The sequence below is a fragment of the Manis javanica genome, chromosome 6, assembly GCF_040802235.1.
Source record: "Manis javanica isolate MJ-LG chromosome 6, MJ_LKY, whole genome shotgun sequence".
NCBI classification, from domain to species: domain Eukaryota; kingdom Metazoa; phylum Chordata; class Mammalia; order Pholidota; family Manidae; genus Manis; species Manis javanica.
In genome coordinates this window covers 98,946,026-99,016,329 of record NC_133161.1, presented here as the reverse complement: position 1 = coordinate 99,016,329, position 70,304 = coordinate 98,946,026, and the positions used below count along the sequence as shown (strand labels likewise).

Here is a 70,304-nt window from a genome sequence, read left to right as displayed (position 1 = left end):
CATGTAGAGTAAAAACTGCCACTTTGTAAAACATGTGGGTAAAGACCCGGAGGTAACAGCCAAGAGATGAAAGGACTTTAGGTCCAGCATTGATGGCATTTGGAGTCCCCCCATCCCAAGAATTCTTTTAGTTGTTAGAGAACAAATGAGTCAAGATTGTCTTTCAGGGGTTAAGTTAAAGAAAAGAATCCATTTAAAGGAAGCAGAAAGGGTTTGTAGTCTCTTGACAGTGGAGCTAAGCAGTTTAGGATTCTTGACTAACATATCTGGTTCCAAGTTTTCTGGCACTTAAAGCCAAAGGAGACCCCAGGTTACGCAGATTTAAATTTTGACAACAGAAAACAGATGCCTCCAATTGCAGAGACTAAATATTTCCTGGAATGTAACTCATGCAGGGATTTATTGCTCCTTGTAGTAGGCAGTACATTCCACGAAGGTTTTACAAGAAATGTTATTGAACTTCTTTGTGCAAAACTCCATATGGACAGAAGACATGCCTGTGAACTCAGCTAACAGTTGTCATTCATGAGAGACTCAGCTCTGTGAATTCTGACACATGGGGATAAATCTCAGGGCCCAGAGGTGACACACCCATTCACCGAGTCCCCCAAATTCAGCATCAGAGGCCAGGAAAAGCCAAAGTCCACCCAGGGCACTCTGTTTGATCATAATGTCAAGAAGGTTGGACTTTTCTTAAATGAGATAGCGTGCCATCGAACCACATTAACTAGAGAAAAGATAGGATCAGATTTATATTTTAGGAGGACCTCTGATGGGGCTGTCAACCATTAATTAGGATAGGAGGGAGAGAAACCAACTCAGCAGCTTGTTCTAAGATGAGGCAAGAGACACAGAATGGTCCGGAAGGCACAGGGCTGGGATAGAAAAGATAGGATGATTTTGAGGGGAATCTAGGAAATAAAATTAACAGAACAAACTAGTGACTAATTGGGTGAGTTGGTGATAGAGTTCAAGCAGACAGAAGAGACTGACTACTCCAGTCTGGCCACTGGGTGAACAGTGTTGCCTAAAATTAATTCACAATGTATGAGGCATGTGTGCTCACTCAGTGAGGGTGTAGTCGATCCACGGAGGTGATGCGAAATGTCTAGATACCTCCAGACAGAGGTGGAGGGAGGAGACTGGCTGGGAGGGGGCTCTGAGGTGCACGGGATTATGGGTCAGAGTGGTTGCAACCTTGGGAGTCAGTGAGATCATCCTGGGTTAGCAGCGTGAAGAGTGAGGACCGCAGGAGAGGAGAGCAGCCTGGGCGGAGCCAGAGGAGGGAGCAGGAAAGCAGGCGAGGACCAGGTGGGGCTAGTGCCCCAGCCATCACACAGATTGGAGCATCCGGAGGGAGTGGCTGCCTTCTAGATGGTTCAGAGAACTGAGCGTGGGGGAGTGTCCCCAGCAACTACGGGTGCCCAGGGATTTTCCAGTCTACACTGTGAGACAGATTGGGTCCCTCACCTGCAGTTAATCAGGTCTTTGGACCTTCCACCAGGGCTGCCTCTTTCCCAGCCACATCTTCCAGAACTTTATGGCCAAACATTACTTCTCTCAACCTGCAAAGACTTCACCTTTCCTTCTTCCAAATACTAATTCTGCTGTATGTGAAAGAACAAAGAAACAAAGAAGCAGAAATTATATTAATTCATCAGGTCTTTGAAAGGGTTAAGTAAAAATATTGATGAGTTTATTTTTAAATGTGTTACTTAATAAATAAATCTTTGCAATGTTAAATCTTCAAAATTTGAAATGAGAGAGAAAATAATATTCTAAGACTCAAGGACCAAGTATTGTTTTTCTAGCTATAAGCTTTCCGTAATGAAACACCCTAAAAGTAGCTGAAGAAAAACAACTATGAAAGGCCATTCCATCCACCCACCCTCACCCTGTTTTTCTTAAAAATAAGGGCCAGCATTGTGGATTTTCTAAAAGTCATAAATTATTTTGATACTTTTTTAGTAATGCAATAACCACATGTTTAATATGAGTAAAATATGACTAAAAATTTATGTGTTGTTCTTGGAAAAAGCTGAATTTCCTACTTGTATCTAATACAAACCAATCCATTTTTTAAAATAAGAATCCAGAAAGGTCATATTTAACTGTTCAACATTATATATCAGATGGAAGTAAATAGTCATATCATTTGTCTTAAAAATGTTTCATGTTATAATAGCTCTGTATTAAACAGGATTAGATGCAAGCAAAGCCAGCTAATCTTCAAACATTTTAACAGAGTGCATGAAAAGCAAAATCCAGCTATTCCCATCTGGCCTGCAGGCCTGTGTTACAGCTCCGGAAATCCACACACTGGGGGGCTGCAGTCCTGGCTGTTAAGAATTCTTGAGTGTCATGATCCTGGAATGTTCACACATTTTAAAAAGCAACCCCTCCAAATGTTCAATGTAAAAAAAGCCTGATGACTTATGGGTTATGTGGTAACCCATAAAAAGAAAAATGGTTTTGAAGATAGAGTAACAGAGACGTTAATACAGCTTTCTTAAATAAAAATAAAAGTTTAGTTAGATTATACAATCCCCTAGGTTGTGGTAGCTGGGAGCCGATGAATGATAAGAGGAACACTCTTCTTTAAAAGTTAAATCATCGGAAAACTCAGACGAGCAAACATTTCAGCCGTGGGCTACAATTACAACTGAAGGGACTGGAAGGAGGAAGGAAATGAGCAATTGTTAAGGTTTTACTTAACCAGAAACCTGTCTGGCGTATCACTAATTCTTACAACAATTCATTACTGCAGCTCATTTTACAAACGAAAAGCAGTGCATAGAGTTTTAAAATAAACCGTCCATAAATGCTTTAGTTCTCTAAAATAACAAACTATGTAGCCGATATGCATAATCAGCAAATAACGATTATATAGCTAATTAAGAAATAGAATGCTATGCACTTACACAAAGTGCATATAGTTGTTAAGTTATTACTGTATAGCTATCCCATAATTATATAACACAGAAAATATAAGTAAGTACATAACTAATTACATTCACAATAAATAGAGCTGAGAAGACAGTCAAGAGAATCTGGCCCATCTTTTTTCACATGTTCACACTACAAACATTACAGTATGTCTATCACGTATCAGATGTTTCTGCTCACACCATAACAAGACACTCTGAGCACCTACTGGATGTCTAACACCACCACGTGCCTGGGAGGGTGTGGAACATGCAGAAGATAAATTGGTGCAGCTGTTTGAAAAGCAGTTTGCCATCATCTCCTTTGGACACCTTAGGACTCAGCACATCCCATTGGAGGCCCGCATGGCCAAGACTGAGAATCCAGACACGTGTGCCCCTGGGAACCGATGCTCAGTGTTTCTAAAAGCCCAGATGGAAAGAACCCAAACGTCCATCAGCAGTAAAATGGACAAATAAAAAGTGGCGTATTTGTGCATAGGTGTGCACTGCAGCTGTGAGAGAGAGTGAACCACATTCAACCACATGGGTGATTTCATCTTCCAAACAAAACTAAAACAAACGCCCTCAGAAACAGAGGCATGTAAATGGGAAAGCTTATTCATGAATGGTTCAAAAATAAGCTAATCAGAATTGCATAAGGATACTTATTTAGACAGTAAGCTGCAAAGAAAAACAAGAGGGTGGTGTCCCCAAAATCAGAATGGTGGACACCGCCAGGCCCAGGGGTGGGACAACCCAAAAGGAGCCATCTGTGGAGTCTTCTGGGGCGTGGCAGTCATATGACAATATTGGTTCAACTGCACAGCTTATGCTTCCTGAGCGAGAGTGTGTTGTATTTCACAATAAAGGGTTGACAAAATGTTGACCCCACCCACTTGAATATATACACATAAGTACAAATTTGTGTGTTTACACGTATACCATACACACGTATTCACTTCTTACAGGTAATACAGATGTTATATGTGATTTTTTTACCTTCTGTTACTTGATGTCAGTACTTTTCAAATTATTCACAATGAAAAATTAATATTACAGTGAACTAAAAAATCATCTCTAGAATGAAGAAAAAGTCCATCTTGGACTTGCTGGTTGGTGGTGGCTCAGGACAGCCAGCAGAGGGGGTGGAGGACTGGGCCAGGCCAGCATTCCAGGGGTTTGTGAGTCTGCCCGGACTAAGAAAGCCTGCCAGGGTGCCTTCATGTGCCGGGGCAGCTGAGGAATGCGCTGTGTTTTGACAACCAGGAGAGCCGAGGGCGGAGGGGCTGCGGGACAGAGCCACTCTGTGTTCCTGCCTGGCGCCAGGAGGCCCTTCCCTGACTCTGGCAGTCCTTCAGGACCCAGACACCCCTGCCTCTCAGCTCAAGCCCTGTCACTCCTCTGCTCCAGGAAAGCACACGAACTGTGTGCCCAAGAGCAGTCTGTACCCTTCAGCCCCGAGCTGCAGCGGTGGTGACGGTGACGGCTCCCTCCCTGCCCCATTCCCTCTCTCTCCCTCTTCCTCCCTTTCCCTCTGCCTAGCTCCTCTCCTGGTCCCATTTCCCCCCCTCTTTCCCTCTTTCTCCTTCTTTCACTCTCCCTTCTCCTCTCACTGTCCCTCTCCCTCTCTCGCAGGGCCACATCAGCCTGTCCCTGGCACCAAGGGCACAGGCAGGGTCTCCAAACCCCCTGTGGCTCACCTGCCCTTTGAACTCCCCAATCCAGAGCAACAGCTCCTGGCAATAACCTGGCTCCTTGGAAGATCTGCAGGGTGGCAGGGTGTCCAGCCCAACAAGGGGTCTCACCCCCTGAAGCCCTGGTGCCTTCCAAGACAGCCTGCAATACTGGGGTGAGGGCCCCTAATGGTGAGGTTAGAACAGAGGGTGCCCAGACTCCAAGTGTCCTCCACAGCAGGAGCAGGACCAGAAAGCAAGCTGCTGCCACCAGCAGGGTTTCAGTTTGGTTTGAATTTTGAAGCATGAGAGCTTTTCAGTAATCATCCTCCAAATCATCCTAATAATGAGCTTCATAAAATTGTCAGTAGTTAGCAACAGATTTTTATAGTGGAAGCCACTGTTCAAATGTGCTGAACAATGGTCTCCTGGTTGTACATCCTTGTAGACAACTGCCAACAAGAAATAACTCAATATATCTTTTCAAGGCCCTCCTTTATTTCTATAAATCAAATACAAAATGCTGAGATCATTGCATTCTTCTGCCAGTTTGTTGACTTGTATGGTGCTTAGAATACTTTTGGAAATTAAATCTTCAATCACTGTAGTTTTTTCTCTCTGAAAATAGTAAAGGAATAGGGAGATGGAGCTCTGATACGTGACCAACAGCCAGTCCTTTTCCCAGAAGCCTCTGGCAGGCCAGGCTGCAGCAGGGTAGAGGGAAAAGCAGAGCTGAGCAGGGAACAACAAGGGAGTCAAGTCAAGGACGGAGCTGAACCCGGCAGGGCCGGGAGGACAGAGGCCTGGGCAAACATCAATGAGTCATCGTTTCCAAGGTATGGCTTAAAAGGTGGAAAAGGAATGTTTATAATTCTCTCTTAAAATAACAAGCCAACAAAATTTGGCTCAAGTTAAGCAAACTTGGTTTTCAAGGGCATATTTCTCCCACACCATTTAACCTGATCGTGCAGATGGGTGGTCTCTGATGCGGGCTTGAGTCACATCTTTAAACTATCAAAATATTTTAACTGAAGCTTTTAAACATCAGCCTCGTGTTAGAAGATGTCTACATTTGGATGTGGTCCCAATCTCCCCTTTCCCAAATGCAGAGTTTGGGTCAGATGAGAAGGACACCTTCCCACCTCCTTCCCTGGGATCTGGCTCCATCTCAGTCAGCTCAAGTCACCACGAGAAGCCACCCAGCCTGCAGACACAGACACCCACAGCTCCAGAAGCTGAGCATGCAAGAGCCAGGCACCTGCAGTGGTTCCTGGTGAGGACCCACTTCCTGGCTTCCAGCCACTCTCTACCTTGCATGGAGGAAAGAATGCACTATCATTTCATTCTCTTCTATAAGGACACTGGTCCCATTGTGGCGGCCCTACCTCATGACCTCATCTGACTGTAATCACCTCCCAGAGGCCCACCTCCTAACACCATCACCCTGGGAATTACATCTTCCACACAGGAACTTGCAGGGGTGGGACTATCACTCAGCCCATCACAGACCTAAGCACCTCCACCAGGCATCTCACCACTAGGGCTCCACCAACCTGTGTCCCTGAGCATTTTCCTGGCTCAGTGGCTTCTTCAAGAGACAGAATCCTTACCTGACAGCAGGTGTTTGCTCCAGCCAGAACTGGGTATTTTTTTTCATGGTTGACAGAAGCCCTGGTGCCACTAGATCTCCCAGGACCCTCAGAGGGTGAGCTCCACAAGCCAAACCCAACTCCACAGCTCAGGGAAGCCATGGCTTCTTCCCTCTTTCTGTGAGCTCCCAGATGCTATTTCTCACAGCTCTGCCCCTGCCCTGTCCCACACGCACCCTCTCATCTGGCCTCTTAGTCCCCAGAAGCAAAGCGGGGCTCCCTCACTGCTCCCCCTGCAGTGTGTCCTACATGTTTGCACACCACACTGCCATTTATCCCAGGGCCTTCTGCCTCCTGATCAACTCCACTCCAAAGCCCCTTCTGCCTCTCTAATATCTCCTCTACCTGGAAAAAAATCTCTCTTGCTGTTTAGTGTGGACCAATTCTGCCTATAGTCCAGCTTCTGGGTGTCTCAAACATGACCCCAAAAAAGTTCACCCAGGACTTTTCTCCCAAACACTGAGAATCTCCCTCTGGAGGACCCTCAAATCAGTTGCTAAGAGAATAAAAGCTGTTTTCATCTTATGTATACATTTTAGACTTACTCCATCTGACCTATTCTATCCCTTTTCTGTTTTTATCACTTTAAACGAAGAATCATAAATATGATAGTTGAGTGTCATGCAGAAAAGTGGTATGGCCTGAGCCGCAGAGAGCTAAACCAAAGACCAACTGGCCATCTACAGTCAGCCCACAGGACCCAGGAACATCCAGACACAGAAATGACCAGTTCATTCCCCTCCAGTCCACACGGGAGCCAAGCAGGCCCCTGCTGCTTGGGTAAGTCCCGGATTAGAAGCAGATGGGAGACATTAGCCCCTTGGCCCCTTTGCCCTAGGCCATCCTACTGCTTTGTGCCTCTCTAGGATGGTTGCAAATGGACAAGGACACGGAGAAGAGTCAGAGCCCATCCCTTAAGGCCTAACAAAGCCTCTGTCATTGCCCAGCCCATGCCCAAGACCCACAAGGAATGCCAAGGGTAGGAAATCCATCAGTGTATCAGTGCACAAGCCACATGGGTGGGAAGAGCACAGCCCAGTGAGAATAAAGCATGGCGAGCAGAAAGGGAGCCAGCAGGGCCCAGGCCCCCCTCCAGTTCTATATATGATCCTTTTTGCCCCCACTGTGAGCTCTGATTTTGTTATCTCAGAGTACACTTGTTCCTGAGCTCAAGCTCTGGAAACAGAATTGTGGCAAATTCTGAAAGCATACACTGCCTCTCCCAGCATCTCATGAGAGAGAGCGGGTACCTCTGAATGCTAACTGTTCTAAATGGTCTCCAGAATCCCACCCACGACTGCCCACTCATCCTTAGTGACATCACTGACTGTAGACTCAGTCGACTCAGAGAGCCTCACAGCCTCATGTGACAAAGCTCCCTAGAGATCAGTGAAGCTTGCCCCAAAGCAGACCATACAGGTGTCCCATCTCCACAAAGAGATCTGTAAATAAATCCATGGGCATTCCTCAGAGGAGAAAAGGCCAAGGGCCAGAAATGACAGCATTTGCCAGAGGCTGAGCATCTAAAAAAAGGCAGAGCCAGAAGATAACCTTGGAGATTGAGAGACTGATTCCATGATTAATACTAAAAAATATATTATTAGCCACAAAAAAATGAAGTACTTAGGTATAAATCTAAAAAATATATACAAAGTCTACATGAGGAAAATTCTGATGAAAGAATTCCAAGAAGATCTGCATAGATAGGAAGGTACCCATGTTCATGGATAGCAAGACTAGATATTGTCAAGATGTCAATCCTTCCCAATTTAATCTACAGGTTCAGTGAAGCTTCTGATTAAAGTCTCAGCAATTATTTTGTTGACATTGACAAACTAATTCTAAACATTATATGGATCATGAAACCATAAAACTCATAGACGAAAACATAGGCAAAAATCTCTTGAATATAAACATGAACAACTTTTTCCTGAACACATCTCGTTGGGCAGGGAAACAAAAGCAAAAATGAACACATGGGACTACATCAGACTAAAAAGCTTCTGGACAGCAAAGGACACCATCAGCAGAACAAAAAGGCATCCTACAGTATGGGAGAATATATTTGTAAATGACATATCTGACAAGGGGTTAACATCCAAAATATATAAAGAACTCACATGCCTCAACACCCAAAAAGCAAATAACCCTATTAAAAAATGGACAGAGGATATGACCAGACAATTCTCCAAAGAAGAAATTCAGATGGCAACAGGCACATGAAAAGATGCTCCATATCACTAATTATCAGGGAAATGCAAGTTAAAATCACAATGAGATATCACCTCACACCAGTAAGGATGGCCAACATAGAAAAGACTAGGAACAACAAATGCTGGCAAGGATGTGGAGAAAGAGGAACCCTCCTACACTGCTGGTGGGAATGTAAACTAGTTCAACCATTGTGGAAAGCAATATGAAGGTTCCTCAAAAAACTGAAAATAGAAATACCATTTGACCCAGGAATTCCACTCCTAGGAATTTATCCTAAAAATACAGGATTGCAGATTCAAAAAGACATATGCACCCTTATGTTTATTGCAGCACTATTTATGATAGCCAGGATATAGAAGCAACCTAAGTGTCCATCAGTAAATGAGTGGCTAAAGAAGAAGTGGTATATATACACAATGGAATATTATTCAACCATAATTATTCAACCAAATCCTACCATTTGCAACAACATGGATGGAGCTAGAGGGTATTATGCTTAGTGAAATAAGCCAGGTGGAGAAAGACAAGTACCAAATGATTTCACTCAGTATAACAACAAAGCAAAACTGAAGGAACAAAACAGCAGCAGACTCACAGAACCCAAGAAGGGACTAGCGGTTACCAAGGCGGAGGGGTTGAGGATGGTGGGAGGGGAAAGAGGAAGAAGGGGATTGAAGGGCAGTATGATTGGCAATCGCCATATAGGTAGGTCATGGTGAAAGCAGTACAATCTGGAGAAGACAAGTTATGACTCTATAGCATCTTACTACGCTGATGGACAGTGATTGCAATGGAGTGAAGGGGAATTTGATAATATGGATGAATGTTGAAAACACAATGCTGCTCATGTGAAACCTTCATAAGATTGTGTATCAATGAAACCTTAATTTAAAAAAAAGATTATATGGAAAGGCAAAACACCCAGAATAGTCAACACAGTATTGCAGGAGAAAAACAAAATCTGAGGACTGACATTGCTCAACCTCAAGACTTACTCCAAATCTACAGGAATCAAGTCAGTGTGGTGTTGGTGTGGTGTTGGCCAATTAGATCAATGCAAGAGGAGAGAAAGTCCAAAAATAGACCCATGTAAATGTAGTCAATTGATCTTTGGCAAAGGATCAAAGGCAATTCAGTGGAGTAAAGAAAGTCTTTTCAACAAAGGAATAACTGGACATCCATATGCAAAAAAAAAAAAAGGGAAGTTGGGCAGATTTTACACCCTTTACAGAAATTAACTCCAAATGAATCAAACCCCAAATGTAAAACAGAAATCTAAGATAAGATTGGAGAAAACCTCAATGACCTTGGATTTGATGCTGACTTTTGAGATAGGACACTAAGCATAGGACACCATGAAAGAAAAGGCTGATGAGCTGGACTTCATTAAAATTTTAAACTTTTCTCTGTGGAAGACATTGTTAAAAGAATGAAGAGACAAGCCACAGACTGAGAGATAATATATTTGCAAAGTACACATCTGATAGAGGACTCATATCCAAAGAATACAATGAGCTCCTACAGTTCAACAATAAGAAAACAGCCTAATTTAAAATGTTAGGGCAAAAGACTTCAATAGAAACCTCACCAAAGAATTTACAGAGATGGCAAATAAGCAAGTGAAAAGATATTTCACATCATATGTCATCAAGGAAATGCAAATTAAAACAAGGAGATACCACTACACACCTATAAGAATAGCCAAAATCTAAAACACTAATCATGCCAAATGCAAAGAATGTGGAGGAACAGAGACTCATTCATTGCTGGTTGGGGTGCAAAAGGGTGCAGCCACTTTGGAAGACAGTTTGGCTATTTCTTAAAAAACTGAACATATTTATACTGTGTGATCCAGCAATCACGCTCTTAGGTATTTACCCAAATGAGTTGAATGTTTGCACAAAAACCTACCCATTGGATATTTATAACAGCTTTATTCATAATCGCCAAAATTTGGGAGCAAGCACAATGTCCTTCAGTAGGTGAATAGATAAACTGTGGTCCATCCAGACAATGGAGTATTATTCAGGACTAGAAAGAAATAAGCTCTCAAGCCATGAAAAGGCACAGAGGAACCTTAAATGCACATCACTAAGTGAACAAAGCCAATGTGAAAAGGCTACACACTGGATGATTCCAACTCTATGACACTCTGGAAAAGGCGACACTGTGGAGACAGTAAAAAGATCAGTGATCACCAAGAATTAGGGGAAGAAGGGATGACTAGGCAGAGCACAGCATTTTTAGGGCAGTGAAAATACCATTCGTCACTGCAATGGTGCACACGCCATTATGCATTTGTCCAAACCTATAGAATGTACCACATATAGTGTGGACTCCAATATAACCTATGGACATAGTTAAAAATAATATATCAGTCCTGGTCCCTCAACTGTAACACACGTCCTACAGTAATACAAGATGTTGATTACGGGGACACAGTGGCAGGGGGAGTGTATGAGAACTTTACTTTTCTGCTCAATTTTTCTATAAACCGGAAACTGCTCTAAAAGTAAAGTACATTCATTCTTATTGTATATGATATATTACGTAATGCTTATTATAATTATTAAATATAATAAATAAAACTCATGAAACTCCCATAGTCACAGTGGTTTCACTACCATGGATCCGTCTTGTGAGAAGGGGGCTGGGCTGGACTGGCAGCTGTGCTGGCCCGGGATGGGAGTGCCCGGCCAGTATGGGGGCTGCTCACAGCAACTGCAGGCAGTGCCATCCCCCCTGGCCTGGGAGGCAGTCACTGCTGGTGGGGATGCACCTACAGTGAGGGACCTGCATGAACGTCCCTGACCTCGGCCAGAAGGTCCTCCCCACCCGCCCTTCCATGCTGTGCTCCGGGAGCTCCCACGGAGCCAGTGGCACTCAGACAGCAATATTTGGCCCTGTCACTGGTGAGTGCAGAGAGACAAACTGATGAGGGCCACAAACCTCAGGACACCCAGAGTCAACAGGCCCCATTGTCCCCGGGGCTGGGAGGGGCTAGGCCTCCTGACATAATGACCCTTTTGCCTCATGGGCCTGAGGACTGCCAGCACCTTAGGGAAGAGGGGACCGGAATTTTTGCAACACTCTATAAGTCCTTGCTCCAGGACTCAGTTTCCTCATCTGTAAACTGTGGTAACAATTCCTCCCTGCAAGGTGCTGTGGAACTGTTGGTCCACATGTTGTGGAGGCCCTAAGAAGGTTCCTAGAGCAACAGTGTGAATACTGGCATGCAACCTTTCACCAAAAATCACCTGGCCCCCACCTAGCAGTTTTCTTTTATTGGCTAGTTAGGAATTTTTCAGCTGGACAAGTGCTACCTCTGGGGCATCTCTGACTAATCCTCACAAGGTGGCCTCAGTAATTTGTGTAACAGCTCCTCACGATCTGAAGCACTGCAGAGAGAGCAGAGGTGGGAAGACAGGCCTGGGTGTGAATCTGGATTCTGCCCCCGTGTGACGTGACACAGTGAGTCACACCTCCTGCCAGGGCTTCAGTTTCCTCCTCTGTGACTCTGTGATGATGGAGTTGCCTTGAGGGTTGTGGGAACCAGCTGTGGCTCACATGGGGGTGAAGTTGGAACCTGAGTCGTGCTGATATCCATCTGTCAACTTGCTATTCCTGAAAATAAAAATGACTGATGAAGGGGGGGTGACTTTGCAGTGGAAGTGCTGCAGAAATATTTGAAACACAAGTCTCTCGGTGTGTAAAAAGCTACACCCTGCAGGTTTGGGGACATCATCACATCTTGGGTGGCTCTGAGGCTTTACAGACTGAAGAAGTTCCCTGGGGTTATAAAATCCCCATGAGGAATTCCCTGAATCTCTGAGCAGGAAAGACAGCCGCTCTCAGCACGCGTCTTGGGCCTTAAGAAATCCTTCCCAAGGACTGAAACAAATCCTTACTTGCCACAGATGGATCAATCAAGGCCCATGGTTGCAAGCAAAACAAAGAAGTGTAATAAACTAAGGGAAAGGACATTTAGAGGAACGCTGTCAGGTTGCTCACAGATCCTAAGGGAAGGCTGGAGACCCCAGTGCACAGGGTCCAGGGGAAGCGAGAAACAGGCAGAACTGTCCTGCCCCTCACCTGCCTGTGCCAGAGAAGGGCCACCAGGCTTCTGCCCCGTGTGCCCTCCCTTGCACAGCCCTTGGGCGGCTGTACTTCCTCCCTGGAGTAGCTGGTCTGTTAACTTTATTTAGACAATCCAATCCCATCCAAGACTTTTACTTTTCAAATGTTTGTTTCTGACAATGATGTTTTTACATTTTCTGGGTTTCTTCTCACACTTAATAAGCTGTGTCATGTTTTTAATCCTCTAAGGTCTTACATGTTTTCAGTATTTGATTTTGTCCTCCGGCATTTCCTTTTGAGTGAAGTATGGGCTGGAGGTGGACTTGCATCCATCTTTTTGGATAAATCTATTATGCGGAATTCCCCAAAGCCCTGTGGGCTGGAGGCCTGTGGCCTTGCAGACTGACTGTGCTAAGGGTAGCACTCGAACACAGGACCTCAGCAGATGGTGGAGGGACTGAAGTACAGCACATCGCATCAGCAGCACTTTGAGTGAAATTGAATATTGGAGAGTATGCGCATAGCACAACAGGACAGGACCCTGCCACGTTTCCAGGGCTTCCCCTCCAGGCAGAGGCTCTCAGCTCAGGCCCCAGATGAGCAACAGAGTGTTTACTCCCAAAAGAGAGATCCTGCAGTGTGAGAAGGAGCTATGAGCCATCACAGCAGAGTTGCAGGTAGACTAGGACCGTGCTGGCTGTGGACTTAGAGCCTGGGTTAGAAACACCTGTTCAAATGCAGTTTCTGGGCCCCACCCCAAAGCCCCAGCCTCAGAATAAAATGAAGTGCACCCTCAAGAGCAGAACTGGGCAACTTCCCCAGAGAACTGCGACCCTGGCTTTGGGACGGTCTGTCCCCACAGGGAAGTCACAACCCACAAACACGCTGGGCAGAGCTTGCCTGGAAAGCCCCCAGCAGTGGCACTGGTGTGAGTTCATTCCGGAAGCCTGTTCCTTAGGTCTGAAAGTGGTGACCTTTGGGTGTAAGGTTCACACTTAGGAAGGCAAACTCACTCGGATGCCAAAGACCGTGAGCTTTACTACACTTCATTCTAAAGGCTCCGACGTGACAGCTTCACGGTTCTGTTCAGGCCTGGAAAGGAGAAAATGGACACCAGTGGGTGAGCATTATTGTCAGAGTGACAGTGGCTCCAAGACAGCAGTCAGGGTGCTGCTCGTGACAAGTGACAGAAAACCCCACTAGCCTAAAATATGAAGGCTGTTTGTGAATGTTTGGTTCCATAAGGGAGAACAGTGCCTAGGAGGAGGGCACCCCGGGCCAGTCTGATCCCATCACTGGCTGCCTCACCAAAGGTGGGCCTTCCTTCCCCGCATCCTCGCAACCTGAGCTCAGCCCCTTGGCTGCGGAGGCTCCTGCCCCACAGCACTGGGAGACCCAGTGGGCGGATCACATACCCACCCCATGCCAGCCACTGGGACAGAGGAATGGCTCAAGCCAATCAGCCCTCCCAGGGGCTGAAGGTGGGGTTACTCTCCCCCAGGCACCAGACTGGAGACCTAAAGAAATTCATTATACTGCTTTAGAAAGGAGAAAGACGGGGATGGATGCTGAGGACAGCAGGCAGACAAACACCGCGGAGAGCACTTACCAGCCGTCCAGTTCATCATGTCAGAGATGCTCTGGGCAGGCTCTTCCCCACACCCTGAATTTGCAGTGAAGGGTGGAGACTCACATCACATCAGAGAGCCACCATTCACTCACAGAGCAGCCTGGGTAGCAAGCTGGTGTTGGGGAGAAGGCAAGCCTCCAGAAGTCTCCTTCCGTGGCTCCCAGCGTCTCCCAGCTGGGTCCAGGCCCCACCACCAGGCTCATGGTTACGGGCATATCCTGGCAAAGGCCGCCATGAGGTTCCTGCACCCAACCACTCGTCCGCGGATTTACTGTGCTGACATGTAAACACACGACCAAAACAAACCGGTCAGCTCTTATTGTGCACTCTGAGGATGCCCATAGCCTCCCTAAGACTTCTGTGAGCTCCTGGGATCTAGGGTTACAAGGGTGCAGGGGGAGGTACCTGCTCTGACAATCACCTCGGGCTCCAGGGGCCTGTGTCAGCTCCAGTGCTTCCATGTGTGGAAGGGCTCAGCACCCAATGTCATCTGCCTATGGCAACGCCGGGTCAACGCCTTCATGCTCACACACACATGTGGGTGCACACGTACATGCACACACATGCAAACAAGTACAGATACATGCACACAGTCTCACCTATATACACGCACATGCATGCGACACACCATGCTTAAGGATAGGAGACTCACTGAACACATCCCAGAGGCATGGCCCCCCTCACATTGGGGCCTCTCTGTTCTTCCATGCCTTTTTGTGACTCTCACACAGGGTATGTGTCCACTTGACCCCTTGCTCTCTCCTACACCCAGGCTGCTCCCTGCCCACCTCCTCCCGGACTGACCTGCACACCCCAAATGCTTCTCCATCTGAGTGCAATCCACCTTCTATAGCCCCTCCTCCCAAACTCATTCCAGAACTACCCTGTAAATACCAGTCATTCTCAAACTTTTAGCTTGGGACCCCTTTACACCCTTAAAGCTTATGAAAGAATGCTAAAGAGCTTCTGTTTAAGTGGACTATGCAGGCACTCCTTGGAAGTACTACGGTTTGGTTCAGACCACCACAACGAAGTGGACATTGAATAAAGCAAGTCAAGGGAATTTTTCAGTTTCTCAGTGCATGTGAAAGTTGTTGACATTATCCTGCCGCCTATTAAGTATGCAACAGCATTATGCCTAAAAACACGAAGCACATACCTCAATTAAAAAGCACTTTATTACTAAAAAATGCTAACATCATTTGAGCCTTCATCAAGTTGTAGTCTTTTTGCTGGTGGCCAGTCTTCCGCAATGTTGATGGCAGCTGACTGATCAGGGTGGTGGGTGCTGAAGGCTGGGTGGCTGTGGCGATTTCTGAAAATAAGACAAGAATGAAGTTTTCTGCATTGATTGCCTCTTCCCTTCATGAATGCTTTTTCTCTAGCATGTGATGCTATTTGAAAGCATTTTACCCAGAGTAGACCTTCTTTCAAAACTGTAGTCAATCCTCTCCAACCTGTCACTATGCTAACAAAGAAATTTCTATAATACTCTAAATCCTTTGTTATTTCAACAGTCCTCACAGCATCTTCACCAGGAGCAGGTTCATCTCAAAAAACCACTTTCTTCACTCATTCATAAGAAGCAGCTCCTCATCTGTTCAATTTTTATCATGAGATGCAGCAATTCAGTGTCATCTTCAGGCTCCATTTCCAACTCTAGTTGTCTTGCTGTTTCCACCACATCTGCAGCAACTTCTTCCATTGAAATCTGAAGCCCCCAAAGTCATCCACAAGGGCTGGAATCAGCTCCTTCCAAACTCCTGTTGGTGTTGCAGTTTTGCCCTCTTCCCGTGAATCACTAAAGCTCTTCATGGCCTTTGGAATGATGAATCCTTTCCAGAAGGTTTTCAATTGACTTTGCCCAGGTCCATCCATGGAATCACTTTCTATGGCAGCTATAGCATTATTAAATACATTTCATTAATAACAAGACTCGAAAGTTGAAACGACTCCTTGAACCATGGGCTGCAGAATGGGTGTTGTGTGTTGTGTGAGCAGGCATGAAAACAACATTCATCCCATTGTCCATCTCCATCAGAGCTCTGGGGTGACCAGGTACATTGTCCGTGAGCAGTCGTATTTTGAAAGGAAGCCTTTTTCCTAAGCAGTAGGTCTTAACAGTGGGCTTAAAATACTCAGTAAGCCATGTTGTAAACACATAGGCTGTCATCTAGGCTTTGTTATTCCCTTTCTAGAGCACAGGCAGAGGAGATTTAGCATAAATCTAAGGGCCCTAGGATTTTTAGAGTGAACAATGAACTTTGGCTTCAACTTAAAGCCACCAGTGTCATTAGCCCCTGACAAGAAAGCCTTCCTGTTCTTTGAAGCTATGAGGCTATGCAAGTCTTAGACAGTGTCTTCTAGGTGGCTGTTCCATCTACACTGGAAATCTGCTGTTCAGTGTATCCACCTTTGTGAGTTATCTTAACCGGATATTCTGGGTAACTTGCTGAAGCTTCTCCATCAGCGTTTGCTGCTTCACCTGCACTTTCATGTTATGGAGATGGCTTCTTCCCTTAAACCTCACGAACCAACCTCCGCTGGCTTCCAAATGTTCTTCTGCAGCCTCCTCATCTCTCTCAGCCTCTCCATAGGATTGAAGAGTCAGGGCCTTGCTCCGGATCAGGGTGGGCTTAAGGGAATGTTGTGTCTGGTTTGCTCTTCTCTCCAGACCACTCAAATGTTTTCCATATTAGCAGTAAGGCTGTTTAGATTTCTTATTATTTGCTTGCTCACTGGAGTAGTACTTTTAACTTCTTCCTTTGTATTCACAACTTGCTGTTTGGTGCAAAAGGCCTAATCTTTGGCCTGTCTTAGCTTTGACATGCCTCCCTCACTGAGCTTAATTAATCATTTCTAGTTTTTGATTTAAAGTGAGAGACGTGTGACTCTTCCTTTCACTTAAACACTTAGAGGCCACTGTAGGGCTATTAATTGGCCTAATTTCAATATTATTGTGTCTCAGGGAATAGGGAGGCCCAAGGAGAGGGGGAAAGATGGTAACGGCCATCTAAAGCAGTCAGTACACACACAACCATTTATTAAGTTTGCTGTCTCACATGGGTGGGGTTCATGGCACCCAAAATAATTGTAATAAAATCCATACAAAATAAAATCACAGATCACCGTAACAAATATAATAATAATGCAAAAGCTTGAAATATTGCAAGAATTACTGAAATGTGACACAGGGACAGGAACAGAACAAATGCTGTTGGAAACATGGGGCTGGTAGACTTGCCACCAACTTCAGTGTGTAAACACCACAGTACCTGCAAAGTGCAATAAAGTGAGGTATGCTTGAGTGTGTTAAGATTTGCCATAGTAGGAATTAGACCTTAACTACAGTACCCACTGAATACACAGGGGTACCAAGACTCAACAGAGAGCCTGGTTTGAGCACAAGGCTGTGTGGGAAGCTGAGGCATTAAGGATCTTTTTCTTAAAAATTGATGTTTAGTGGACATGAAAGACATCAGTGTTTATATCTGGATCAGATTTCCTTTAAATGAGAGTGCTAGGGCTCACCTTTCTCACTAAAGTTGGAAATTTTAGTCTATCTGATAACCCCAACCACTGACAGCCTTTTTTTTCCAGGCAATGTATTCACATCTATGCAAAAAATTAAGTTAGTTTTATAAGTCAGATTAAAATATTCCTGGAGAGAGACCGCACCAAGCTAATAATTTTCCCTGCCTTTTAAAATAGCACTGATAGGTTGTGCTCTGTCTTGCCTCTCAGCTCCTCTCTGCACCTGGTTGGGAGCCTGTTCACAATGCTGAGGAGAGAGCCTTAGGCATCGCCTCACGAAGGAGACGCCCGGGGGACACCCATCACACCCATGCAGACCTCCACCCTCCCGACGGTCACCACCACTGCATGTGACTGTGTGCGTGTGAGTGTCTGTGTGCCTGTGAGTGTTTCCCGTGCTCTGCTCTGTAGCTTTCTAACTGGTCTTCCTAGACCTGTCCTCCCACGTGGGTCCCGCACAGTTCTCACCCCGCCCAGTTCTAGTTCACAAGCCGAGCCTATCCTACACCCTCTGGGCCCCCCAGGCCTCATTCCTTGCCTCCCAGGCTGAGGGCTGCCTGCTGCTCTTGGCCTCTTCCCCTGCCTTGTCCAGCCCCAGGCAGGCCCCATGAGGGCACTGAGGGTGCCACAGGTGGTGTCTGCCCAGGACGGCCTCTCCTCTGGCAGCTGCAAGTGTCGGGGAGAGCATCAGCCTCTGAAGAAGTCATCACGAGGTCCCCCGACTCCAAATCTCTGCACCCTGGCACCCTTCCTCCCCAGCAGTGACCAAAATCTCCATGCTGCTCTTGACTTGGGGGTGTCCCTCCTGCAACTGTCTGCATGTTCCCCCTCTGCAGGGCGGCCTGATGCCCTGTTCTGGGATATGCCCCCTCTGTACACAGTGCACCCTCAGTCAGGGTAAGCCGACGAGACACGGCCCCTCCAGGGCCTCTCTGAGCCCCCTGCTCTCTCTCCAACACCACATCCCCTGTGCCCCTCCTTGGCCAGGCCCTGAGGCAGGAGAAACAGGAGCTGGGTGGGATGGGGGTGGAATTTTAGGCCCTGTGGGAAGTGTCAGGGGCCAGCCAAAGGGAGCTAATGATCTGCTTTAGGTTTACTGTTCATCTTGGCAAAGGCACTAGATGCGAATTTAAGTTCTGTAAGTAGTGGGATGCCGAATGTCATTCTGATCCTGCCTTTATTTGGACTCTTGGGTATGTGTAGAAATGTGTATCGGTGTGTGTCCATTCCCCCAGCTCCTGTGTGATGGGGGCAGCAGACAAGGAATTTAGGCTCTGCTGTGGTCACTCGCTGTCCGCCTGCCTCTCCCGTACCAATGGCCCTCTGCCTTCAGTCTGCCTCCCATGCTGGTGACAGGCACCAGCAGGTCCCTGAGCTTCCCCTGGCCCTTGATGCGCCCTTTCTTATTCATTTAAACAGCACAGCAGGATTCTTGCAGGCTGCACTCCCAAGGCCAGCTGGGTGGCCTGGCTTTTTTTATGCACAAGTGTTGAGAAAACCTGTCAAACTTGGGCTTAATAGCCTTTACTGCTTCTCATTAAGAGGAGATTGTCACTCTGCACAGATGTGGTCCACAAGAAGGGGCTGGAGTGGGGGTGGGGGTGGTTGCCCCTCTGGCGCCTGCCCTTCTCAGTTACAGGATGGGGGTCCTATTTCCATCTTCACTTTTCTCAGGTGAAGTGTGACCATCATTTCCTACTGAATGACTTTGTGTGTTTTCTTCAGGGAACTGGGACCTAATGTCAAATGATCATTTGGCTGTTTGAACCCTGGGGGACAAGGCAAAGTAAGAGTTGTGGGCTTTGCGCTGCTGCAGTCCAAGTGAGCGGTACACTCACTTGGTTTTTCAAAGGTCCTCAGGATCCTGCAGAGACATACAGAGAGGTCTCTGCACCCCATCCTGCGTCCCCAGTCTTCCAGAGCTGCAGTGCAATACCCAGCCAGGAAATGGCCTTGGCCCGGCAGGCATGTCACTCGGTGACATTTAATCACATGAGAAGATTGTATAGCCACCATCACCCAGAGACAGACTTGATCCTTCACCATCAAGGTTCTCCTCCTGCAGAGCATCCCCATATCCTTAGTCCCTGTGACCACTAATTGTTCTCCAAGTATTGTCCTGAAAGGCAAGAGAAAGGCATGCAGGGACATCTCACCCAGGCGGACATACAGATAGCCAGTGGGCACAGGAAAGACGCTCCCATCACTGGCCATTGGGCAAGTGCAAAGACCGTAAGGTATCTGTATGCACCTCAGTTAAGTCAGCCTTGCTCACAGACCAATTGTCCTTCAGAGCCTGGCACCACCCCTCATTCCCTGTCCCTCACACAGCGTGCTTCACACACCCCATCTGCCCAAGTGCCATGGCCTTTCTCCCACCCCGGCATGCCTGTCTGTACAGTTCCAATACGAAGGAGCACCTGGCCCCCGTTCGGCAGATTCCAACCAGCTAACACTGCCTGAGCAGTGTGCCCGTGGCCTGAGAAGCCTGTGGCCAGCTCCTCTGCCTGCCTCCAGAACGTTGCCTTTCACTCTACCATTGCATGTGTCATTTTGAATTCGGGTTGTATGTGGAAAACTCTCTTTTCTCAACTAGACCCTCAAGGGCAGGGTCCAGATCTGATTGTTCCATGTCCCCAACCTTGGGCATGCAGAAGGTGCTTAAAACCTCAATAAGCCTGGTGAGGAAAGTGCTAGCCTGGCTCCACTTTTCAGCCGAGGGTTGAAGCCTGCATTCCTGTGAACACACCATGAAAGACTTTCCTCCTTATAAGACAATGGCAGCTTGTAGAACACTCAAATAATAAAATTTAAAAAAATTAAAAAATGAACTCCTACGCAATCTCCCCTCCCAGCTGATATTTGGGAGTTGTAACTTTCCAGACATCTGTAGTCCTTATATTTGCATGTTGCTAAGAGGAAGTGTCAGGCTTAGACTAAGAATAAAATCAACACTGAAAATGAAAACTCAAAACCAGAAGTTGGAAGCCAGCTGGGCCTCACTGCAGGTGGACACTGGGGAAGGCCCCAAGGTGCAGCTGTGAGTCCTCCTCTGTCACTGCTGGGCTGGCACCCCAGCATGCACATGGGGACCCGCTCTCTACTCTTATGTATTTCAAAAATGTACCTAATTTGTTTTGAGGGGAGAGGGGAGAAGGAAAATTTGGGAGTATTACTGGCTCAAATGTAACAGAAGTTACAGTATTTACAGATACAAAAGAAGAAAGCTTCCAAAACAGGGTCACACACTTTTCTGCAGTAAATACTTTATTCTTTAAACTGAACTCTGCTGATATAAAACCCAAATTGCCACAGACAATACAAAAATGGCTAAGTGTGACCATGTTTCCATACAGCCATGCCTTCACCTCAGTCCTGGGAGCACATGAAAAGATTCTCTCATACACCTGAGCAGGAAGGCAGTGGAAATCATCGCAGTGAATGTGCTCTAAGCTTTCCAGAATCTACCAAGATGGGCTGAATTCATTAACTTGTCATGTTCACTCCACATGCTCTCGTGTTTTCTGAGACGAGGTTTTCTGGGAACCTGGTGTGGCTGCGCAGGCATAGGACAGGTCCCTGCATGCTGTGGGGAGGGGTCAGTCTTCCAGCGCCAGCCAGGCAGTCCCCTGGTCTCCCCAGCCTGGCAGAGTTGTGATGAGCATGACCTTGAAGGTGATGCAAATTGTGATAGCATTTCTAGGAAACCCCATGTAAGCCAGACTTGACAACTCACTGTTTAGGGAGACAGGTGTGTTGCAACTTAAGGCAAAGAAATGATGCGCACATACCAGGCATGACCAGCAAGGCCAGGCTGGAGAGGTGTCAGCTGCCCAGTGGTCACTGGGTGCACACTGAGTTCCAGCCTCATCCCAGCTTTGTAATGTGCACACAGTCACACAGTCCTTCCTCCATGATCCAGGATAGCTGGACTGGAAGAGAAATGCTGCTGTGCTCTTGGCTTTCCAGATCCTTCTCTTTAATCAGGAGCCACCCTCCTCCCTGCCCACCTCCCCATTCTGCCCTGAGGACATTTAGCAGGAGGGTCCAATGTGGGTCAGGGCAGCAACACTTGTCCCCAAAAATGAAAGGAAGAGAAAAGCTGGCTGCTCGGCAGCTGCTGCCAGAGGAAGCTTCGTGACACGCCAGATCCCAGCCACTGCAGGTGCGTTCCCAGGGAAACTGGCTTCTGTCACCACAGGAGCTGCCGCCTCCCCTGGCAAGGACAGGCCCACCTGAGGCATCACCATTGTCTGCCCTTCTTGGGTCCTGGGACAGAGCTGGTCACAGCAACGGCAGGCTAGGGTGGAATCAGCCCCCCAGCTGCCCTGCGCTCCCCCTGCAGGGGCAGCTTCCTCATCTGTAAGATCAGGAGGGCCATGGGAGACTCAGTGAGTTAAGAAGGGAAGTTTAGGACAACACCTGCCACAGGGACACACTCACTGACCCCGCTGGCTGTGTCGCTGTTCATAGGAGACGTTCATGCACTCAGTAAACATTCACTGAGTGCCACCTGTGCCCCAGGGACAGAAAGACAGAGGACCCTCCTCCACACTTAGTCGGTGGAACAGCTGTCACCTACCTGGGAGTACCTTGAGGTGGGGGTGCTGGCTCTGTCCATTGCCACTCCAGGGTGTGCATGACTGTTGGTGTACATCAGGCACTCAGCGCTCTGAGGTGAATGACGTGCAGAACGTGGGCCTTGTTGCGTGTGTGCAGCCGGAAGCTTTCCTGACTGTCGTGCAGACAGCTGAGCTGTGACCTCATGAGGCTGGGTGGTCCTGGTGTCTCCCACAAAGGCTGGGACCCCAGCCATCTTCCTCGTCCTCCATGGCTCAGTAGTTCTAGAGACACGCACTTAGATGTCCTCTTCCTGTGCCAATATCCTGAAGGCAATTGGGGTTATTGCGGCCAGGGAAGATGATCCCGGTCCTGGCCCTTTGTACATTTGACATTGCTTTGTGCATTTGACTCACTTTCATGTTTAAGAGGAAATGGGTCCTGTACGAATGGTTTATTCATGCAGCGCACCTCTATAGGCCATCTTCTATGTGCTGTGTGCACACAGGGAGCAGGGCGTGGTCTGAGGCACACCCACCTGCATGTCTCGGGGGCTGCATTCTGCCAGGGCAGGTGCACCTTCCCACAGGGAGGAGGACAGACCACCTCAGACTCAGGTACCAGGAAGGTGCCCTGTGCCCCAAAGATGCCTGGCCTGGGCCTGACCGAGTCTGACCCATGAAGGAGAGAATTCCTCAGAGAAGGCCCTGCTGAACACAGTCAGGGAGCCTGGAAGGCACTGGGTATTCTGGGGCAGGACACTGGATTGCCTGGAGCCCCACTGGGCCATGGCTGCCGTGTTTGCTGAGGCTGGGGTACAGAACCTGGGAGTGTGTGGGATGTGCACCCTCGGAACCCATTGTTGATTTCAGAGAGCCTTTATCAAGGAATCCCCTACCTAGTAGTTCCTGCACGCTCTCAGCCTTGCCCATCCTTTACTCTGCATGTTAGAAGGACTCTTCCATCAGGGATGTGATGCTGTTCCAGACATAAGGAGCAGCTGGAGATGTCCTCAGGCAGCCCTCCACCTGCAGGAACAGGGAAGGAGAGCAGAGTGAGGCTGACACCTTGGAGGGGCCTGGGGGCCGTGAGTCCTGAGTACCCCACAGAGGAGAATGGCCCAGCTCTAACTAGAAGGTTCTCCAAAATGTTGCAATAGCCTTAAATGAGCCTTCATACGAGGACAGAGCTGGCTGGTCAGGCCTACAGGAGCAAGTCCTGCTTGCTCATAATAAAAGCCAGTGTGTCAGAATTCATCACCCTGACTCTGAGGACCGGGTACGCAGGTGGGAATGGCCAGTGTGGCCTGGGTCCTCACCAGTCAGATGGGGAAGGGTGGCCTGCAAGGCTGAGATCAATGCCCCACCTGCAGCCAAGCTGGACTGGGGCCCAGGTACTAGAGCAAGGAAACCAGAGGACCCGAGCGCTGGGCTCCTAGGACCTCGATGCCACATCCTCCAGCCGGCAGTAGGTATGGCTCTGCGGTCAGCGTGATTGATCCCAGCACTGAACAGTTCATCACTCTGCAGACAGAGTCCTTACTATTTCCAGGAATGGCTTGTACTTTTCCCATTTTTCTTTTAAGTGTGATTTTTCAAGGTTTGGGTCATTCTCATATTTGTTATACCAATAACAAAAATAAATGGGCAAAAAAGAAAACATTTTTTTCCTTCATTGTGCCTTCATGTCACGTAGAAGCTGATAGAAACACCAAACTCCCTCAGAGTGTGTGCCATGTGTAGGGCATTTTGCCAGAATGCATAATTTGCATTTAGATCAAGGCAGCATTTCCACAGTGCCGCCTGATGCAGGTGCACTGAGCACAGATGTCACCAAGGGCCTTTCCCAGGAGGGCCTGACTCTAAGTCAGCCTGTCCAGTCTTGAAACAAGACAGGGGGGTTTGTTCTCTGTTGTTCTCCTGCCAAACCAGCATACCACTTCTAAGAAAGAATGCAAAGTTCTGCAAAAAGCCAGAGAATCCATTAGCTGATATCATATTTTCCTCTGTAAGTGATTTTCAACCCATTTTGGAACAAAGCAGGCATACATACTGAACTTTACATGTAATGTGCTTTAGCTAGCAAATTATTGCAGTAGATTTTTACCACTTATTTTCCAGCCAGAAAAGTGTAAGGAACCTTATGAAATTTCTGAAATAAGGAATTGGTTTAGTGGGAAAGATTTTTGGTGTACTTTTCTCCACCATTTAATGGGGGGATCCTCGAAGAAGACCCAGAAAGTAGGAGGTGGTAGAGGTGTCTCCATGAAGATAGAACTGCACCCTTGACCACATGTCCCTCAGTCCTTTTGCTGGTCACACCAGAGTCAGCATTTCATCCTACATTCATCTATATGGTGTCTACAGAGATCTGCCCATGCCAGACCCATGACGACTGCTCATGCTGTCGATGCAGGCATGAACATGTTGGAAAAGAAATAAACTGGGAAACTCATATTCCCAGTCCTGGCAACTTCACACTCCAGGCCTCCCACATCTGCGCAGACCAGCAGGGAGAAGGGCTTGAGCCACAGATGCAGACCCTGATCCACACAACTAGACAGACAACCCCACCTCAGATCTGGCCCAGTCCAAGGGGAGAAGCTTTTCTCCATGAATTTACCTGTTTGCTAAAAATTTTACAGTGGCAATTCTACCTCTTTCTTCCCTCAAATAAGGAAAGTGCAAATAGAAATGTGCAGCAGTGAGAACTGGCTCATACCCTGGTAATGTCCCTGGGTCCTCCTTGGACCACTGAGATCATCCCCAGTGCCATGGTCACAGATCCCCCACCCCAGGCTGCCCTGCACCATCTGCTCTGTGCAGCAGCACCAAGTGACCAGCACCTGTCCAGGTAAACTCCTGCAGGCAAGGAGCAGGCCTTCATCTTTACACCGCAGTGCTTTGCACAATGTCTGGCAGAGAGTGAGGATATAACAAATGACTGTTAAATGACAGAATGGATGTACAGTTGCTGGACTGTCTAGGAAGGGGGTAGAGGTCTCCATTTTCCATTGAGAAGGACTCTCCAAATGTGTCCTGCTGAAAGAATAATGTTGCCCATTCTGTGAAGCTCACTTTCTATCCCCCTTAGAACCTATTGCTGTGGAGGAAGCCCCCTGTTTGTATCCAGCTAGCCAAGCTCAGGAAATGATGCATTAAGTAATTGGCTGTTTGATTTTGGGGGGATCTGATCTTCATGATGGCATAGCTATTGGATTTAGTGAGTCTGCTTATACACAAACATTCTAGTTACATGGCAAGTGCTATAAAGTAGTCAATAGTTTTGCTAGGATCTCATTCACATTCCAGGAGCTATGCAGGGGTAATGTGTGTGCACTATCTGGGGCATCCCAAATGTACTGGAGTCATTTTCACAGGAGAGGAATATGACCAAATGTGCACTACAGGACAGGAATTCTGGCAGCCGTGCTGGGGAAGGATGAGGGGGCTGGAATGGAGTGAGAACGGCAACCAGTTATGAGGTGGTTGTAGTGACAGAGACAAGAGGTTACAGGGACCTAAACTCAGGCCTAGACAGGAGAACTCAGTGTAGATTTGACCAGGAGACAGAATCTGGAGGATCTGGTGGTGGTGACACAGTTCACCAAGAAAGGGGACGCCCAAAAGAGAAGAGCGTGGTCCTTGAGGGGGCTTCAGAAACAAAGAGACCCGAGTAGGTCATGGCTGGAAAGAAAGCATCCATTGTAACAGAGACAGGGAGGAGGAAGGTGGGTCATGGAGCAGGTACTGAGAAGGAAGGAAGGATGGAGTCCCATTCCCAGTCCTCGGGGTTCAGCTGGCCTAGGACACCTGGGCCAGTCCCTTCCCAGGAGGTGCCATAGGAGGTGAGAGTCTGCCTGAGAGGCAGGGGGCCCCAGGGGAGTGCTCTGGGATGGGCTTCCAGCAAAGAGCCCTGGGGCAGGTCCAGCCAAGAGCAAACCAGCCCAGTTCTGATGAGGGGGTTGGAGTTGTGGATGGTAACTTGCCCAGGTCCATTCACCCCGCTGGTAGGGGTGGGCGGGCCTCAGAACGCAGGTGTGAGTGGTTGCAAAGCCAGGTCTGTCCAGGTCAGTGGTGAGTCTCCAAAAGGAGCATGTTAGTCTCTGTCCAGAGAGATAAACCTTCCCTCCTGGGAGCGGCCCGCTGAGTATGGGAAGGTTTGCGGGGCTCCTGAATCAAACCAGCACCCAGATACACTCTCACCCCACAGGGGAGCCTTCCCTCACCATGCCAGGCTACACAAAGCAGCCACAAAAAGACTAATGTTGTAGGACTCCACTTATATGAGGTCCCTAAATAGTCGAATACATGTGCCAGAAAGCAGATGGTGGGGGCTGGGGCATGAGGGAAGCAGAGAGTTGGTATTTATACAGCAGTTTGTTCCTTTTTTATTGCCGAGCATTTTTCAGTGATATGGATGAGCCAGTTTATTTAACCATTTACCCACTGAAGGACACCTGGGTTGTTTCCTGGTTTTGGGTATGACAAATAAAGCTGCCATAAAATTCATGCAAGAGTTTTCATATTAGTGTAAATATTCATTTCTCTGAGATAAATGCCTAGGAGTACTATTGCTGGGCTATCTGGTAAAAGCACATTTCACTTTTAAAGAAACTGCCAAGTGTTTTTCATAGGCTCTGTACCATTCTATATTCCTACCATTGTGTGAGTGCACAAGTTTCTCTGTGCTCTCCCCAATGGTTGGTGGTGTCAGTGTTTATTTTAGCCATTTTGATAGGGGTGTAGTATTATCTCATTGTGGTTCTAATTTGCATTTCACTGAGAGCTAATGATGTTGAACATTTTTTCACATGCTTATTTTCCCCCTTTTCACTAAGATGTCACTTCGTGTCTTTGACCCATTTTTTAATTGCACTGTTTTTTTACTGTTGAGTTTTGAGAGTTCTTTTTATATTTCATATACTAGTACATGGATTTGGGGTTTGCAGATATTCTTCCAAGCCTGTAGTTACCTTTTCATTCTTTTAACATATTTTTTTTGTGTGTGGGCAAAATTTTTCATTTTGATGAAGTCTAATTGATCAGTTTTGTTCTTTTATCAATCATGTTTTTGGTGTCAGGTCAAGAATGCTTTACTTACCCTTGGGTCCCAAAGATTTTCTTCCTATTTTTTAATGAAAGTTTTATACTTTTCCATCTTACAGTTAAATCCAGGATCCATTTTGAGTTTATCTTTGCATATGCATGTGACTTTGATTGAGGTTCAATTTTTCCCTAATCGTATCCAAATTGCTCAAGCATCATTTGTCAGAAAGGTTCTCTCTCCTCCATTTGTGTGGGTCTGAGTTCTCTGTTCTGTTCCATTGACCTGTGTGCCTGTCCCTCCACCAGTGCCACTGTCTGGACATTGGTAGTTAAGTAATAAGTTAACTTATTATTTAAAATAAGGCTGAGTCCTCCCACTGTATTCAACTTTTAAAAAATGGTTTCAGCTAGTTAATTCTTTCCCTTCCCTTATAAATTTTAGAGTAGTCCTGTTCATATCTACATAATATCTTTCTGAGAATAGAAATTGCAACAAGCCCATGTATCCTGGGGAGAATTGACCTCTTTCTCTTATTGAGGGTTCTGATCCATGAACACAGCTGACTCCCCATGTAAGTAATCATCTTTGATTTCTCTCATCAGCTTTTTGTAGTTTTCAGTATACAAAGCCTACATATGTTTTGTTAGCTTTTTATCATAGCATTTCTCTTTTTAATGAACAATGATAAATGATGTATGTTTGATTTCAGTTTCCATGTGTTCATTGCTATTATATAGAAATACAGTAAGTTTTTATAGGTTGATCATGTATCCTACAATCTTGATGAACCCACTTATTTTTTGTTGATTCCTTGGAATTTTTTACATAGATGATCATGCTACCTTTCTTCTTTCCTAATCAACACAATCTTTAAATCATTTTTCTTGCCTTAGTGCACTGGCTGAAACACCTGGAACTGTGGTGAATAGAGCTGGTAGAGTGGATAACCCTGCCTCATTCCCAATCTCAGCGGAAGGCATTAGCCTTCCACCGCTCTTGTGATGTTAGCCACAGACTGTTGATGTCCATCCCCCTCTTTCATGGTTGCTCCTCCTGAGACAGTGATGTCTCAGAGACTTGAGAAGGACCATTCTGGAAAAGCCCCAGGGAAGACAGTCAGAGTCCTTAAGTGTGATAGAATGTTGTCCAGCCTGGGAGTTTGGGCTCTGTCTGCAAATTCACACTGCACCGCTTTTAGTAAGGGACCCTGGCTTTCTGCGCCTCAGCCTTTCATTGGCAAAATGGCACAGCCTCAATGTTTAATAAACAATAAAGTTGCTGTTTTATTATGATGATAATTATTGTTTTCACTCAAAAAGGCTCAAAACCCCAGTCCTCCATGAACAGAGACAATGTGGCAGCCACTGAGCCTGAGTGTCACATGAGGGATGCATGCGCAGCAAGCCTTAGGGGCTCAGATCAGCACCCCTTAAGGTCTAAGAGAGGCTGGGTTTGGATTCAGCCCTAGAAGAGAAGTAGAATGCACCAAAATTCATCCAAAAGGGGACAGAAGGCACACTTGGGTGGAGAGCAAGGTACAAGATAGAGGGAAAGGGCCCCATATCTGTGAGGAGCCCTCAACACCCCCACGAGCAACAACTGGCAAAGCTAATGCATCTACCATGTGGCAAACGGTGGTGAAAGAGTGGATGTGTATGTGTGTGTGTGGGCTGTACAGAAAGGCTCGGGGGGAGGTCGCAGACCTGGAGCTCACAAAAGGCCATCCTGAGATGTGTCCTTAATTAACACTTGTCTCGGAGCTTAAATATTTCACAGAGGATATATCATTTTTATAACTTGAAAAGCAATAAAGCCTTTTCATTTTGTACAAATCAAACATCCCACACAGGATACATGTAGGGAGGCTGTTGGCTATGGCCGGGCCAGGGTCAGTGGGGTCAGTCGGGGTCGGCCAGGGTCAGCAGAGGAGAGGGGAGGGTGAGGGATGGGTTTCATAGAGGGTGAGAGGAGGCTAGGCAGGCAGGTCCCAGGACAGCCCTGTAGCTCATGGGGAGAGCTGGGTTTCAGACATACCCAGGATGAGCCCTCAAAGCTCTGATAACCCCGAGATGGGCTGGGAAGTGGAGGGACCCAGGACAGGACAGGACAGCCAGCAGACACCTAGGGTTTCCCTCTACCCTGGTCCTGACTGGCTCTGAAGAAATAACAGGCAACCACGTACCCCCAGCCAAGCTCCCAAATCACTTGGATCATCAGTTTTCCCATCTGTTAAATGTGGCTAATAAAGAGAGCTTCCTCATTGGTATTAAAAAGAATTAGTAGAGCCTCATCAGGAAATTTGACCTGCTCTACAGAAAATAACAAGAAGAGAGTCTAATGTATAATGAGACTGTTGACAGTGAAGCCTGGAATGAACACGGTTTGTTAACCTCTTTACAAACTAACTTGATACAAAAACAAAGGAATTGAAACAGCTCGATACAAATTGTTTAAGGGAGCCAAGAGTACTTGGTGCAGAAAAGAGTTTCTTCAGTGAATGGTGCTGGGAAAACCGGACAGCTACATGTGAAAGAAAGGAACTAGACCTCTATCTTACACCACTCGCAAAAGTTACCTTGAAATGGACTGAAGACTTAAATGTAAAATTGGAAACCATACAACTCTCTGAAGAAAACATACAGACAAACTCCTTGTCACGGACCTTGGTAATGGATTTTTGCAAATCACACCTAAACACTAGCAACAGAAGAAAAAAATAAACAAGTGGGACAACATCAAATTAAAAAGCTTCTGCACAGCAAAAGAAACCATCAACACAGTAAAAAGGCAATCTATTGAATGGGAAAAAACATTTGCAAACTGTATATGATAAGTGGTCAATATTTAAAATATATGAAGATTTCATGCAACTCAATAACAAAAAAACAAAAGACCTGATTAAAATATGGTCAAAAGACCTGAACAGGCATTTTTCCAAAAAAGACATACAGATGGCTACCTAACACATGAAAAGATGCTCCATCCATATGGCTAATCATCAGAGAAATGCAAATCAAAACCACAATGAGGCATCACCTCATACTAGTCAGAATGGCCACCATCCAAAAGACAAGAAATAACAGGTGTGTTGAAGAGGATGTGGAGAAATGGGAACCTGCCTACACTGTTGGTGGGAATATAAATTGGTGCAGCCACTACGGAAAACAGTATGAACGTTCCTCAAAAAAACAAAATAGAAATACTGTATGACCCAGCAATTCTACTTCTGGGAATATATCCAAAGAAAACAAAAAACAATTAACTCAAAAAAAGGTCTTCACCCCCATGTTCATTGCAGCATTATTTACAATAGCCAAGATATGGAAGCAAATGAAGTACCCACTGATAGATGAATGGATAAAGAAGATGCAGTGGAATATTATTCAACCATTTAAAAAAATGAGGAAATCCTGCCATTTGTGACAATGTGGATGGACCTTGAGGGCATTATGCTCAATGAAATAAGTTGGAGAAAAGCAAATACCGTACAATCTCAGAAATACATGGAACCTAATACCAAAACAAAACAAAGCACCAAACTCATAGAAAAAGAGATCAAATTTGTGGCTACCAGAGAAGGAAAGTGGCCAGAGGTACAAACTTGGAGTTACAAGAGAAACACTAGGGATGGTACGCTACGGTTACCTCTGCTGTGTGTATTTAGGGAAGGTGTTGGGAGAACAAACCCTAAGAATTCTCATCACAAGGAGAAAAGGTTTTATGCTTTTTTTTTCCTTCTTCATTTTATCTATATGAGGAGATAGGGGCCAAGTAGACCTATCATGGGAATTGTTTCATCATATACCTACGTCAGACCATTCTGTGCACACCTTAAACTTATGCAGAGAAGTATGCCAATTTTATCTCAAAACTGGAGAAATCTTCCCAAAACAAAATTTTCTACATTTAAAAAAAGGTTTAGCTTCCTTTTTTCCCCTGGCTTGCCACATAGTAAATATTCAACGAAATTAATATCAACATCATCACTGTTAGTTGATTGGCCACCTTGCTCCTCCTGCCCTGGGTTGTTTCCTAGAACCAGAGAGCTGCCCAGGCATCAGCAGCCCAAGCCACCCCCTGTCCCCCACCCCTAACCAGTGCCAGGGTGAGTGGGCGGGCCACAACCTCGCTGCCAGGCAGCAGAGCGCCTGCCATGCTGTGAGTCACTGCTTCCTGAGCAGCTGTTGACCCAGACACTGGACAAACAGATCCCCTTCCCTCTGTACCACAGGGCCAGTGTCTGCATTCTCTTCACAAACTAAATACAGCCCTGCGCTCTCCCCCTCCAGGCTGCTGGGAATTCAGTCTTGTCATCTGGGGGAGTCATGCCACCCTTGTGGACTTCACTAAGCCCTCGGATATTTTCAAACCTTTATGAGTAACAGGGCACTAAAATCCTCATGAGTTATCAGGAAGTTGGCACACCCATGTACCCGCCTCCCAGGCACAGGAGAACAGCTGTCTTGGAAAGCCGACCACCCGTGGGCCTCCCAGAACCTGCCCTCCTTGTCACCACAAATGACCACTGTCGCGACGTCAAGAGACTGCCCAGAGCTGCACTTCTCTGCTGTCAGAACCTGCCACCCACTGCCCTGGGCCACCCCCTGTCAAAGCAAGGATAGAAAGGCGGCCTGGGAGCTCACTGCCTACACCATGTCCTGAACCCCCAAACCTCCAACCCCAAGCACCAAGCCCTGAGCCCCCAGCCAGGGCATGATGCACACACAGCCTTGGTATTTGCCCAGGTCCCTGGGGTGGCCTCCCTGGGTGAAGGATGAGCATGCCGGTGTCAGCAACCTGCTAAAAGTGTCAGGAGACTTGTACCTCTGTCCCTACCCCTGGCCTTCAAAGGGCACACAACTGGGCCACTTACCAACTCCCCCAAAAGTGAGGGTACACTGGGCTCTTCTCACACCCACGCCTCCCACCAGGCAAGGGCTCCACCTGTGGGAACCCCAGCAATCCCAGGATCCCAGGCCTGTAATTGTCAGTCCCTGTGTAATTTGCAGGACCTGCCAGGGAGGACTGAGGAAATGCATATTTTACAACGTTGCCATTTTGATCCCTGCTATTGCCATATCAGAGGGTAGAGGGGCAAGCAGTTAGGGCTTATTTGGAGTTTATTTAAACATCATTCATAGCATTAATAAAAATCCTGTGCCTTCTTGTTCGTTTTAATTATTTTTTTCACCGAAAGAAAACATAAAATGTACTTCATAACAGTTTATGGGTGAAGTGAGAAGAAATTTCAACAACTGGCAATTTTACAAAAGATTCAGCCAATGTATCAGCTCATAAAATCTCCCAAACTGAGGAATTTTATTATTTTAATATATTCACTTGTTATCATCTATTCTGCCCAGTGATTTAGTTGCAAAAGGTATAGCCATCAGTGTTGGTCTAATTCACATTATAAGGCAAAGTCATTTCAATATTATTCATTTGAAACCAAGGATTTGTCCGAAGCCCTGGCTCTGGGTCCGGCATCCTGGGAGGGCTCAGGCACTGTCCCTCAAGCAGCTCTGGGCAAAGCTGGCCTGTGGCGGCAGATGGCACCTGGTGATCCCTGGTTCCTGTTGTCCGGGTGAGGAGGGCCCTTGAAGGTGAGTCAGGGAGCTGGGGGTGGTGGAGAAGACACGTCCTTCAAGAGGAAAAAGTACTGGCACCCACGGCCTTGAGGGCTACCCGAGGCCATGTGGGGCCCCATGCTAGAACCCACCGGAGGGCAAATATAGACTTTCCCCAGGTAAGAAGCAGGCTGTGTCTGGTGGGGAGGGCCACCTGGAGGGGCTGCGATCAGTGATCCCCTCTGGGCCTGACTCCAGGGTCTAGGACACACTCATGGAGACAGGCCTGAGGTGTAAAGGCATGAAGGTAGAAATGAAGACGAGAAGTTAGGTAATCAGAGATTTCCCCTGACCACGCCGGTTCATTCTTGTTGAATTTTGCTTGGCCTGGAACTGGATTCGGTTTCAGGTGAAACGGCAAACACTACCAACCCCAAAGGGCTTGAGATGCCGGTAGTCACCTCTGAAAGCGTCCTGGGGAATCACTGAAATTATAAACGAAAGTTCTCATGTTTTACTTCAAATCCCAGATTCATCTTCTTCAAGTTCAGAAACAAGGCCAATAAGAAAAATGTGGAGCTGTCTGTTTCAGGAAAAGAAGATAATCAGTATTAGTGTAGAGCTTTAAGTGGGCTTTTTAAAAATTGAAATCTCACTAGTGTCCTTTGAAACATCTATTACAACCTTTTCCAGTTGAGAACGTGGAGCCCTGGGGACCCTGGGGGCCGCCCACAGGGCCAGGCACTCTGGCCTCAGATCTCACCCAGGCCCCCTCCCTCTCCTTCCTTCAGCTCACCTGGTTTCCAACTGTCCCCCACTACCCCACCAGGACCTCTAGGTGCCTGGGGAGGGGACTGGACAAATTGTTCACAGTGGTCTGAGATATTTTAGAAGATCTTGGCTTGTTTTGAAGAATACTTGTGAATTGGGCAGTCAGTCCAGAATTCATATTAGGTGATTCTGAGGTTTTGTGCTGAAATTACCGTATGATGACAATAGCTCTCCTGAGACAAGTTGTGAGCATCTGGACATGACTCCTGGAGCCTTTGGGATATTTTGAGGGGCTGGTAAGGGCATGAGGGGTCATCCCCGGCCCTGTGTGCCAGTGGGGTGACAGGGATTGGCCGACCCCTCCCTACTGAGCAACCATGGAGAATGGCTCTCTGACCTCAGTTTCTGATCTATTGCTTGGGGTGAATTACCCCACCCCCGCCCTACCCCAGTCATGGGGTTTGAGAGAGTCATAAGGAAATGAGTGCACAGTCCTAAGGAAAAAATGTGCCTCCCAAAGATGGCATATGCTCCAGAGTGTGGCAAGGAAAACTGTCCTTCTGTGAGCACCCGCATCACCACTGAGCTTCAGGGTCGGGGCAACAGGCAGGAAGTGTCCCTTGTAGGTTGGCCAGGCCCTGGGCAAGAGCGGAGGTGCTACCTCCTGATGCTACGTCACTGGTAAGGTTAGCTGCCCAGGAGTGGGACATGGGGCAGTGGGACCAGGAGCAGCTGGGGGAAAACACAGCCCAGTGCTTGGCTCTTGGTGGAATAGGCAGCTGGCCAGGTGGCCTGGGAACGTGGTGTCCACTGAGGGCCCACTGCACTCCAGATGTGGCCCCCCCACTGCTCCCTACTTGCCACAGCACTCTGGAGAAAGGCACCTTTGTCACCTCCTAAGGTGAGGACACTGATTCAGAGTGGCCGTTATGGACTCCCGTCACAAGCTGGCAGATGGTGGCCTCAGTTCTCAGCTCTGGGGCCTCCACTCACTTTGGAGACATTTACACACCTGGAAAGAGCCGGGGTCTGCTTGGCGCAGGGTGACCAGGTGAGCAGGCTGAGCCCCTGATCTGCAGGGCCTTCTGTGGCCGGAGGTGGGAGTTTCGCTAGAGTCACTCTGTTGCCCCCTCCTCAGAGGGGGAGTGGGGTTAGAGCCAGAAGAGGAGGCTGGCCCCATCCTCCTTTCCAGGGTCCTTCTAGGCTCAGCTCCATCCTCCAGGAGTGAGTATAGTGGGGAGCTTCTTGGGACAAAGCCACTTAGTCAAACAAGAGAGAAGGTCCTTGGCAAACTGCACAGTGGAGGGAGTCACAGGTCTGAATGTTGCAGCCTGTGAGAGAGCTGCTGGTGAAGTTAGAAAGTTGATGACACCCTGTGGGAAATAAAGGGCTCCAGCCTCAGGGCAAAGGCCCTCCAGAAGATAAGTGTGCACACCAGCCAGGCTTCCTCGTGGGAACTTGTAGTGGACAGTTCTCACAATCAGTTGGGGTGAGAATGGGGTCAGACAGGGGTGGAGGGGGTGGTTCTAAGCTGATGGAGAAAGTCCCATGCTCCCCAGTTAACCAGCACTAAGCAGTACAAGACTTGAGGTGGCTGGGAGGAAAAGCAGATACTGTGACTTCCTTAGGGGACAAAGGTCTAACTACCTGGTCACCTGGAGCGGAAGGCCACAGGTCATTGTGTGATTCCTACGTGTAATGTGTTGATTCCCTAGCATTCCTCAGGGGACAGTTGAACTTTATTTCTTGTTGTGGACTCAAGGGTTTTAAAGTCACTGTGTCTGGTCCAGAGAGTCTCTTTTCTTTTCAATGCCAAAATGGCTTCATCTTTGGCCATTGGAAGCCTCTTCAAGCTGGGGTTTCCGTCTCTCGCCCTGCCCCTCCCAGCCTCGGTGGGCAGCTGTGTTCCTGGGGCCTGACCTCCGAGCCACAGCCTCAGGAGGCTTGGTGCTGGTTAGTGGTGATAAAAGTTCAAGAACATGGTCTAGTGCAGCCCAGCTAGTTCACCAAACCCATCAGGAGACCATTTCAAGGCAGTTCTAAAGTACGTGGGCCAGGCCAGTGTCCCTGGGGGACGCACATCACCGGCCCCCTCTCAAAGCCCCAGTTCAGGAGGTCCAGAGTAGGCAGGTGCCAGAATCTGTGTTTTGAACATGTTGCCAGCAATTCTTATGGCTTGCCCCTGGAACTTAGCTCCAGGGAGAAAGACCTCCTAAAGGGGGGGCATGGAAGTGTTCCCTTCTGACCTCTCAGGGTAGCACAACAACCCCCGAGGTCACCCAGAGTCATGTGTGGTATGTTAGGCCAGACCCTGAGTCAGCATGTCAAAATGTTTTCTCCCTCCTTAGAAAATCTTTTTTTTTCCTGGAATGAGAAAGGAATAATTTATTGCTTTCTTTCAAAACCCTATTGTCTCATCATCCCAAACCACCCTGAATGTATGTATGAATTAGATGACAGTCTTCAGATGTAGACACAGATGTATTTCTTAAACTTTAGTACACCATTCTCAACAGGAACAAGGGAAAGGGGCTTGCAGTGAAAACCCGTCTATGTCTTGTGGTTTGATCTGATGAAAATCTCCCCAGAAACACCAGCCCACACATCTGTCCTGGGAGGAGGGGGTGCACCGCAGAGCCCCACACGTCTGAGACCTTCCCATGACTCAGTCTCCATGGTGAGCCTGGGAAATGAAGGATCTGTGGCCATTTCTGTTCTGTGTTTGGGTTTTTTTGGTTATTTCATAAACCAGAGAACACCCAGCTCTTCTCCCTTGGAGAGGTATTGTCCAGAACGTGAGCACAGGGCCAGCCAGGACCCTCTAATTATGAAACCTCGGTGAAGTGAATGGGATTTAAGAGACTAAAACAGGCTGGCGGATGGAGGACAAATGACTCAGGATGCCCTCCCCTCCCCTGAAATTCTTCCCGGGCCCCCCAGCACCAGCACCCGTGGAGCTGGGTGTGGGGGTGCGGCCTGTCCAGAAGTTGCCTAGAGCAGATTTTCTCTTGACAGGAAGGAAAGGACAATTCCTCAGGGATTTGGGCTGTGAATTATGGAAGGCAAAATTTAAAAAATCACAAGTAGGCTCTGAAACAAAGCCGCTGTCTGACAGTGAAGCTGGTTTGGGTCCCAGGGTATGAGCTTCCCCAGATCAGGGATGGGAGTTGTTTATTTAATTTGTTTATACTTGTGTCATCTTCCTGGGCTGTAAGTGTCTTGCAGAGTGAACAAGCCAGCTTGCGTTCAGTAAACTGAAGGAGCTAACAGTCGAATGACCACTCGCTTCCCCCATTGTTAAATCCACAGGAAAAGGCGACCCAGGGAACCTCCCATAATGTCATGTGGATGCCAGCTGGTCAGGGACCCTCACTCAACCTTCTCTCTAACTGGGTTTGTTTTTAATGAAGACATCTTAACACCATATTTCCAGAACCCTCCAAAGAGTGAAGACTGTTTAGACAGAGCTGTCCCCACAACGTGGCATCTCACAGAAGAAACCAAAGTCCAGGGAGCAATGGGCCCTTAAGGCCACTAGGGAACAGAAACAGGCGAGTACACTGCCTGCCTCTGGGTCCATCACAGCAGCGGCTGCTCTGGGCCTGCACACCCAGATCTGTGCTTCAGAGGCTTTCCACACATGATTTATTAAAAGGCCTTGCTGCTTTCTCTCCTGCAGAATCCACAGGAAAACGTCTTTCCCCAGGCCAAGACCCCTGATGGCTTCACACAGAAGCCCTGACAGGCAGCCCAGCATGAGGTCCCAGCTTTTGTCCACCCCCACTGTTTTCCTTTTCAATGAGAAGCTGCCAAAGGGTCGGTTCTATTCACACAGTCCTGATGCACTGTCCTGAATTCAGAATATGCTCAGGTTACCCCTGGGAGGTTGTGCTCCTGGGCCAAACTGAGCAAGTAAGCCAGTGACCTGGAAGCCCAAGCTTGGGACCAGGTTCAAGCAACCAGGATGCAACCAGGATGCAAAGCAGATGCACACACAGGTTTCCCTCTGAAGAAGGCAAATAGCCCGATAGAAAAAGGAGCAGGAGACAGGAGCCTGAATAACCATGAAAATTTAAGCTGCCACCTCTCTGCAAACCAGGAAAAGTGAATGGACATCACACCATCCACTTGGCAAACATCAGAAGGTATGATGGTCCTAACAGCTGACCACAGAGTGGAGAAAGGGGCTCCCTCAGGCACTGGGGCTGCACAGTGGAGTTCAGCACAGGAGCTGCCCACATCATGCCGGGCCACAGAAGGGCACCCGCAGAGCCGGCAGTCCCATGCCTAGTCTGAGTGGCACCTGTATGTAGGTCCGCAGAGTGCATCCACGGGTATTTGCTGCAGCACGCTATGTGAGAATCCCTGGAAATGGCCTCCCTGGAGCCCTGTGCCTGGGGATGCACTTGCAGAGAAGGGATTCAGAGCAGTGTTCCGTGCTGTACCTGGGTGACAAAGGACAGAGGGAGTTTGGAGGAGAAATGAAAAAGATGATGTCCCAGTAAGGGACCAACCATGCCAACCTATAGAGGAGGGAGGAGCAGGTGTGGGGAAGCCTTGGGGAGCTGAATAAAAAGATTTGGGAGCATGTAGGGGATGAGATAGAGGGGTAGGTCAGGACAGCAGAAGGCTTTTGCCACCAGCAAGGAGGCCTGGCCTCCCCTGTAGCCTCCCTGTGAAGCCTTGAAGTTTTTTCTGCAAAACCCTCAGACTTTTTAAAAGAAATAGCCCTGGGGTGGTATGCGGCACAAGTCCAAGTGGCAGAGGTGGGTGCCAGTTCCAAGAGGGGGTGGAGGGACCCCATGGAGGCAGTGGCAGTGGGCATGGAGAGCAGGAGCAGCTCAGAAGTCGGGCAGAGCAGCGGGCAGTGCTTGGACCCCTGTCTCAGGTGAACTAGAAGCCAGCCTAATAAAACAGTCCCCCACTAAGGGCGTGTGGGACACACCAGATTTGCAGACTCCAAAAAACAAACAACCAACACAATCACAATGACACAATGGATGAATGTAGATTAGATGCTGTGCCGGCAGGCAAAAAGCCAACTGTCGTTCTAGGGGCTCCCGAGAAATGTTGAACATGGCAGGAAAGTAGATGATAGTGGGAATTCTTGTTAACGTTCGTGTATGATAACGTCACTTCAGTTACGTACAAGAGCGCCTGCACCCTCAGGAGAGGGCTGGTTGGCTGTTTAGGGCTGGGGCTTAGTTTCAAGTGGTTCAGAGACAAAGAATGAAAGAAAGAGAAAAGGAAAAATAGAATACAAATACGGCAGAACATCCTGTTAGGGACTCTGTGTGGGGACACGTGGCACAGCGTGTCATTCCTCCAAGGTTTCTCATCATAAAACACAGAGGGAAAATGACAACGAACACAGGAGGGCAGGAAAGAAGGATGTCAAGGTAAATAGAGGCCGGTGGTGTGGGTTCCTGACCTTGGCTCTCGGGCCTCTGAGGCTCCTATGTGAGTGACTTTAAAAGCTCTTTGGGAACTTGGTGGGGATTGAGGGAACCGGCTGAGGCAGAGGAAGGCAGGCAGCTGAGTGGGCCGCATGGGAGCGGGCCAGGGGCTTCATTGCCATCTGCTCGGACAACACCACACGCCGAGTTGGTCCCATCAACAGTTCAGTGGCCCTCGCACTTTCAAACTTGACTCTGCCTATTTTTGCATTGCTTGAACATGAAAGTGTTTGCTGTTATCCGGGATTTTCAAGCCCGCCAGACTTCCTGGGTCCCCACTCTTCTCCCACGAACAGTAGCACCTGGAGGAAATCAGACATCAGACAGGAGAGTTCCTCTTCCTCTAAGTGACAGCCACAGCTGACGCCAAAGTGGGGGAACGCACATTCCACGCCGTGGCTGCCAGTGATGTAGAACCTGCATGGCCCGCTGCCAAGGACACCTAATGGAGGCACCGGGGCGGTTAGAGCCGATGGGAGCACTGGGCCGCTTTCCACCTCAGTCATTCAGCACTGCTTTTCTCAAAGGGAAGATTTAATAAAGGCCCAATGCCCCTCACACACAGGCGCTTGATACAGAGTGAAGGGGAAGCCAGCAGCCAGCCCTGCCTGGGGGTGCCAGCCTGGATCTGAGGCTCTGGCCCCCAGTAGGGGAGTGACAGCCAGTGAGCACCACGCACCCCCTCAGTGGTGGACTGATGGCCATGCAACCTGGTGCACATCACACCAGGGCCTCCAGAGATGACCCTGGCCAGAACTCAGCCCCAGCCGAGTGTGATGGACAACGGTGTGCACCCCAGGGCCCAGGTGCCCTTCAAACTCTCATGTGGTGAACATGGGCTCCAAGGAGTCAGAATGCCTCTGCAAAAGAAGCCAAGGGCCCGTTTCTGTATAAAGCCGCCTGATTTTAAATGTTGGTAAACCAGGCCAACTGGAAACACACACCTGAGAGCCAAACAGCCACGTGCCCAGGCGGGAGGCAGGCTGAGGCCGCCTGCTGGCTCCCGCTTCAGAGGGCAACGGTGCAAATCCCATTTTTGCCATGCTCAGCCTGATTCTCCACCGGAGGAAATGAGGCCAAGGCCGCCTCTTCAAGGACGCAGGCAGCCCTAGGGGGTGTGCGGCCCAGTCTGGGTAAACCCCCTTCCCTCCCTCTCTCCTCCTCCCTTTCTCCCTTCTCCCCACCCTCCTCCCCTGAGTCTTTCCTGCCCTGGCCCTGAGCCTTGCCTGTGGCCACCCCGTGCCCTGCCAGCACCTCCCCAGATCCCAGTGCCTGGTCCTCAGACCCAAGCTGGCCGGACCCCTACAGACCACCTTCCGCAGAGGCAGTTACCTGGCCTCAGCTCCCTGGCCAAGGGGCCGCCAGTGCTTCCCAGTGGGCTCACGACAGGCACCTCCCTGAGCTCCACTGGGTCCGAAGCAAACACCCTCCACCGGGGATTCCTGGGCACCAACGCCTCCCTTCTACCCTGTTTTCTCAAAGACAAAGCCTAATGTGCTGGCTGCCCACTGCCCTCTCCTCCCAGTCCACAGGGCCCCAGGCTCCAGACAGCTCCTTCCTTGGCCTCCTCGGGGTAACTGGGACCTGGGCCCCCCGGGGGGCCATGGACCTTCCATGCCCACTGAGCTTGAAGTTCAAGGTCAGAAGCTCACACACCGCTGGCTGCCAAAGCAGAGCAGATTCACTGTGGCAATTGGGTGATGGCGTGTCATGCGGGCTGTGCATCCATGTGGAAGTGAGAGGAGCAGGGGCGGGGGAGCCTGGAGGCGGGAGCAGAGCGCAGGTTCACATCGGGACCCTGCCGCCTGCCCGCTGGCCCTCTGTTACACCTCTGTGCCTCTGGAGCTCTGTCTCCACGTGGCAGACAGAGAATGAGTTATAGGTGCATCGTCACCCCGGAGTGTGCGGGACCAAATGGGCATCGACAGGAGGCAGCTACTCAGAGAGGACACAGGGCCCATGACTCAGCAAGGAGCCCCACACATGCTGCAGAGGGCAGAGGCTCTCAGAAAGGAAACCATCTTACCTGAGCACACACTTCTCCATAGACATTATTAATTCTTGAGAAATAAGGTACCTGTGGGCTGAATATTTCTATCCCCACAAATCCACATGCTGCAGCCCAGCCCCCATGTTGTCATGGATTAGGAGGTGGAGCCTTCAGGAGGCGTTCAGGGTCAGATGAGGTTGTGGAGAGTGGGGGAGAATGCTGGGATTAGTGCCCTTATAAGAAAGGAGGAGGTACAGAGCTCACCCACAGTGAGAAGGTGGCTGACTATGGGCCAGGAAGCCCCTCTGCCCTCTGGCACCCTGATCTCAGACGTCCAGGCTCTGGAACCATGAGGAACACGTGTCCCATTTCACCTACAGCACCATATGGTGCTGAGCGCGCCTGGACAGTTCTCAACCCCACACTACTGTGAGCAGCAGCTGGCATGTCTGACTGGCCAGGATGGTCCCTGAAGGGCAGGTAGCCTTCACCCTCCTGTAGTGGGCTTCCTGGGACTCCTGGCATCTAGAAGATGCTCCACCTAGCCAACAAGCCCCAACAGGACTAGAAATGCAACTTGGAGCAGAAGAAATGCAGAGAAACCCCACAGTAGGGGCTCTCATCCCCAGGGCCTGGGGAGGGCAGCCAGAACCATCCTGAGCACTTGCAAAGTTGCCTAGGACTTACTTCTGCACATGTAGCACCACTGAAACGAACACCTGGAAAGACTGATTTCAGAGCAAGAAGGCCAGCGCCAGCCCCCCTGCTGCACGACTGGTCAGACTGTGCCTGTGGGTGGCCTGTCAGTGAGCCTCCTAAGGGTCTTGCAAGTGGTCGTCCTTTACAATCACAGCAGAGCCCCTACTGGGCCAGCTGACATGTGCTCAGCTGATGAGTGTCCTCTGGGTCCACCTCCCCCCAGGGTGGCACTGTATCCCACAGGAGGGGGATGGGTTTAAATGTCAGATCCACTTGCCTGCCTTGATAAACACAGTTTGGATGGACATCTGGTGTGGGTGAAGGCCTCACTATCCTCCTGGCACTGGGGGGCTTCCGGCTCCCCGATGCCCCTGAGGTGGGTCAGTCCCATCCCTGCATGTCATCTCTGGGGTGCAGGGGCTAGTCACAGACCTAACTTGGGAGTCACTGCATCTCCTCCTGCCACTTCAGGGGGATGTATCATCATTCCCAAATCCTGCTGCGTGCTGCCATGGGAGGCATGAGTTTTCCCCTTCATGCTGTGTGATCTCCTCTCCAGCTGTCCTGTCCCCTCCAGAGGTGAGCTCTGGGTCACACTTCCTCAGGGTCTGCATGCTCTGCAGATGGCAGAAACAATACGAAAGTCATGAGGTTCAGAGGATTTCTTTTTACCTGTAATTAATTTGCCCACAGGTGTGACATTCATCAGTTACACACAAGATGCTGGACACACACAGTGAGGGGGTGGGGGGGCACCCTGGGATCCCATAGACTCAGGGGCATACAGGTATCTAGGCCATGGAGGAGGTGACCAGCTGTGGGAAGCAGTTGCAGGAGAATTCAAAGAGACGGTGACATTTCAGCAGGACCAAGACAAAACCTATGCTCTGGGAAGGTCACTTCAGGGGGGCATGCATTGGGTTCAGGGGGCTGAAACCCAGAGGGAGATGAGTGGAGGGTTGTCACCGCTGTTCAGGGAGACATTAGGAGGATGCGCCAGTGCGGGCAGGCAGTTGGGGTGAGTTTCCCAATAGTGGTTTATAATACAGATGATGAGCATGCGTCAGCCAAGCCCTGTGCTTAGAGTTCCATGTGCATCACTGAATCCTCTGAACTCACGTTTCTCAGACCGGAGACCAGACACCCTGGGTTTAAAGGTGACAAAGCGGCAGCGCTAGTCCCATGAAGGAGGTGAGGTTTGAACCCAGGCCATCAGCTTCCAAAATGCACTCACAACACTGCTTCCCTAGCTCCTGACCCTGAGACAGTCCTGGCCCTGGCTAGCTGAAATGCCAAGACAGAGAGTAGTCACACACAGCGCCCAGGTCTCCTCTGGGAAGAACCTTAGGTCACTTCCCCCTATTGCACTATATTTGTAGGTATATATATGTTTAGATCTGAAAGCATGTGACTGTAAATGTCATATGCATACATACATAGACACACAGATTAATGCTATACTATGTATACTATGCAAACTCACACTTGCACATGCTCCAGAAATTCTGGAATGATGCGTCTGGTACAATTGGGCTCCACCACTTAGAAGACGAACAGGGAATCTGAGTACAAGAGAGTTGGCTTCTAATTCTCACCTCTGAGCCCTCCTGCAACATTTGAATTTTTTTGTGCGCATGCTCTACTTTTACAACAATAAAATAAAAGCCCCTGAGAAGTAAGTCTTGCCCTGAGTCTCGATGTGAGCAAAGCATTTCCCACAGGTTTCCCACAAAGCACTGCACTTCACGTATCCAGGATAACTTGAGGACATGTCATGCCCATATGTGCCAGCTGCTCACACAGCAATATGTTCTTAGAAAGCTGCCATTAATGACTTAGTCTCTGCCCCCAGGGAATTTGTGGGTGCTCTGCACACAAATGTAAACAGTTATGAAGGGACTTGAATCACTGTATACTGGTTAAGGCTGTGCAAAGTAGGGGACCCAAGGCTTCCTGATTCTTGCAGGAAGTCTGTGTGACTCAGCCTAGCAGTTAAATGAAATGAAACAGCTGCTTTTGATTTTAGAAAATCCCCCACACCCAACTTCAACCACATTGAACAGTTATTTTTGAAGTTGAAGCTTTGCTGGATCTTTTCAAACAGCCAAGAGTATGTTCATGGCAGCCAGGGCTTCCTGCGCAGCCCGGCACTTCCTGTCGCCTGCAGAACTAGGGTCCGAATACTGATCTCTGCATGGATGTGCTCTTGGGTACTTCCTGACCTTGTTTGTTAAAAAAAATCAAGATGCTTTCAAAAAATGCTCAAAGTTTGAGAGAAAAATCCAAAAGAGTCTGGGTTTATGAATTCACAGACTGGAAAGAGTTAACAACAGCATTCTTTCTGTGTTAATAGCTGGCAGCACATGCAATGTTTGGACTGAAAGATTTTTTAAAAGGAGAGAGAGAGGGAGAGAAGGGAGGGACAAAGAAACAAAGGGAGAGGGAAGGAAGAAAGAAGCCAGTTCCAGGGTTACTCGGGATGTGCTTCTTGGCACCAGTGCTGTTGGTAGCAAGGACTTGCCTGTCCCTCTCCCAAGGCCCCATTATCTCTCTCAGCTCAGCCCTGTGGCCTCTTGACCTTGTCCCCTCCCCCCATTATTCAGCCAGTAGGAAATAAATCTGTCCTTGTCTGGTGAACTTAAGGTGCTCCAGCCCACCCCCCAGGCCTCCCCTCCACGCCCTGCTTCTCACCCCAGCTCCCTGGGTGCTGGGCCATGCTGCCTGCTGGAGTGAGACTCTGCTGAGCCTTGCTGGCCCCAGACCTGGCTGGCCCTGCGGCCAAGGTACCAGCAGCCTCCCTCACCCTCTTCATTGCCTGACTGTTCAAGACCCCATGGCCAGGGGCCTCAGGGATATGAGGCTCCCTTGACCCCAGTGAGAACTCGAGATGAAGGGGGTCATTGGCGCACCAGCCTAGTGGCAAGTCATCAGGAGGGGCATGCACACACCTCTGGCCAGTAGGCTACTGCTCTGGGGGCTCTGGGCTCACCCTTAACGTGTGACCAAGCATAGGGCACACCTCCTTCTCTCCCATGGCCTCCAGCCATTGTTGCATGAGGCCTGGGGCCCTGAGGTGTTGCAGGCAGGCCTGTGGCCATGAGGGGCCAGCAAGGGATGTCTGAAGTGATAGAAAGATTGTAGGTCCTGGGGCGCCTGGCCTCCAGGGCACGTGGCTTCCCAACGTGGACAGTGGTCAGGTTGATTGCCTCTCACTTGCGGTTGAGTCCGGCTGAGAAGCTCCGGCCAGGCTGAGTCAGCCTGGGCTGGAAGAGAAGAAACTGGCTTGGGCTGGAGGTAGTGCTGAGGCAGGGGAGGCAGGCAGTGTGCTTCTGAAGCAGATGGCAGGACGGGGTAGGCCCCTGGCCCCAACACCCAGGAAGAAGACATCAGAGCAGGAGGGGCCTTGGTGTCCTGACCCCTGACTCAGCTGTGGGAGGCACCAGGAAAGCCAGTGCTCACCCAGGGTGGTCAGGTGTGGATGAGTCCTTGAGGAGGCTTCCTGTAGTGTTCATTTCCTGCTTTTGCTTTCCCACCTGGTGACCCAGCCAAGGCAACACCTGCACACAGAGGGGGATGCCCACAAGGTAGTGTGGCCCCTGCAGCTAGAACAGCTGGCACATTCAACACTCCCAGCTCAGTGGCTCCAGAGGCTTCCATCAGCTGCTGATTGAGCTTCAAGATGACCAGGAAATGTTTCATCTATCCAACAGTAATGTGAGTCCAAACTTGTGTGCTGGGCTTTGGGGACACCAGGAGAATAAATAAGATGGCCTCTCCCTCCAGCGGTGGTGGGGTGTGGGCTCAGGGCAAGGCCCTCCTTGAAGGGTTTGTCTGCCACACTGAGCAGAGATATGTCTATGCAACTATAACAGTGCCTCTCAGGAGGAATCTGCGTCTGGTACCAAGGGGTCCCTTTGCATCTATCCGTTCTCCCTGGGGCAGATCGTATTTCCCCCAAAAGGCTGTACCAACCTGTTTCCCCATCTTGCACGCTCAGGTCCAGCATGACCACAGCCCTCCAATGGAGGACAGCAGTGCAGTCCAGTTGCTTACATGCTCTCATTGTGTGAACTTGGGAAGAAATGCCCAAGAGCACCCATTACACTGTAAGTCACCACATACAACAGGTGGGAATTATCCCAGGGCATAAATAAAAGTGGCATACCGTAAAATACTGTGGAAGTGATAGGTATGGATAATGTATTGCTTTTGTTTTTAATATGGTTTATTTAATTATAAGTTTATGTAATTCAATTTTTGATGACACCTGTGTTTACCAACCAGTTGGCAAATATTCCTGAAAATTTAATCATTGGCTCTTGTGAGCTGGTACTGTCTGCCTCCAGACAGACACCAGAGACCTGAATGAGAGTCACCTGGCTGGGCCCACTCAACCCCCAGACCTAGGAGAGAGAATATCAAAAAACAACTGTTATCGGTGGGAATGTACATTGATTCAACCATTGTGGAAAGCAATATGGAGGTTCCTCAAAAAACTAAAACTAAAAACACCATTTGACCCAGTGATTCCAGTCCTAGGAATTTACTTGAAGACAACAAGATCCCAGATTCAAGACATATGCACCCCTATGTTTATCGCAGCATTGTTTACAATAGCCAAGATAGGGAAGCAACCTAAGTGTCCACCAACAGATGAATGGATAAAGAAGATATGGCACATATACACAATGGAATATTATTTAGCCATAAAAAGAAAAGAAACCCTCCCATTTGCAACAAAACGGATGGATCTAGAGGGTATTTTGCTCAGTGAAATAAGCCAGGTGGAGAAAGACAAATAAATTATTTCACTTCTTTCTGGAGTATAAAAACAAAGCAAAACAGAAGGAACAAAATAGCAGTAGACTCACAGACACAGAAAACACACTAACAGTTACCAAAGGGGAGGGGTTGGGGAGGATTGGGGGAGAGGGAGAAGGGGATTAAGGGGCACTATAATTCTGAGTCACAGTATAGGTTGGTCATAAGAAGGGTCGCACAGCATGGAGAAGACAGTTAATGACTGTATAACCTCTTACCACGTTGATGGACAGTGACTACAATGGAAGAGGTGAGGACTTGATAATATGGGTGAATGTTGAACCACTGTGTTGTGTACTTGAAATCACCATAAGATTGTATATCAATGCTACTTTAATAAAAAAAAAAACATTATTGTTACAGCCACCAAATTTTCAGTTGGTTTGTTACTCAAGAACAATCTGATTTTATAGGTGAACAAGCAGAGTCCATGCAAGAACTTGAACTTTTCCTACAGCGGTGAGTGGCAGGAGCCAGGATTCCCCCGTCTGTGTGACCTCCTGCTGCCATTGCTTCCTCCTCAAGACAACCCCACACTTTGAAATTCAGGGCACTAGACACCTACAGGACATTTGAAGGTGGGAGGCCCAATGCAGCTGCTCCCGAAGGGCAGTGGACAGTGTCTCTCTGTGGCTTGCGCTGTTCAGATGTCTCTTGTCACAGCGGAAGCTGCCATTGTCTCTGGGAAAAGCTGTTACTATTTAATGTCTCATTTGTAATTTTCTAACACTCGCATCAGTTATTAAACTGAAATCTAGAGAATTTGCCCTTTAAGGACAAATTACAGATCCTCACAGAAAAATTCCAGCCTCCTTGGCAAACATCCTTTGCTGTAAGGACCTGCCACGTCTGTGGGTTGGCCTCATCCTGGGTGTCAGGCACACTTTGCTGGGGATTATTCTGGGAGATGACACCATTAAATGTGTGCACACTCAGGGGCTGGAATGTGTGCCCACCATGACAGCTTTGCACCCTTTGCCCAAGGAGTGGTGACTGTGAACTCCCTGAGCCCTCACTCCTGGGATTGGAAGACATCTCGTCCTCAGCGTAGAGGAACTCACTGCCGGAGCCCCACAGGGAGACAGGCTGCAAGCATTTCCAGATCAGTTCTAGAACTACAGCAGCAAGAGTGGTACATGTCAGGTAGAGATGGCATGTGTTCAGGCTGCCAAGACTGTTCACACAGGTGCACCCACAGGGCCGGGAAGAAACCACCCTGGCAGAGATGGCTGTTCAAGGAAACCGAGTCTGCAATGAGATCATCTCCATAAAACACTTCCCACTAGGAGATCAGAACCCACGTCCCACGCAGTGGCTGTTTGCTACAGTCGCATAATTACAGAGGTCATCAACTGTTGGGAGAGACCCCACATTACATGTCCAGTTGTGTACCTGCAAGGGGACAGCAACACCAAGGCCCCAACAAGAAGAGGGAGGGGCTCAACAAGTGAGGGGGTCTGTGCCTCAGCAAATCTGTTCTGGCTTAGTGCTTAGCAAGACTGTGGCTCTGTTGTGAAAGGACACACTTTCCCTATATCCAATATACTTGGATACTGGGGCAGAGGAGCAGGACCCTCAACCTTTTGCCCACGGTCCAAACCACACAGTCGATGCCTCGCCCCCCATGGCACTGCACCCCCACCATCCCATAAAGCCTTTCCTTCTGCTGGCAGAGCCCCTGTGTGGAATTTTCTCTGGAAGCATCTGAGCTCTCTCTGTGGTGCCCTGGAAGCTCGCCGGTGGTTTGAAGCTGCTGGAGCAGCTCCAGGCCTTGCTGAGTGCCCGGCCAAGTCCACACCAGGGTTGAGAAGCCGAAGGTGAATTCCCCTTTCTCACTCTTGGCCGGCAGGGGCTCTAAATGTGGGCCACAGTGGGTGCTGCTATCTGTTTGGCCTTGGCCGAGTCACTAGGCCCTTGGAGGGACCCAGGCCCCCAGGGCTTGGTCTCCAGTCTCACACAACCGGCTCCACACAGGCCTTTGGAAGGCACTTGGTGCCAAGCTTCTGTCCCTCCATCTACAATGTTGGGGTCAGAGTAGGGGGCCTCTGCGGGGTGGTCATGAATTTTAGAGGAGCTGATACATCCAAGTACCTGGCACATGGGCATTATTCAAAATGTGAACCATCATAACCAATCACTGCTCTAGGAGTCCATCTTGCCACATAGTGTGGGCCAGAGTTCAGTGGGACGGATCCCATATTCTGCCGTCAGTGACGAGCCTAGAAACAACAGGCATTTCTGATTATTTCTCATCACAAGAGGCTTGCCCCTTGAAGAGTTGTGAAGTGACTCACATGGGGTCCAGCACATGAGAAGTGCCTAACAAAGTTTCACTCACCACACTCTTTAAGAGAATGGAGGCTGAGTAACTTTAGTTCAGGAGAAAATTTGTTGGAAAATGTCTAAAGAATTCTGAATTTTTTAATGTTACAAGGTTCAGCAACATCATTGATTGACCTTTGTTCTCTTTCACCTACTGATATTCTATTAGCAAGTAGTCTACCACTTCCAATGGGGGCATGAAAAACTATGATTATGTAAATGCTTCATGTCTACTTTTAGCATTCTACAAACCCGAGCACTGTACAGAGCAAAACACTTCCTAAGTTTTGAGTGAATGAGTTCAGCTCCAGCAGAACATGCTGTTTGGATAGAACTTAGGGATTTGTAACTGTAGGTGTGGGGGTGATGTTTTCACACAGGTCTTTTGAATATGCTTCAGTCTTTTGACTCTGCCTATCCACTGGAGGTCCATTCCTTTTCTTTTTGAAGCAGAGAAAGCTTTATTATCAGAAGGGAAGCCCAACGAGAAGGCAGGGACCTTCCCTAAATCTGCCTAACCCATTGGGCAGAGGGATGGGTGATATATTATTGGCAGAGGAATGTGAGGGTCAGGGCAGGAAATGCAGGGACTTGTAACTTCTCGGAGTTATGTGCCAATTCCATCTTCCTGGTGCCACCTGAGGGGTCTTGGGATGGTTCGTGTTGACTCCTCGTCTGGTAATCAACTCTGCAAAGTAGATATTATCAGCCAACATCCCCTCCAGTCCTGTAACCAGACTCAGAGAAGAGGGCAAAGGGCAAGTCAGGGTTAATGATCTTTACAAGGTTGGGCAGCGCATAAGGTAACTGTGGAGGGAGAGCCTAGTGAAGGCGTAAGTGAACAAGGAACTGTATGTTCAGGTTCAGCGTCCACAGGGACAGAACAGAGGCCATCACTAAGCCCCTGATCCTGTGGGCTCAGACCCCTGCTCTGACTGTGACCACCATGACTGTCCAAGCCCAGCTGCTGGTGAGGGAGGCGGGCAGGGGGGCTCTCAGGACTGTCTCCACTCCTTCCTGCCTGGGCTGGGCTGGACTACACCCTTACAGGTGCCCATACTTCTCCCAGCGCCTTGGCCCCTCTCTCGGGGCTCAGGACTGCAGAGGAGTGAGCCTGGCAGCAGTCCCTGGGGACTGGCACCAGCCATCCCTTCTGCAGCCCATTCGCTGTGAGCCATCTCAGCTACTTCCACCTGCAGCTCAGTTCAGCACTCTCCCCACGACCTGAGGTCTCCACCCTCCACATCTGACCTTGTCAGGACATCCAATCCTGGGAGTTCTCCCCACACGCCAGGTGAGACCTTAACCCAGGAGAGGGTTCTTGCCTCTGATCAAGAAATAATTCACAAAGCAGACTGAGCAGGTAAGCAAAGAGTAGCTTACTAAAGCAAAGTACACCCTTGGAGTGCGGGCATGCCCCAGAGGTGAACCACAAAGAGAGCCATTTCTTGCCAGTCGGGGAGTGAGAGGTGGAGAAACCTTAGGCCCTAGCTGCAGGCCCGATCCAGCCCTGGCCCCTGGATGTCCCTGTGCTGAGGGTACCTGTCCTCTGACCACCAGTGAGCTAGCCCAGGTGGAGACCACATGTGAGCAGGTTATGGGGTGCCCCACTCAGGGTGGCTCTTTTAAAGACCATGACCAAAGTTAAGGACTGGGAACAAAGTTTCCAGAGAGGCCCTCGCTCTGGGTTTCTGGTTATCATGCAGGATATCTGCTCTGAGGTTGGCTTGATCAGCAAGCTCTCCACTTGGGGCAGGTCACCAGAGGACACGCGCCTCAGGTCTGGGACCCCATGTCCCTGAAAGTGCCTCGGAGCTTAGGAGCATGTGAAACTACACGTGAGTCTCTGAATGCAGGTCCCAGGCCAGACAGTCTCACTTTCATCTCTGGCAGTTCATTCCTGTGACAAACTCATAGTGAGCTTGAGTGACCGAACACACTAGGGGCTATGGTCCACAAAGCCCCTCAGTCACATGGACAGAGGTGCTCTGCTCCCTGCAGGGCCTCATGGGACTGGCGCTGTGCAGTTTATGGATTCAATAGTGTGAACAATTCACAAGATTCACCTTAGAAAGGAATGGTGGTAAGTAAAACTGTTGACTTAGAGGCTGACATCTAGGTTGTTCATTGGGACTTTCCGTGCTGTTTGGAAGAATTTTGGCATCCCAAGTATGTGGCTGGAGCTGACTGGAGTGAAAAATCTGCTTCATGTCACTTATGTTTGGAGAAGTGAAAGCTGCTCTACTTAGAAATACCTTCTACATTTAAACAGAGTAGGGGTTGGAGGCGGTTACACAGGCAAGAAAAATACAGAGCAACCCTTCTCGGATCTCTCGGAAGCTAAGAGACCCAATGCAACAAGGACCCATCATTTTAAAAGTCTGGCAAATGTGTTTTTTTCAAATTGTGGCTTTTTTTTCATACCAGTGCAAGCCCATGATGGAATCCTAGACAACTAAGGAAAAATGGAGACCAACAATCGTAAGCAGTCTTCTCTACGTCTTTCCTCCTTCTAAGACTTCTTTAGGCATACTTTTATCTATGGAAGCACATCTTTTCTACAGGTGGTTTGAGCAAAACCTTCTCCTGCTAAGAAAAGTCTTCGAAACCATTGTTTTCAATGAGTGCCTCTAGTTTCAATCATGTGGCACCCCGTGAGGTGCCCTGAAGAGGGAGGGCAGGTTGGAGCCGGCGCTGGCTGAGCTCAAAGCCACCACTTTTGAGTCTCAGATCATCACCCTCTGCAGTGGAGATGACAATAGCGCCTACCGCATAAGCTACTGAACAGGGCAGATGTCCCAGTGCTTTGAAAGCGCAGGTACTGCTCCCTGCCCCACTGTGTCCTTCACCTATTGGTGCATTTCTCATAGTTACAAACAGTGTTGCTGCAAACACCTTTGCACTGGAATCCCAGGCCATGTCCCTGGCAACTTGGGTGTAGAATCCCAGCAGCAGTGTCTTCAAGGTCCCACCCAGGAGCAGAAGTGCAAGATGACCACCTACTTCTGGGGGTCCAGGGGAAGCCAGCTAAAGCAGCTCATTTCAGGAGAGCTGGTGCCAGCAGGCCAACCAGGGTCCCTGCAGGTCACCCTACTGCTCAGTGGGCCCTGGGGCCTGAATTCAGGCCACATGAGGGCAGCACTGACTTTAGTGCTCAATAAACTTCATTAAAATGAAGTTGCAGAGGAATCTTTCCCCTTCCTGCCCTTCACCTTGAGAGTGAAAGTTATTATCAAGACGCATTTGGAGGAAGGCCCTTCTTTATTACAACCCCTTTCACTTTTTTCTTTCTTTTTAACGTTTTCTTTCTTTCAACTGCACGCAAGCCAGGCCTGTTTGACCAAGTCTTGTGGTGGGGATTAGAGGGTCACCAGTACACCCCTCAGAGCTGGACACTCAGAAGTCTGAGGTTTCAAACAGTGTGTGCAGCCATTTTTGATGGGGACAGCCAGGGAAATGGCAGGCTGAGTGGGACTGAGTCGGGTGTCTGACCTGCAGAAGGAAAACGCCGTATCCGGCAAGTCGCCCACCCTGAGGCCCCAGCTCTCACTGCTGGGGAAAATCACACAGTGGAACCTCAGATGAACGGTTGCAAGCTTTTTAAATAGAACCCTTTACACAACCAGAAACACACAAGAGCCCTGATATTGGAATGTCAAATCTGTAACTTCTGTATATGAAAGTACATGTTCCAATTCAAAATATTTCTTCCTATGTGAAGCCATGAAGATCAGTGGTGGTGCCTGGCTGGACACACATAGCCCAGCAGCCTCGGGGCAGCCAGAGGTGTAGGCGCTCCAGTGGCCACCAGCCCTCCTGGCAGTTTGGCAGGCATGGCTGAGGAAAGCCGGACTCACAGCTAGCCACAGCAGGTGTGGGGGATGTTCTCAGGGTCGGTGGCTTTCCTGTGCAGAATGGGAATTCTCCCCCTAAAATGAATTCTGGAGCCTGCCAAACCTTGGGAGGAAGGTTAATTTCATCATCAATAAATTACTGAACTGCTTTGCATTCCTTAGTGAGGTATCTGACTTACAGGAGTCAGACAGCATCAGTCTGAGTGTGCACAGCACACCATGGGCCTGCACCGTGGAAACCTGCAACCCTTGGAAACCTCTGGAAGGCTGGGATTCATCATTTCTAAGTTGTGACGGCGTGTTGGGTGCCTGATTTCTGAGGAATTATTTGCTGTTTTTCTTGATGGGGCCTTGGGATGACATTAGGAAGACGGGGCAGAGCCTTGGAATTTCCAACCACTGTGCTTCATGCCAAACGCTGGAGAATTCTCAAATGGAAGGAAAACAGTGACATCACTGGACATTTATTTACCTAATTAGAAATAGAAATGAATGCTGCTGAAAACAATAGTGCCACCCTGGCCCTGTGGTTAGTGGTCAATAGCATGGCTAGGAGAGGTCAGGCCAGAACTTGAAGCTCCTGATTAATGACCCCTCCCTGGAAGTTCCAAGATATGGACAGAGTCATGAGGGGGCTTCCAGCTGAGGTCTGCAGAGCAAAGACGGGCAGAGGGCACAGGGACTGAGACACTGTTTTCCTATGGGAGTAAATATATGATTCACAAAATAATCAGAGTCAACACTGGGGTCCCTGGAGTTTCTCAGGGCAATCCAGGGAGTCCAGGATTTCTCAGGGAGCAAACTTGGAGGGTTTTGGTGGGGCTAAGATTTCTCAGGGGACAACGCTGATGTCCCTGGTAGTTTGTGGGGTTCAAACCCGAGGAGGCTTGGGGTTTCTCAAGGTACAACCCTGAGAGACTCTGGAGTTTTTTGGGGTGCAACCTGGAAGTTTTGAGGTTTTGTGAGGTATGATCAGAGGCTAAGGTTTATTGGGGTATAGCCTTGGGGGCTTGGGGTTTCTCAGTGAGCACCCGGGGGGAGCCAAGAGGTTCTTGGGGTACAAACTTTGGTGCCCTGGGGTTTCTCAGGGAGCCTGGGCCTTCTCAGGGGCAACCTTAGGAGGTCTGGGGTTACTTGGGGCAATTCTTGGGGTAGGTTTTTTAGGGTATAATCTGGAGGGTGTGGGTAAGCTTCAGGGGGGAGCTCAGAGTTTCTCAGTGCAATCTGGGGGACCTAACATTTCTCAGGGTAATGTTGACAGCCACTGAGCAAGCTGGCTTTGCTTGTTCCCTCTGCAGGCTGGGGTCCTCAGCTGCATGTACCCTGGGGAGTAATGGAGAAACTCAGGGTGAGTGTGGTCAGGGGCCAGCAGTAGTGACTTCCCAGAGGACTGGGTGAGGGGGCACATACTAGCGACTCTTCTGCCCAATGGGGGAAAGTGGGTGTTTAGTCAAGCTCCTTCCAAACCTCTTCTCTGAAAACCAACATACTACCTAGTTCTGGGTGCCTCTTGGGTCCTCAAGCTCTGTTATCTGTTAGGTCTTCTCCCGCCCCTCGCCCCAGCATCTGGGAGACCAGGCATGGCGCTGGAGGTGCTGTGTGGGGAGGCCCCACCACAGTGAGTTCAGTTAAGGAATCCGGCAGGTCAGAATTCCTCCCAAGGTTTGTTGGGGATACACCCATCTGAATTCTTGAGCTAGTTTAAAATCTACAGGCTTTTTTCCCAAAGAAAGACAGACTTTAAATAGAAAAGAGGGGCTGGTTAATAATGCCTCAGGATAACAAAGCTCTGTTAAATACATACAGAGCCCTTTCTTAAGGCGGTAATTACAAGGGCATGGGGACTTTTTTTTGAAGCACATTCCTAGACCCAGCCCTGGAATTCGGAGCTGGGCTCAGGAATCTGCCTGTTTAACTGCTCCTCCCCCAGCCTGATTTGGATGGTGAGCAAGTTTGGAATCCACTCCTCGGGGCTAGAGAGGTTTTGGTGAGGGGATGAGCGGCAGAGGTGAAAAGGTTCAGTTTTGGGAGTCGAGCCAGCTTCCTTTGGTGGTGAAGTGCAGGGTCGGAGGAAAAATGACCTTTGCCTTTGTGTTGTTGCCTACCCTACCTAACTGAGCCTAGGCATATCCTGGATGAGGTCAGCTCTGGGAGCCTGGAGAGCAGACATGATGGCCAAAACAGGTGCTGAGAGCCGGATACTACTCTAAAGGGAGCAGGGATTGTACACTGACCCGCTAAGCTCACCACAGCTCGACAGGGTTGGTTCTGCTATCACAGACATTTTTTTACAGAAGAGGAAACCAGGCACAGAGAGGCTGATTAACTTGTCAAAACCACACAGCAAATTGGCCACTCTAGGATTTCATCAAATCCAGGTGTCCTGCTTGGCTCCAGGCTGTGTTCCCTGGGAGCTCATAGGGGGGTCCTCCAAGCATGAGAATATAGCAGTTAGGGGATGTACAGGCCCCCAGCTCTGCAGAGAGACATCTACACAAAGGAAGAGCATACTCAGTGGCCTTTATCTTTGTCACAGGTATGCATGCTGTGCAGTACTGAGACCCCAAACCACAGGAAGCACACTTTCTAGGGCAGGGAAGTGTTGGGGCTATAGGCAGCCAGCCCCAGTGCTGCCCCACCCCCACTCGGGCGGCATCCTGTAGCTGAGTTCAGCCAGGGGTGGCGCAGGCCCTGGCTACAGCAACAGAGGCATTCCTGAGATATTACACGTACATTTTTTATAAATAAATTATATGCTGCAATTTCAAAGGATTATGTATTTAGAAAGAATCTCATATTGACTAACCCTTAGTAAACTAGTACCATTTTATAAGTAATTCATGAGTGTAGAGAGGGGAGAGGGGGCAACAGGAGAGGAGAGGAGAGGAAGAGGAGGCGAGAGAGAACAGGTTCGACACCATGGCAGCCCCCCTCTGGTCTTACCTTTGGGATCTCAGATTCCTCCTGGCCAACTGCTCCCACCCAGGCTGTGCCAGCAGGTCCCAGACTGAGCTTGGGAGTCAACCACATGCTGACTTAAATCACAGAGCCTTCTCTGGGCAGGGGAACTGGTCTAGTCCCTGCAGAGAAGTTTCTGGATTCCCTTCTCTGATGTGCAGAATCAGAGTTGGGCCTGCAGTTAGAAGTTTCTTCTTTTGATGGTAACTGAGGGAGAAAATCTGGATAAAGCTAATGGATAATGTTTACTTTGATTCAATGAGTGTTTTTAGTTCTGGGAGGTTGTGAAGAAAACCCACACAGACAGAGAATTGAAGTAATTTAAAATTCATCACCATGGCTTACACTGCCATCAGAATAGGGCCTGAGCTCATGAGCCCTGATAGCATTTAGGGGGCCTGCACATAGCAGGGGACAGCTGCTGGCTCAGAAACCAGACAAGAGGAACACTCCCTCTCCCTGCTAGCATCCATTTGTCAGCAGAAAACAGTGTCATTTCCCAGAAAACTATGAAACTGTGGTCTCATTCTTAGCAACTGTGGCACATTGTGCAAAGTGCATAAACAGTTCAAGGTAGGAGGCATGTTGTGGGCGAGCTCTGTCCCTCAAGTGCTGAGCTCTGGGTGGTGATGGTCTAGGCCAGGGGCAGGTAGCTGAGGAGGACTGGGCAGCAGAGGCTGGAAGTGCCCACGCCTACCAGGGGGTTTGCTAGAATCATGACTCTAAAGGGGGAGGAGAGGCCCTGCCAGGCAAAGGGACGGGGTGGCAGCATAGGGCTTTTCTCTACATGGGGTCTGGCCTGTCACCTGACCCAGGTCTGCAAAATGCTTCAGGGCACATAGATACCTGAGTAATTCCTTCTGTAAATCATAATTGTTTAAGTGCAAAATAACAAAGCAAAACCACAGAGCCTCAGGCCAATGTCTGTCTGCTCTGGTATTTATTTTGACCTGCCTTTTAGAAACAGGAAAAAGAGGCTGGGCCAGGCCTCCCCAGTAACGTCCTTGTAGGACAGGGGCTGGTTATCAGACCAGGGCCACCCCTGGTTCCGGCCCTCAGCTCTACCCCTAGTCAACCGCCAGGGGTCCAGGGTGCAGCCCCTATATCAGGCTGGAGTAAAGGGCTGCAGGAACACCCCTCAGTCCGTCCAGTGCGACTCAGCCTGGACATGATTCTACAGACTGGGAAACAGAGGCACAGTGATGGAGTGGTGCAGCCCAAGATTCTTACTCAAATCTACCTGAACTAAAAGGACCCAAGCTTAGTGCCCAGCCATCTGTACTGTTGGGGAGGAAGAAATTTCCTCTATACCTTGAGGTTCTTCTAACTGGTCTAAGAAGCCAACTGACAGGAGACTAACAGGAGAAAAAACCAGAGTTTAATTATGTAGTGCAGGAATCCATAGACAGGGGTTCTGAAGACAGCCAGGGACAGTGAGGTATGTAAGTCTTCCTAAACTAAGGAGAAGGGGTTAGGGTGAGATTTTAAGGCTAGTTTTTGTTGGATGTGGACATAATTTTTGTTTTAAGCTGAATTTCAGTTCTTTTACCTTGTCAAAGGAATCCCTAAGGCTAGCTGTTATACTAATAAGACAATTGAGAGCCTTTTTCTTTCAAATATAGTCAATTTAAAGGACCCATCATATGGCCATTGACCAGTAGGATCTTAATAGTGGCTCAAACCAATAAGCCTTTTTATGCAAAGACCCAGAATGAGTTTTCCAGGCTTAAACCAGAGATACTAGAGACGAGGGACCATTTATGTCCTTAGAGGGCATAAATGACACAGTCCCAGGATCCACAAAGTTCACTTGCAGAGTCTAAGAAAGCAAAGCTTTCTTAGATTCTGCCTCATTGCACAGTAATATGAAAGAGTAAATGTTAGTCACAGACCTGGAATCTGGGACACTGGGCAGGGGTCACTAAATGGGACTTTTCCAGCTCTAACAAGCAGCCAAGTTTGAGACAAAAGCCCCACAGGGGCTGGGACCTCTTATGACAACCTTCCGGGAGAGCTGGCACAGCTGGATACAGAAATTCGGACCCACAGCCTGCAACCAGGTGCACTGATACGTGCACCCCCCGGGTGGTGGAGGCCAGAGGGCATTCTCATTCAAGGCCAAGCTCTCAAGACCCGCAACAAGACCCATGGGAGACTTACAGGCACATTAACAGCTTTAGCCAAAACACAGGCCTCAGAAGCCAAACTAACTCCTAGCAGAGGCATTCCCCGGGTTTGGGGATTGTGATTCTGCCTCATTGCACAGAACTTTTCTTGAGGTTGGCAGGTGACCTGGTGTCCATCTAACAGTTCCTTGACCAACTCACCCCACCATGGAGGGCTTTGTGAGGCGGCACGTACCCTAACAGCCTTGCGCTGCACCACCGCTGCCCACCAGTTTTGTGGTTCTGGTTTCCAAGTTTTCCCTTAGCAACAGCCTTTACTTCCTGTGCACACTTACAAATGACACAAAAGACAAAGGAGGAAATGGGTCAGCAAGCATCCTCAATCAAATTTACCAAGTGTCGCCAAGCCCAGGGGACTAGTTCCACAATATTTTCTCCTGCTCACCCAAAACTAGAAGAAGACTCTCACCACTCTTATGTCATCAGACTCTGTGGATAGGGATTCCAGGAGGTTGACATGGTAAGAAACCTCACCTACTGCCAGCTGTTGTCAGCTGTCCCAGAACCTTGGCTGCAGCAGCCTCAGGGCGAGCATGGGGAGTCTCCTGCGGTCTACGCCAACCACCGGGGAGGAAGAAATTTCCTCCACCCCTCGAGGTCCTTCTAGCTGGTCTAAGAATCCAGTTGACAGGAGGCAGGAGATTGCCAGGAGAAAAAACAAAGTTTAATTATGTACGTGTGGGGACCCCACAGACATAGGTTCCAAAGACAGGGAGAAGAACAGACTTCTGTCATCCTGAACCAAGGAGAGGGCGGGTAGGAGCCTGAGACTTCAAAGGAAAAGGGAAGCAATTCACAGGAATATGAAAGAGTAAATGTTTGGTAAACAAATGTTTGGCTGGGCCACACAGAAACAATGGGGAACCGAGAGGAATTTTAACAGACTTAGCCACATCCCTCCCAGTCTACCACGCCTAGTTTACATTATAATATAGCTATCTAGGGTGATAGCTCTCTTCCTGGAGCAGGTCTTCTGTCTAAATTCTTTTCAGTCAGTTGGGGGTGGGAGAAGTAAAAGTTTCTTTCTGAGTCTTTTGGGCATTGATTGTTTTCAGCTCTGAAATAATTTTCATGTCATAGTGGCACATCTTGGGGTGGCCTGCCCTTGGCCCCTGCAGTTGCACAGATGCATGAATGCATGTATGCATTAATGAATGAAAGAATTGATCCCCAGGATGTGTTTTAAGCCCCAACAGTAGGGGCCAGTCTTTGTCCGCTAAAGCTGAGGTAACAAACTATCACAGACCGGCGGCTAAAACCACAGACGCTGATCTCTCCGGGCCTGCGCCTGGACACCCAAGGTCACCGTGTGGCGGGGTGGGCCCTGCTGAAGCCTGTCTTGGGCATATAGACTCTATTTCCTCCTGCGTCCTCAAATGCTTGACCTTCTGTGTTCGTCTGTGTTTTCATCTCTTCTTATAAGGACCTAGTCACACTGGATCAGATTTTATCTTAATCACCTTAAAGACTGCATCTCCAATACACATTCTGAGGTCCTGGGAGTTAGGACTTCGATTTAGGAATTTTGGGTGGGAGGGCAGTTCAACCCTTAACAGCCTCTGTTGAATAAATCACAGATTAAGATGTGGTTGACAATGCATATACAGGATAAAGGAAAAGGAAGATGATTTGTCTGAAGTCAAATTTGTCATTTTTATTATAGAACACTGCCTATAAATTCCTTGCTGATTTCGTAAAATGGATTATTGCATTTTTTTATGTCCACAGGATGAACATCAGATGTTATATTCTAGATTTTCATTAATATCCCTGTATCTAAGTGTAGTCATGATATGTATGGTTTAGCAATTGACTCAGTCCTTTCTTTCTTCACAATGATGTCTTGAATAGCTCCCATTATTAATGCTCAGATGTAGACGGAAGGAATTCACAGACACAGAATCAGAAATGGTGTCATTACACAGATGCTTTGTCCAGGAAATTTCATTTCTCTTTGAATAAAGCTAGTCTGTCATATAAGAAAACCCCCAGCTTTTAAGCAGGTGCGCATATGTGACGGGGGGAAATTGAAGACAGTTGCTTCACACTTGTACAGGTTCAGGCTGGGACTAGCTCTCTCAAGAAGGTAGCCACGCTTCCTTGCTGCCAGAGGTTTATGGGGGAATTTGGGGGGACTCGCCTTATCCAGGGCACGAAGTGGGGAGTCCACTGGGATATCTTCACCCTTGGATATTTGCAATCAGGGAAGCACAGCTGCAATCTCATCTTTAAAGAAGGCATTTTCTTCCTACAGCTCCAAAGGCAATTTTAAAAATAAACTTTTTATTTAAGACTTACTTTAGATTTACAGAAAAGTTGGAAAGACAGAGCATTGTTCCTGGGTAACTGCCCCCCACCCACCATCACCATGTTGCTAACATCTTTTGTTCCAATGACTCGCTGTCCTGACTCAGGAGTCAGCAATGGCACGTCACTGCTAACCAGAGTCCAAAGCGTATTCGGAGTCCCTCCTGGGCACCTGCTGCCCTTTTTCTGTCCCAGGACCCCATCAGGACACCAGGTGACATTGAGTCTTTATGTGTCCTTAGGCTCCTCTGGGCCATGACAGTTTCTCAGACTTTCCTGTTCTTGGTGACCTTTACAGTTTTGCCAAGCACTGGCCAGGTGTTTTGTGGACTGTCCTTCAGTTGGAATTTGTCGGGTGTTTCCTTACAGTGAGGCTGGAGTTAAGGCTCACTGGGAAGACTGCAGAGGTACGGTGCCGTTCCTGACGCATGCCAAGGACAGAAGCTCTCACACGACTCATCACTGCCGACTGACCCCTGGCTGATGGCCTGTCCACCAGCTTCGGCCTCCACAGAGTGGCTCCCGGCCCCTGCCCTTCCCAGCCCCTCACGGGAGGATATCACTAAGTCCAGCCACAGTCAGGGGTGGTCTTCTTGAGGGAGGAGCTGTCTCCATAAACGATTTGAATTCTTCAGGAGTTCTGCCTATCCTCTCCCGTTCATTTATTCAGTGAGGTCTCATGGGTATTTATACTTTGAATTATAAAGTATAATTTGAATTATAACCCAGAACTGTGTCATTTATTTTTTCACTCAGATGGCTACAGGTTTGGCCACCCTTTTGTTCTCTGAGCGCTTCCTCACTTCCTGGCACTGGGAGGGGCTCCAGGCTCCTCTTCACAGGGATCAGGCCAGGATCCAGATGCCCGGTGTGCTAACGGTGAGTGGGCTTACTGCTTTCTAGCTGTTTCCAGTGGCCTTTTAAATAAAACATCATTCCAAAGGAAGTGAGATGAAAGGCTGCTAACTCCTGTGGCCTTGGGTTCTCCCCGGCCAGCTGGAGCTCAGTTCTTCTGACCTTGGGTGGAGGAAGTTCTCTGTGGCACCCTCACCCTTTCCCATTTGGGATCCTTTTCTAAACTGGAAGGTGGCAATTGACACATCTGAGCTGGTATGGTGAGGACATGTCATTTCTCCAGGGCACCAACCTGAATGTCAGTCCCCGGCACTCCTGGGGTTTCTAGAGTTCCTTCATTTGTCCATTCTTCCACAACCATCATTACTCAGCACATCCCTCCACTGAAGACCCTCTCAGTGGGTCTTTGTGCAGTGGATTTGATGCTGAGGGTGCAAAGGCACACCCAGGGAGGGGGCAAGAGGGCATGCCGAGGATCACTTGGGCTCTACTGCATTCAGTGTCAGGGTGATGAAGGGCTCCCTGGACTGGCTCCACCAGTAGCCATGCAGGATCTGGGTGGTGTGGGGCCCACGCATGCTGTGAGAGAGAGAGGTGCTGGTGGGCCAGGGCACAGGGAGGGCGGGCAAGGGGACCCGCTGCTGACCAGATGAGAAGCTCCTCCTTCGGGAACTGCTCCCTCCCCTGGGCTCCACATCTCAGGATCCTCTATCCTGACACCATTAGGGATATGTGTGCCATAGGGTCGGAAAGCCCGGCTGTCAGGCTTACACAACAAGCCTCAGTGTCCAGAGCTCATACGCTCCACGTCTTTCTTTTTCCCCTGCCCTTGTCAGGTTTTCCCCTGTGCTGTTTGCCTTGGGTTTCCTGGGCTCCAGCTCTAAGTGCCACATAGGTGGGGCTAGTGTGAGGAGTGGGCAGGCTCCTCACTGGGGAAGGGAAACGACCCCAGCCTCCTGCGGGACAGAGCCCAGTCCCATTTGGGAAGAAACAGGGTCAGCAACCCTCCTGTTCTAAACCGGGGGAGAGAATTGAGAAGCTGTGCAGTGGCTCCTGCTGGAGCCTCAGCTCTGGGGCAAAGCATCCCAGCCGGAGGTAGCGAGCCCTCAATAGCTCCCTGGTCCTCTTCAGCGAACACTTGTTGGCCCAGCCACTGGGAGGCAGTCATTGGCCATCAGCCTCCTTCGGGGACAACCCTGCCAGCAAAGATGGCCTTGTCTGAGGTTGCCCCCTCCCTGGGATAACCCGCATCCCGTGTGGGCCAGGGCAGTTCCAGCACTCCTGGTCAGCCTGGCTCACAGCCTCGCCACCCATTCATTTCACCTTCCTCCCCTTGCTCAGGCCCCTATTTCAGAGCCCCTCTCTGGGGACCTCACCAGCGGCATGGAGAGCTCATCTGTGTCCAGGCAGTGGGCTCCTGAGTGTGATTGAGACCTCGTTGAGGAAGTTGGTGTGCATGTGTATTTTGGGGGAGAGGATGCCAACTTCCACAGACTCCTGAAATCCTATGGGGTACAGACAAGGCAAGGTGTTGGGTTGTGGATACGGATTTGTGTGTTTGGCAGAGCAGGACAGGGAGGAGGGGGATCTGTCCCAGAGAGGCCTTGGGGGCATGGTATCTTGCACCACCCAGGCTTGTGTGCCCCAAATTCCATGCCACAACTTCCCCACAGCATTGAGGGGCCAGGGAACAACATCTTCTGTCAAGTCTCCTGCTGCCCCTTTCAGCAGCTCTTGGGAAAATACTAATTTTCAGTGTAAGGAAAAAGAAAAAATATCCACGTTATTGTCCACATGCTTCCTTTGGTCTGTGGATGTGAAATGGTCAGAAGAACATCTTCATGACAATGACAAGCTTCCAGTAAGTTCTTTCAGAACTCCAGGCTGCAAGGAGCAAGAATGAGGCAGCAGACAGCAGTTCAGAGGGATGAGGGGGTCAGTGCTTCCTGCCCAGGCCAACTCCTCCCACAGCCTTCACTGCTGAGAAGAGAATGGGCTCCTGGCTTAGGGCTGCTTTTCCTCAGCTAAATTGGTTTGAGACTTCTGTTTTCAGATTTGAGTTATTTTTGGATGGGTACAGATGGAAAAAATATGCACCCCCTTTTCCACACAATTGCCACATGTCCTGTTTTTGTTTAAATTTTTGGAAACTCAAAGTTGCGTCCTGGGAAGTGGGGAGGCCCTGGCCCTGGGAAGGAGCCCTGCTCAGGCCAGGAGTGGGTGCCTGCACTTTGGTGAACTGGGGAACTGGCTGCACCGCTAACAGAGGATGTGCAGGAACACCGGTTGCAGCATGCCTTGTCTCTTCTGTGAATGCTGCAGGACATGTGCAGACAGAAGGGAACTGTTTGCATGAACAGGAGCCAAGTCACTACAGTCCCAGAAATGAGGGTTGGCCAGCTGGCAAGGGACATCTGGGTTGTTAGGATGGTCTGGCTTTGAGGGGAGTGATATGAGGATAGAGATTTTAGGAGGGGCAACCTGATAGGGACGAAGAGCCCCAGTTTCTCAGTGGTGAGATCTGGGCAAACTCATTAGCTCAGTTCCTGGCTGTGGGTCTGAGGGTGCACCTCTAGTCTAGGGGGAGAGGTGTTCAAGCAAAGAGAAACTCAGCACAGTTGTGTGGGATGGGTGGGTGGAGCAGGGCCACTGGGAGATGGTGAGAGTGGCTTGCTGGCCAGGTGGTTCTAGGTTCTTACCAAGTTATGTCACTGACTGGTTAAGTGACTTTGGGTGAGTTGCCTAGGAATTCAGCCTGTCCCCCTATCAGTAAAGGGTATAGTAAGAGTACCAGGCTCACCCCCACTTAGGGACAGCAGGCTGTGAATTCTTTCATGCCTTCCTTGAGGCTCCTGTCCAGGTGGCAGTCCCTGCCTTACCTCAGCAGTTACCCTGCAGGGGGCAGGGGGAAGAGGTCTTCTAGAAGGCAAGCAAAATGTCTGCTCCATTTCCCAGGCCTGGGGCTCAGTGCCAGGAAGCCTCTGCCTCAGGGAATGAATGCCCAGCTCAGTCTGAGGACCACAGTCATGTGCTTTTGACTTCTTGAGAAGTTCCACTACCCTCTGGAGCATTGCTGGGTTCCTCAAGTCATTCTGAAAAGGTGTGGCTGGTAGCAGTGGCATCTGAGTGGGGCTGGGCCTCTGTTCTTGGTGATGAAAAGTGGGGTTTCTGCATGTGTCTCCCCAGACCCACTTTGGACCCAGGGCCTTCAGGTTTCTGAAAGCAACTTTAAAGTCCTTCCGGGGATAATTTGTTCCTCTGTTTCTCCACTGTTCCTGCCCAGTCCTGTTCTCCTTGCTCCCTGCAGGGCAGGACCCTGGGGGCAGGGACAGTTCCGGGTAACAGCAGTCCAAGACATGCCCAGCCCTGCTCCAGCTGGGATTCTGAGCTCTTGGTAAGGGCGGCATATACAAGCCATGACCCTGTCCTGTGGGCCCTAGGGTGGGATGCTTTCCCACAGATGTCTTCCTTGTGTCGGGGGCTCCTTAATTCCTCAGGATAGTGTTGATAAAACCATTCTTTTGTATGTGACAAATAGCACGTCTACTTCTGCAGAAGGGCTGGTGTTTTACATGATTTTTAAGAGCATGTGTCCATTTCCCAGATTCCACCAATGGGAGAACTGAGGCAGAGGCTGACCCAGGGCCATCCGGGTCTTGACATTGCCAGAGTCTCTCTGTCCTTCCTTCTCCCAGCACCCCTCTGCCTGGGGCCCTCTCTCCTGTTTGGTGCTGGCCTGCCAACAGCCTGCTCATTTCAAGAAGTCCTGTGACTTCTAAAGTCTTCCCTAACCCCCTTCCTCCATTGGCCAGACCCTGTGGGGTTTCTAAAGAAAAGCACCCTGGGCTTTCCTAACCCGGCTGCACTGCCTCCCTTTGCACCACCCCGACTGGACAGTAAGCCGCAGGTGGGCAGGGAGGGGTTCCTGAGGGCACCGTAATCACAGCGCAGGATGAGTGAATGAATGCGTGAGCGAATGAATGAATGAACCTGTTTTGCCGAAACCAGGACTGGGACCGTCCCGCCGGGACCTGCTAGCGACTTGAACGCTTGGGGCCCGGGTGGCCAGCGGTTCACCCACTCCGGCCCCGCGGACCTGCGCGGAGGCCGCCCGGAGCGCGCCGCGCCATTGGGGCGACGAGGCCGGGAGAGCGGCCGGCCGGCCCCGCGGTGGCGATTGCCCGCGCCGCCTCGAGGGGGCCCTGCGGCGGGCGCGGCCGCGAGCCAGGGGGACGGCCCGCCGCGCGCGGCTGCGCTGCTCCGCGCCTGGCCTGCTCGGCCCTCGCCCCGCGGGACCCGCCGCCGCTCGCCCAGGTACGGGGGCCGCGCCGCCGCCTCTTTGTCTCGGCCCCGCGCCGGCGTCTGCGTCCTGGGCGCGGGGAGGGCTCGGGGCGCGGAGACGGGAGCTCGGCCGGGGGCCGGGGACCGGGGCGCGGGGCTGCGGGGGCACCGGGAGCGCGAGGACGGAGCTCGGCCGGGGGTCGGGGACCCGGGCGCGGTGACCGCGGGGCGTTGTGGCGGCGGCGCCCGGCGGTCTTGCTCTCCCGAGCGGTCCGGGGCCTCGGGCAGAGCCGGCCCTCCTCCCGCTCTCCGCAGGCAGGCTCGGCGGCGTCCGTCTCTCCCCGCGCCAGCCGTGGGCAGGAGGCGGGGGTCCCTTAGAGCTGCCTGCCTTCCTTCTGAAGGAGCGGGAACCGGGCGGGCTGGGGGGTCCTGGGCCATCTGTGACACGTGCCTCCCGTGTGTGACACGCCGAGACGGCGAGACGGGAGTCCCTGTGCGGGGCCGCACCGTGCCGGGCCGGTCAGTGGGGGCTTTGCTCGAAGTGACTCGAAATGGTCTGTGTGGTGGGAAGGGACTCGAGAACTCTTCAGACGGTGCCCGCGAGTGCCCCCATTCTCCACGGAGGTTAAAGGAATACAGGCGCCCTGGGGGGTGCGGCCCCCCACCCTGAGGGTGTCCCAGTTCCTCCACACATTTGGACTTTCTGGCCCTTTACCCCCATTTTCCTCTCATGTTTTCATTCTTTGTATCGTGGATGCATGGTCATCAGGGACACTCTTAGAATACCCTGAAAATAGGAATGGAAAAGCTAGGACTGCATTATTATCGTGTGGCCCTTCGGAATAACCGTTTTGACATGTTGGTGTATTTGGTCTGTGCTGAAGTGCTGTCGTTCTTTGCCTTTAGAAAGAGATTTGTGTGTCCTTGTGACTCCCTTCTTCAGGGCCTGGGAGGTTATGTTTGCAAATCAATCAACAAGTATTAAGAAAGGCGTTCTGAGCAGAGGTGGGAGCCACTGCAGCTGGAGAGTGGAGGGACCTCTTGCACGCGGAGCTTGGGGAGCTGCCGGGAGGCCTGACTCGTGACCTCAAAGGCAAAGTCCTAGAAGTCTTACTTTGTAATATTTCCGAGTAATAATGGCTTCAGAGACAAAGTACTAGCGAGGTAATAAGACTGCTTAGAGCCTGCTTGTGCTAAATGCTTGGCAGGCATTCTTTGTACCTCAGCCAAACAACAACCTTGGAGGGGCTGGGATTACAGCTGCATTTTACACATGTGCGGAGGGAGGCAAAGAAAGGCTGAGTATCTCACCCAAGTTGAAGAAACTGGATGGTGCAGCCTGGGTTCGCGGGCGGTGGGACTCCAGGGCCACTGGCTGCTGCATGCCTGGCTGTTGAGTGGATGCACCTCCTGACAGCAAATTCCTCAGCTGAGGTGCCAAAGTTCTTAGCAGCGCCACTGAGTTGTTTCTTTACAAACCTCCCAGAAGGGAGAAAGAGCAGGGGCCTCAGGGAACTGTGCTCCTGGACGCACATTGACTGGCTTTTACAGAGTGTACCTTTGGCACCTAATGGGTTTAAATGGAGCTTCTTGCAAATATGACCCTGGGTGCTAAAGGTCATGAAGTCAAAGTGTGCTCCTGGGCTGCAGATGTTGTTGATGGGAATAAAACGGCCTGGGAAGCAGACAGAGAGGCAACAAAAGTGAAGGGAGAGACCAAGATTTCTGACCTGCCATCCAGCCCATTTTATACATGAGTAAATTTGTCAAAGGGCAAAGCAGTTAGGGATCTGGGTTAGACCCAGTTCTCTGGCCTTCTCTGCCTGCTCCTTCTCGACGATAAAATGGGCATGACCCACCCCCACATTGGGGGAAAGCCCTTTGTTCCCTCCCGCCCCCACCCCCAGTCACCCCTCTGTGGGGGAGGTGCAGGGCATTCCTGCCCAGGAACCAGCCTGAACCCGACCACCTCTGCAGCCACAGAAGGTTTCTATTGTATCCCTGTCACTTGGTGGGTCCTCAGCTCCCTTGCAGGGTCTCCGAGCGCTGGCTTTTCTTTTGGAGAGGCCCCTGTTTTGTGGCTGGATCTAAAGAGTCTGCTCCTGAAGGCAGGAGCTGGGGTGGGGTGGGGTCCAGGAGGAGCACCAGCCTGATAGGACCCAGCAAACATGGGGGTCACTGGTGACCTAGAACTAGACTCATCCTTCCAGAGGCCTTTGCAGTCATCTCTGTTGATTCAGGAAAAGGGGTTCTGGTTAGTTGATTAGATAAGTAGGTGACTGGTTAGTTTAGAGCTATTTGTCCCTGGCAGTTAGCAAGTGTTAAAACCATTTGTGTCTTCCTAATGTCTGGGCCTTATGTACTGTTGTGGCAGTAGAAATAGTTCCTTTTATCCTCTGGCTAAGCAGAGCAGGTGCAAGGGTGGTCCTCTCAGGGGTGTCTGTGTGGAACCAGCACTGAAACCCTGACTGTCCCGCCGGGAGGATGTACAGTTCCATGCTGACTTCCTGCCATCACGTCCATCAAACTGCTGCTGAGCAGGAGCTAATGCCTCAGGTTTGGAAAATGTTTCGAATCTTCTAGCCTGTTGAGTCCTCAGAACTGGCTGATGTGCCATTCTATCACTGTGAGCCAGCCTATGTGGGAACAGTTACTTCCTCAATGTCTATCCCTGTCCTATAAAAGCAGAAAACTAGAATCTCCAGGTTTCTAGAATTCTTTGCACTCTGCTTTCCAGGAATGTGTTTGGGTGAATCCCCACCATTTCAGTGCCAGCCAGTGGGGTGTCTATTGTGTCCATGGGACAGGAATGCCCTCCTTCAGGGACATCTTGATCTCCTTCTTGTGCACTTCAGGACATCTGGAATCCCACAGTGTGCCTGGCCCTGGTGCAGCCCTCCTAAGTGTCCCCTTCCTTGTGCCCCAGAACCCTGATTGGGGCTGCCTCTGCTGATAGGAAGGCCAGTGAAGGCTAGGGACACCCCTGCTGGTGTCACCTTAGGAGCTGTCAGAATGCCCCACTGTGTCACTGAGGGGCTCATGGTCATCAGTGGCATGCCTGGACACTTACAAAGAGTTATGTTAACGTTTTTAGAAGAAGGCAGTGATCTGATATTAATATGCTTTTTCCCAAGTGGGTTACATTAATGAAAAATTTCTGTTTCAGGAGTCCATGTCAGTGATCAGAAGAATTCCCCCAAGTGGAGCAGGCCCTGGGCATGCCAGGGAGGCACTCCTTTGAGCTACCAGCTCTGGGAGAGAAACCTCTTTCCACTGGGGTTCCGTGGCTCTGCTAAGCATCCCTGGGCTGGGTGGGGAGACCTAAGAGCCCTCCATGAGCATGACCCCCTGTTCCCAGGCTAGTAGCCTTGCAGGAAAAATGCCTTAGCTGTGCATATTACTCACACTGGTGCAGGGCGTTTGCTTCACCCAACTTCTCAAGAAACAGCTTTTGTCACTGTCTTCTGGGGTTGGGTACCGGGATGCATTGAGCTTACATAACTTGCCCAGGGTGGGCTGGGGCTGGCTGGAACCCAGGTCTGTTTGGGTTAGAGCATGTGCCTGGAGGTTGCTCAGAAAAGGTGAATGTCCCCCTCAGTCACCAGGGTCTTGGCTTGGGAGTGGATAGGGTGGTGTGGTGCTGAGTGGGGTTCTGGGTCAGAACCCAGTTCCCTCTGCAATGCTGGGTCTTCTTGCCAAGACCAGCGGTCTCCACATGGGGGCCGGTGAAGGCCGCAGCTGGCTAGGGTCCCAGCCATAGCTGCTTCCTCAGACAGGCAGCCTTCACCTTTCCTTCTCTCCTGACTTCCTCCTCAGCTCTAATCATGGAGTATGGCGAGCTGCCTGTTTTCCTGTTCCTCTCCTTTGGGCATAATAACACTCAGTGCACCCTCGGCAGTCCTGGCTTTGTTTGTAGGATGTAGAAAGTATCTGTAGGTGTCCATATTCTGGCTTCTCAACTGGCAAACAGTTGGTGCCACTCCAGGCTGCACTGCATGGGCACCAGGGACCCTCCAGGTGGGTGAAAGGGTCTCACCTCCTTTCACTGTGTCTCGGTGGCATCAATGGGGTGTGACCTGGAGCCTCTGGAGTGGACATTTTCCAAAACTGTTTGTGAACCATGAAAACCTGAGGTTTTGAGTACATAGGAATGAAACAGTTGCAGCAGTGAAAGAAAGCAAACGCTCTTGAGAAGAGGCTGAGGGAAAAGCCACTTGGCGTGGCCTGCAAGGGCCTTTCTGTTCACAGAAGAGGCACCGCACCCCGGGCACTCGGGCAGCCGGCTCATCGCGTTGGAAACAAGATTGAGGCCTCAGCTCCCTGCTTCCCCAGGACACAGCTGCAGTGTGTTGCATCCCACTCACAGTACAGAAGTGAGGGAGCAGGCCCACATCTGGCCATGCTGAGTAGCCCTGGGGCCAGACTGGGCCATTAGTGGGGGCGCCTGTGTTCTGTACACATTCCTTTAAGAGCTGCGTTGGGTCCAGGAACAAAAGGGCTCCATTGACTGGGTCCTGGCGCTCTCCACTTGTAATCCATCACCTTTCCCAGAGGTTTCCTGAGCGCTCACCCCCTCCCCACCGGTGCTTTTGGACGCAGATCAAAGGTAAGTTCAGGCAGCATGCTGGGAGGAAAAAATCTGGGCTCTGGCAGCCACAAGCCTGGAGTCAAGCTGCCCTTTGATGACTGTCCTCAGGGTTCCCCCTGCAGGCTGGGGATATTGGTGTCCTCTGGGGGGCTCACACCAGCGTCCCATGGTGGTGTTTTGTATGCCTGTAGGGTTGCCGCTTGGCCTGGGTGTCCCTCCCTGCCTGTGGCTCCAGGGCCACTGTTGCTCTGGGTCTGCTAGATTTCCATACCCAGCTCTCCTGCCCAAACACCACTTCCCTGTTCCTGCAGGCGCTATCTGATCACCCTGTGGGCA

General features: G+C 49.6%; 2 long non-coding RNA genes across 3 annotated transcripts; one reads left to right on the top strand and one right to left on the bottom strand.

The window, feature by feature from the left end:
* Window positions 1-46,709: 46,709 nt before the first annotated feature.
* Window positions 46,710-67,076, bottom strand: LOC108401401 (uncharacterized). 2 transcript variants are annotated; one of them, XR_012132419.1, is made up of 4 exons: window positions 66,692-67,076; window positions 58,113-58,207; window positions 55,737-55,958; window positions 46,710-49,627 (listed from the first exon to the last, which is right to left on the bottom strand). It is a non-coding gene; the product is annotated as an uncharacterized lncRNA (long non-coding RNA). The 2 variants fall into 2 exon arrangements; XR_001854157.3 differs by lacking the exon at window positions 58,113-58,207.
* On the top strand, window positions 49,678-60,968 carry LOC108401402 (uncharacterized). Its single transcript, XR_001854160.3, has 2 exons — window positions 49,678-51,420; window positions 60,614-60,968. It is a non-coding gene; the product is annotated as an uncharacterized lncRNA (long non-coding RNA).
* Window positions 67,077-70,304: the final 3,228 nt, after the last annotated feature.